Source organism: Astyanax mexicanus, chromosome 21, assembly GCF_023375975.1.
Source record: "Astyanax mexicanus isolate ESR-SI-001 chromosome 21, AstMex3_surface, whole genome shotgun sequence".
Lineage (NCBI taxonomy): Eukaryota > Metazoa > Chordata > Actinopteri > Characiformes > Acestrorhamphidae > Astyanax > Astyanax mexicanus.
The window spans coordinates 3,026,461-3,098,549 of NC_064428.1; the positions used below are offsets into that span (position 1 = coordinate 3,026,461).

The following is a 72,089-nucleotide window of genomic DNA, read 5'->3' on the forward strand; positions in this document are numbered from 1 at the left end:
CAGCGTGGTGTTGAGCAGTGTAATGATGAGCAGCGTGGTGTTGAGCAGCGTGATGTAGAGCAGCAGTGTGATGTTGAGCGGCATGGTAATGAGCAGCGTGGTGTTGAGCAGCGTGGTGTAGAGCAGCAGTGTTATGTTGAGCGGCATGGTAATGAGCAGCGTGGTGTTGAGCAGTGTGAAGATGAGCAGCGTGGTGTTGAGCAGCTTGATGTAGAGCAGCGTGGTGTTGAGCAGCGTGGTGTTGAGCAGCGTGGTGTTGAGCAGCGTGATGTAGAGCAGCAGTGTGATGTTGAGCAGCGTGGTGTTGAGCAGCGTGGTGTTGAGCAGCGTGATGTAGAGCAGCAGTGTGATGTTGAGCGGCATGGTGTTGAGCAGCATGATGTAGAGCAGCAGTGGGATGTTGAGCGACGTGGTAATGAGCAGCGTGGTGTTGAGCAGCGTGGTGTTTAGCAGCGTGATGTAGAGCAGCAGTGTGATGTTGAGCAGCGTGGTGTTGAGCAGCGTGGTGTTGAGCAGCAGTGTGATGTTGAGCAGCGTGGTGTTGAGCAGCGTGGTGTTGAGCAGCAGTGTGATGTTGAGCGTCGTGGTGCTGAGCAGCGTGATGTAGAGCAGCAGTGTGATGTAGAGCAGCAGTGTGATGTTGAGCAGTGTGGTGTTGAGCAGCGTGATGTAGAGCAGTGTGGTGTTGAGCAGCGTGATGTAGAGCAGCAGTGTGATGTTGAGCAGCGTGGTGTTGAGCAGCGTGATGTAGAGCAGCGTGGTGTTGAGCAGCGTGATGTAGAGCAGCAGTGTGATGTTGAGCAGCATGGTGTTGAGCAGTGTAATGTTGAGCAGTGTGATGTTGAGCAGTGTGGTGTTGAGCAGCGTGAGTGTTGAGCAGCGTGGTGTTGAGCAGTGTGATGTAGAGCAGTGTGGTGTTGAGCAGTGTGATGTTGAGCAGTGTAATGTTGAGCAGCGTGATGTAGAGCAGCAGTGTGATGTTGAGCAGTGTGATGTTGAGCAGCGTGATGTAGAGCAGCAGTGTGATGTTGAGCCGCGTGATGTAGAGCAGCAGTGTGATGTTGAGCGGCGTGGTGTTGAGAGGCGTGGTGTTGAGCAGCGTGATGTTGAGCGGCGTGGTGTTGAGCAGCGTGATGTAGAGCAGCAGTGTGATGTTGAGCAGTGTGATGTTGAGCAGTGTGATGTTGAGCAGCGTGGTGTTGAGCAGCGTGATGTAGAGCAGCAGTGTGATGTTGAGTGGCGTGGTGTTGAGAGGCGTGGTGTTGAGCAGCGTGATGTTGAGCGGCGTGGTGTTGAGCAGTGTGGTGTTGAGCAGTGTGATGTTGAGCAGTGTGGTGTTGAGCAGCGTGATGTTGAGCAGCGTGATGTAGAGCAGCAGTGTGATGTTGAGCAGCGTGATGTTGAGTAGCGTGATGTAGAGCAGCAGTGTGATGTTGAGCAGCGTGATGTAGAGCAGCAGCGTGATGTTGAGCAGTGTGATGTAGAGCAGCAGTGTGATGTTGAGCGGCGTGGTGTTGAGCAGCGTGGTGTTGAGCGGCGTGGTGTTGAGCAGTGTAGTCTGTGTTAGAGCTTTAAAAGGCAGATAATAACTGCATGTTTAGTATTTAATTACTGTCATTAGTTTATACTACTTACACAGCAGTGTGATGTTGAGCGGCGTGGTGTTGAGCAGCGTGGTGTTGAGCATTGTAGTGTTGAGCAGCGTGGTGTTGAGCAGCGTGATGTAGAGCAGCGTGGTGTTGAGCAGTATGGTGTTGAGCAGCGTGGTGTTGAGAAGCGTGGTGTTGAGCAGCGTGGTTTTAAGCAGTGTGATGTAGAGCAGCAGCGTGGTGTTGAGCGGCGTGATGTTGAGCAGTGTGGTGTTGAGCAGTGTAGTCTGTGTTAGAGCTTCAAAAGGCAGATAATAACTGCAGGTTTAGTATTTAATTACGGTCATTCGTTTATACTAATTACAACACCTGACCCAAATAATCAACTAACAACTAACTACCTGCCCTCACTGAGGCGACAACCAACCAGAAACACCCATTTATTTCACTGTATAATAAAGAGGGTAAATGTTAAACGTGTTACAGCTGGTTCTGGAGTATCACTGACCTGTTTTAGTGATTTTATGCTGTGAGACTCTCAGCTCTCCTCAGTGAGCGCAGTTAGTTCATTAGTTTGATCAGCTGTGTGTAAAAAGCTCCTAACTTACGGCCGGAGTTCTCTGGTGTTGCGCCGAAAACAGTCCCCTGCTAATCTCTGCAGCGGCGCCGGGAGGTCAGTTCACTCCGCTGTAGCATTATCTTAAAGTTAGCATTTTTCTCATTACTCCCCTTAACCGATCTCGTGATTCAGAGGATCCAGTGATGTTCAGGAGTAAAATGTACACAGAATAAAGCGTACAGGGGTCTGAACAGATTTATTTACCACAGAATGTGACAGAGATGTGTTTTTAAAAACCCCATTCATTTTTCTCATAGGGAAAAATACGCTTAGACACAGAAGCCGTACGAGGACTACAGAATGACCTATGACTTCAGGGATCTATAGTGGCATTTGATTTAATACGCCTTTCTCTCCCATAGTGGATTTATTTGGTAATTCCATTTAGTTTGTCTAGTTTTACTGACATCATCACTCAATACAGAGTGAATACAGTTAGTGAATACAGAGAAGCAAACATGGTTTTACCTGCCGATAAATCCTGTTCCATCTACCATCTGTTCAAGCTCTTTTCAAGCATGTTAAATGTTTCCTACATGTTCATCATGTGGTGTTAGTTTTTATATTTAATCTCTGTTGATTTTTGATGTTAGTGATATGCTAAACGAGAAATAAGAATTGTAGTGAGAGTACTCATACTAGTCATTTATATGTGAAGGATCCCTATTATTATGTTTGTCTTGTTTCAGTCTTACCTTTTCTCAACTTGCTGCATTAAACAATTGGAGTACTTTCTCTGTGTGGTGAATGGGAAATGAGTTAACTGCCTCTCAAATTATACACAGCAACTAAAGAGGAGAAAACACAAACACTTGGATCTACAAATTAAAAATCTTGATACGTCATTTCCTAGTCTGTGACACGCCTGCATCCATCAAACAATTCTAAAAGGAATAACATGAATGCGTAGGTTTGATCACGGTGATGTTGGTCTTGTTTATATATTAGCGAGTGCTGGTGCCCTTGAGGATAACGGATTCTCCTGATCTCCAACATCACAAGAAACTGTTGCTTAAACATCTGCTAATACTGTAAGAATGCAGTTTACTGTAAATACACATCTCTTAACACCATTCAGTACAAAGTTCATTCCTCTCACACATTTCTGTAACACCACTTTACAGGCTTTATATTTATACACTTACAGAGTAAAATGTTCTGTGTGCAGTGTTTATTATAAGTGTATACCATAAATAATACTAAATAATGTATACAGTAAGGTTATAATGGGTTTAAAAGCAGTTGGGAAGAGCTTTAATGAATCTGAATTTATTCATTTGTGCCACCTACTGTCAGAAAGCTGCATAACCACACAAACAGATGACAGTAAACAAGTACATGCTGAAAGAGCCATTAACCAGAGACACCCGCCTGCTAAACCTTCATCTTAACCCTCAGCTACGTGAGCAGCTCTGAATTGACAGTTACATTTCTTGTCAGTTGGCATATTTGCGGCAATATTTAGGAATATATTTTATTTATTATATTTACATTTTTTACAATTAAGTAATTTACAATAAAATTAATTGACACTGTAGAAATGTATTCTTCTATTCTCCTTCTGTAAAGCAGCTGTCACAGACTGTCAGGTTTGATGAAACCCAAGTTGGCAGTGCAGCATCCAAAATATTACTTATACTGGTTTTGATGGTAACCAGCCTTAGTCTATATTTTGTAAGGAAAATATTCTGTTTAATAATTTAAACAAAAGTTACATTAAAAGTGTAAATGATGGTCTTTAGCACCTTTCTTGTAAAATGTCTTGCATTAGACAGTGAATACCACTGTATGCACAATGTTACTGTCTGGCTTTATCAATAATTGAACTATTCAGAAATTGTGAAAATGTGGTGAAATTCCTCCTTTAAGTTGTATCATAATTACTAGCTTAATCCATCATTTAATTAAACGTAAATTTCAAGTTACTCATATATATTACATTGCATTTTAGAGAGTTGTGTGTAGCTTGTATAAATGTGTGATTTGTTTCTAATTCTTGAATGTGTACGCTAATAATAAAACTGTTTAGTTTGTCTAAAGCAAACCTTAAATCTTACTCACATTATATTCTGAAGAGAAATAAAACAGGTCGTGATGGGGTGAGAGCTAAATTTAACTAACATATCTAACAGAGAAGCTGCAAAGCTGCTGCCACAAATATCCCAGCTGGTTTTTGTTGTTGAAGAAGCAGCGGAGAATTCTGCGTCCGTCACACAGAAATCCTGCTCTAGTTGCCCTGGCAATGGAGGCGGTGACTCAGCGAATGTGGACTGTGGTGGCTTACCTTTGAACAGAGTGGGCTCATCTCACAGGAAAACACACCGGCGCTATATGTGATACTTCCGGAGCCAGAGCCAGCCCGCTGTGAGTTACAGCCTGATTCAAGGACATTCTCTCATTATAATGCACAGATAGAGGGAGGATGCTTAACCCTCTTAAAGAAAATCAAACATTTATATTCAGTCTGCTTATCTAATTAGAATCTATACAGTCCCATCACCTCACTAAAACTACCTCCATGTTTCTACACTCACTATTCACCTTATCAGCTGCACTGAGCTCATAGAAGGACGTTGTAGTTCTATAATTACAGACTGTAGTCCTCAGGACATGGTGTATAAGTTGCTAGTGTGTGTTGTGCTGGTACGAGTGAATTAGACGCAGCAGTGCTGCTGAGGTTTTTAAACACCTCTTTGCGCAGTGTCCTGTGCGCAGTGTCCTGTGTGCAGTGTCCTGTGCGCAGTGTCCTGTGTGCAGTGTCCTGTGTGCAGTGTCCTGTGACCACTGATGACCTACATAAACTCTGCAGCAGCAGATAACGTCTACAAGGTTACATCTTCAAGGTGGATCATCTGGGTATGAGTGAGTGATAGAGTGGACAGTGAGTGAACACAGTGTTTAAAAATGAGATGTCTTCATCCTCATATGGACCTGGGCTCTGGGTACAGTCTCACATTGCTCTTTTCATCATATCCACGTTGAACGTTGCTGCAGCATTAGACTTGTTTGTTGAGTAATCTGAGAAAGTTATCAGCAGGAACATCATCTGAGTAATCAGTCTGCACACTAATCTTACCATCTACAACTCTTTATTGTGGAAACAGCATGAGGAGATTTTCCATCTCTCTCTCTCTCCCTCTCTCTTTCTCGCTCCTAACTTTAAAGTGCAGCATCTCTTTTCCATGTGGGTGTTCAGTTAAACGTGTAGAAGTGTGCAGCAGGACTAAAATGTTCCTAAATCAACACTGATTGATAATTCTCTTCTATTTATTTAATCATTCTCGGCACTGTTTATTCACCTGCTGCACATCATTAGCGTGTATTCAGAAAAGGATCTGATAAGCTGAATTCAGCAATTTAAAGACATTAACGCCACAGTGCAGTGAGGGAAGACAAAGATATAAATATAGCTCAATTTACAGGGGACACCTTTACACCTAGTTTTATCATATTATAGGGATTATCTAATAAATTATATATTTTAGATTGATCAAGGTCGAATCAGTTATGAGTAAACTGGTGTTTTCATCGTGCCCGCTGCACGTGATCTCGTAGGTTTGCGGATGATATAAAGCAGGGGTGGACAATTCATTTTCCCATCGAGCCACGTGATACACTTTTCGAGGGCCAGTCCAACTGATTAATCTCAATTTAATTCATTGTTATGTTTATCTGTTTAAAATGCAGTAATTATATGGTTTTGATAAGCTATTACTGGGAAAATAAAATGTGAAACAGGCATGGTAAAAAACACCAATATTATAAAATTATTTAATCAACATTCACATTACAATTGTTAGCAAATAGTTAATTAAATTAACTAAGCATATTTAGGATATATTACACCCCACCAACAGTCTATGTGCATATCTTGCATTTGCGCAAAGTTTATGAATAAATTTACACTGATGGGCATGCTGGTCTGAAAGTGGGGCATGTTCAGGTAAATTTCTGGTGTGTTGCTTTCTTAGCAGCAGAAAACACTGATGCGCCACTGACAGATTCAAACCCTGACAACAACATTTACATCAATAATAAACAGCATAACATTGCTGAGGTGAATATGTGATGTAGGTCTGATGTGGAGGGTGGAGTGGGTGGATGCCAGTGTCCCAAGGTGCTCCCATGTCTATGTTACCTTCTGGCTCTCTCCTTTTAATTAGGCGTTTATGTTTTTAGTTAGACCTGTGAGGTTATTTAAATGAATGATATTAGTATGTGCTGAGAACGGGGTCGGGTCAGTGATAATATCGGTGACAGTTTGTTTGCTCTGGTTCACTCTGTATCATTTGTTTCAGATGATGTATAATTTGTAAAATCTCGCTCCAGGGCTCAGGAATGTGAGATCCTCACAGTACCGCTGTGGGAAAAACCTATTAGTGGAGGAAAAAGAAGAATGAGAGAGTTAATAAAATAGCCCAAGCTTAATCTGCAACACTGCTTGCTCCTTATCTCTGTTATAACTGTACAAATAAGCTTGAATGTCGTGTTAAATTTAGATTTTTGTTATAAATTCATCTTTGACAGACACTAGGCCCCTTTCAGAACTGAGCCTCAGATGTTTTTTTCCAAATCAGAAATCTACAGAGGTTTAAACACCTTTACTATTTTATTTTTATTATTATATAAAAAGCGCAAACCTGAACCATCAAGTAATTTACAGAAAATCTGTGATCTTTAAATGTTTAATTACAATTCCTTAACAATTTTCTGTAGTTCTGTACCTGAAGTGTTTATGCAATCTGACAATTATTTAAAAAAAACTAATATATATCATATGTGCATTAATACACAACTTCAGAGAGCTATGGCATTATCAGTAATAATGTGAGCATTGTGCATTGTGATATTATTGGGAAAGAGAGCCAGTGTGAGTAAAACTGTTCCAAAATAATGAAATTAGGCCAGAAACTCTTTAGCTGAGTGTACTCTAGCTTCTTTTTGTTTAGTATTTTTATTTATTATATGAAATGCTAGTTCATCATCTAGATCATCAAAGAAGTATTAAACCTTATTATTAAAGGATGGTTTCAATTTGTAAGTTCCATAACAGTTTTTATGGAAAAGTTTTATCTCTGGTTAGTGTTGTACAACAATGTAAAATTAAGATATATATTGAATTTGATATTGTATTCCTGTGCACCAGTGGCGTGCACAGACATTTTGGGGGGCAAGTGCTCGGGGGTGGGGGGCTTGGCGGTTGTGCGCAGGTTGTCTTCATTTGTTGACGGGGCGGTGTTGGTGCACACAGGTCTTAATCAGTTGTCACCTGGGGGGGGGGGGGGGGGGTTGGTGCTGGCACTTTCAGTTTCAAAAGGGCACTTTGGTTAATAAAGGGCAGAGTTGACGCCTGTGGCACTCTTTCATTTATTTCCACATCTTTCACAAGCCTACTGTTGTTGCTGGAAAGTTCATTCAGTATCTGCCAACACCTAAGGGGTTAACTCCAGGTCTGTCAGCAGTGTGCATTGTTCTCAGCATCCTCCTGTGCTGAGTTAGTTGTTTTCTTTGCACATTTTCTTCTAAACACATTTAAAAGTGTGACAGAAGTTTATGTTTTTGTAGTTATTAAGTGTTATTGTAATTTAACCTACTACTACTTATGTGTTAAACTAAAATTTAGATGAACAGATTTAGATTTAAAAACATGAATAAACACATTATTTGCTCTATACTGGTTGTATGCCCTTGGGGAAAAAAATGTAGATTCAAATATATTAAACTTTGTTATGCTACAGTGCACTAAAGTATAGACTTACTAATTTTCAGTGTATTTAAAGGTGCTAAAATTATAAAAGAAGTACAAAATATATTTCTTAATTGTGTTAAGTATACTTTTGTGTAATAAACTATTTTAAATATCCTTGAGTACAATTTAAACATACTTATTATTTAATCGTACACCTTTGCTTCTTTATGTACTCCATTACAGGTGATCACATCAGGCAGTCTCAATAGAAATTAACAAGCAATTACAGCATCAGCTTCTTACATCAAGTGGTGCATATTAACTACCACATTTTTCGGACATTAAATTTGTATTACAAATCGGCACTGTCAATTTTTGGGGAAGTTAAATCATTTTAAGTTTGCCTTATTGTCTGAATCATCCGGTGCTCCTTATGTATGAATTCTACCAGTCAGGTATTAATTTTCAGTGAAGTTTCTCCAGCACTAAGGCTGGGTGCAGCAGCATTAGCATTAGCCGCTAACCGCAGCACTAGCTCTTTTATTGTTCAGACGTGAGTATATCAGGCTTTAACCTGCGTTTTTACTGTTTTAAAACATGGTACGTGGGACGAGCTGCTAGCTGATAGCGCCCTGGGTTACCGGAACACTCACGGTTTCTCAGTCTAGTGCTACTGGGCGGCCCCACTAGCACTGCAGTTAGCAGTTAATGCTAATGCTGCTGCACCCAGCCTTAGTACTGGAGAAACTTTACTGGAAATCAGTAAGTCATTGGTCTTATTCACTTCATTAATTCAGTTTTCTATATTGTTCTAATGTTCAATTACTGCATAATAAAACTGCTGTCATTTATAAGGGGCTATTTCCAATGGTAGCAGTCAGCAATATTACTAGTTATAAATATATATATTTCTTTTTAAGACGATAATTCAATACATTCACCTTGATTAATTTGATTTTAGCGTTACAAACAATAAATAAATCATGCTGAAGGTTGTGCAGGATCTATGTAAAATGAATTAGATACATTATGAATAAGGCTGTTTGTTTAGTATTCAGGGAATCAATGTAAAGAAGCGTAAAATTGGATCTTTATGTAAGACATGGCTGCACAAGTGGGTCAGTACCTACAGTAAATGCAGGGTCCAATAAAGATTTCCGAGAGCTCGGTCACCCCTACCACTCCAGGAGTCACATCACTGCAAAAACAGCATTTCTGCTTAGTAAGAAATACCTGAACCATAACAACATCTCAACACTTCTGCTATCAATCTGCTGCTATCAATCTGATAAATACTTACTATATAAACACAGAGGACAGAGGCCAGGAAGGATAATGGTGATGTAATATGAAATGTGTGATATTAAATTGGTTACTGAGGACCTCATCGCATGATGTCATTACTGAGCTCATGATTTAAAATAAAGGAGTAAAGTGCTGTGATTCTGTGTTTGAGGTGTCATTCATAGAGGAGGGGTTTACAAGGTTTATTCAAGGTTTATTTACACCTCTTGAATATTTTCACATTTTGTCACTTTACCAGCACAAACCTTGATGCATATTATTGAGATTTTAGACCAACACAGAGTAGGTCATAATTCTGAAATGAAAAAATAAAATCCAGTGTAATTAAATGCCTTGAGAAGTCACTTAAATAGTTAATAGAGTCCAGCTGTGCGTAATTTAATCTCAGTATAAATACAGCTGCAGATATCCACAGCTCAGGTGGGAGAATCTGTCCACAGGACAAATATTAGTTATGCAGCCATGTTAGAACACAGCAAACATGTGGAAGAAGATGTGCTGAACACATCATCCCCACTGTGAAACATGGTGGTGGCAGTATTATGCTTTGGGAATGCTTTTCTTTAGCAGGAACAGGAAAGCTGGTGGGAAGATAGATGGAGATAAATACAGGACTATTCTGGAAGAAAACCTGTTGGAGACTGGGACGGAGATTTATCTTCCAACAAGACAATGATCCGAAACATAAAGCAAAATCTACAATAAAATGGTTCACAAATAAATGTATCCAGGTGATAGAAAGGCGTTACAATGTATTTAACGCAAGGGGGCTGAATAATATTGCACACCCCACTTTTCAGTTTTTCATTCCTAAAAAAAGTTTTAAATATCCCCAAAATTTTGTTCAACTTCACGATTGTGTCCCACTTATTGTGTATCGATTCGCTAGCTTTACATTAGATAATTAGTAATAATTTCAGTTAAAAATGCAAGTGCATCTTAATAAATTTAAATATCATTGAAAAGTTTCATTTAAAAAATGAAATTCATATATTATATAGATTTGTTTCACACAGAGGGATCTATTTCTTTCTGAACATGTGGCAGTGCTGGAGTTTTACAGAGGCCCAGGTTGCTTTAATAGTCTTCAGCTCGTCTGCATTGTTGGATCTGGTGTCTTATCCTCCTCTGTAGATTCTCTAATAGAGAGATGAGACACACCAGACTCAACCATGCAGACGAGGCTATTACAGCAACCTGGGCCTTCATGCAACACCACACTGACGCAGTTAAAGGAGCTTTGACTACATATATAATGTACATATACTGTATATACTTTTCAATAGGTCAACCAATAAAACTTTTTGGTTTTATTAGCAGTAGTAGGAGTATTACTGTGATTTTCTACATAAGTGAGAGTTTTACTGTGATTTTGACATTTTCAAGTTCATTAGTGTGGTTTTGGCCACATTGAGAGTATAATACTGTAAAAGTATTTACAGTAGTTACTCGTGCAGGAACACCGAATATTACTGTGGATTTCACAGCAGTTAAATGTTTTAACTCAGAGTTCAGTTTTGATTGCTGAAAATAGTTTTAATAGTCACTCAGATCAGTTGATTGAACTTTTAGTGGGGATATTGTAGATGGTTTTGGTGTGTGTTTGTGTGTGTGTTTGATTTTCATGTTTATTGTAGATGGTTTTGATGTATATATGTGTGTGTTTGACTTGTATGGAGTGCAGGGTGATGTTACAGGGTGGTATATGGGGTGTATAGCTGTATGGAGTACAGGGTGATGTTACAGGGTGGTATATAGGGTATATAGCTGTGTGAAGTACAGGGTGATGTTACAGGGTGGTATATGGGGTATATAGCTGTGTGAAGTACAGGGTGATGTTACAGGGTGGTATTTGGGGTGTATAGCTGTATGGAGTACAGGGTGATGTTACAGGTTGGTATATAGGGTATATAGCTGTGTGAAGTACAGGGTGATGTTACAGGGTGGTATATGGGGTATATAGCTGTATGAAGTACAGGGTGATGTTACAGGGTGGTATTTGGGGTGTATAGCTGTATGAAGTACAGGGTGATGTTACAGGGTGGTATTTGGGGTGTATAGCTGTATGGAGTACAGGGTGATGTTACAGGGTGGTATATGGGGTGTATAGCTGTATGGAGTACAGGGTGATGTTACAGGGTGGTATATGGGGTATATAGCTGTATGAAGTACAGGGTGATGTTACAGGGTGGTATTTGGGGTGTATAGCTGTATGAAGTACAGGGTGATGTTACAGGGTGGTATTTGGGGTGTATAGCTATATGAAGTACAGGGTGATGTTACAGGGTGGTATTTGGGGTGTATAGCTGTATGGAGTACAGGGTGATGTTACAGGGTGGTATTTGGGGTGTATAGCTGTATGAAGTACAGGGTGATGTTACAGGGTGGTATTTGGGGTGTATAGCTGTGTGAAGTACAGGGTGATGTTACAGGGTGGTATTTGGGGTGTATAGCTGTATGGAGTACAGGGTGATGTTACAGGGTGGTATATGGGGTGTATAGCTGTATGGAGTACAGGGTGATGTTACAGGGTGGTATATGGGGTGTATAGCTGTATGGAGTACAGGGTGATGTTACAGGGTGGTATTTGGGGTGTATAGCTGTATGAAGTACAGGGTGATGTTACAGGGTGGTATTTGGGGTGTATAGCTGTGTGAAGTACAGGGTGATGTTACAGGGTGGTATTTGGGGTGTATAGCTGTATGGAGTACAGGGTGATGTTACAGGGTGGTATTTGGGGTGTATAGCTGTATGAAGTACAGGGTGATGTTACAGGGTGGTATATGGGGTATATAGCTGTATGAAGTACAGGGTGATGTTACAGGGTGGTATTTGGGGTGTATAGCTGTATGAAGTACAGGGTGATTTTACAGGGTGGTATTTGGGGTGTATAGCTATATGAAGTACAGGGTGATGTTACAGGGTGGTATTTGGGGTGTATAGCTGTATGAAGTACAGGGTGATGTTACATGGTGGTATTTGGGGTGTATAGCTGTATGAAGTACAGGGTGATGTTACAGGGTGGTATATGGGGTGTATAGCTGTATGGAGTACATGGTGATGTTACAGGGTGGTATATGGGGTGTATAGCTCTATGGAGTACAAGGGTGGTATATAGGGTATATAGCTGTATGGAGTACAGGGTGGTATATGGGGTGTATGTCTGTGTCACGCTGCTGCTGCTCCTGCGCTCTTTATTGCGTTTACGTCATGAGGTAAGAAACGCGTCCCCTCGCGCTGCACTCTTGAAAAAAAAACGGGATTTGCGTGTCGTCGACGCACCGCTATAGTACAGCGCTTCTCGCGCCGGCTCGTGTCACGTGACTGTGGGGCTGGTGTGTGATTGGCGGTGGGTCGGCGGGGACGGGGGTCTCGAGGCGTGGCCGGGCGCCGGGGCGGATAAATTGCGCGGGCACCTTGCGGAGAGCCGGGTGCTGCTCCATGTCTCGGGGTGATCGGCGCTCCGCAGCAGCAGCAGGGTGAGCGCGAGCAGCGAGTCCGGAAAGAATCAGCAGGGAGCGCGAGACCGAGCAGCGCGAGAGCACCATGCCCGCACAGAGTAAAGACGACGGGGGCTGGAAGAAGTTCATGTGGAATTCGGAGACGCGCGAGGTGCTGGGGCGCACCGGAGGCAGCTGGGGTGAGTACCGGCGGCTCGCGCCGCCTCTGCGCCGGTTCCGGTGATTTAGCGGTGAAAGGAGACGGGGTGCGACGGGCTGCTGAGCGCGCGCGCTGTCTGAGCGCCTCCCGCCCGCCTCCGTCTCGTCACGATGCAACAACCTGTTAGATTTGACTTTGCAGCAAAACGATTCACGGACTCGCGCGACAGAACGGCGGAGCGGCTCGCGCTTTATTATAGTAAACATTTATACGTATAATAAAACAACTAGACTGATGAGGAGAATACAATTCAGCACCTTTAATAACATTACCGCTTATTACAGTCCGCGTGACTTACCCCATCTCACCTGTCTGCTGCTGCACAGCCAGACTCTCATCCACCTTCCTGTCTGTCTGTCTGTCTGAATCAGATGGTGAGGTGAATGCTGTGGTTATTCGCTGTCAGGGTAAAACACGCCGAGGGCAAAAAGGTCATGAGAGGGACAAAGCATCAGAACAGACAGACAGGCGAAGAGCATCTCTCTGTCTGTTAACTCTGTTATAAAGTGTTATATTAAGCTCGTGCCTCCGCTTTTCTGCTCTGTTACTTTAAAATAAAGTGTAATAAAGACTCGGCCTCAGATGACCTCTCTGACCGGTCAGGTAAAGGCGAGTATCTCCAGCCAGCCTCTTTCCTCGTATCTGCCGCTATATTCGCTGTTTATTAATAATGGGCTGCTTTCAGTCTGAAGGGGTTAAAAATGCATCATTGTCCAAGGTGACTCAAGGTGATAGGCCTGCTCGTTTGGGTGCTGGGAATGACACTGCTCATCTAACGTTTCACACCGGCCTCTCACCTACATCCCTCACAGCCAACAATAGCAGCTCATTGATTATGTTGCGTTTTCCTCTGCTAGGCTGGAGGATTGGGAGGATGTCTTCACAAACGTGACTACCCTCCCGCCCTCCATCCCCCCCCCCCCCCCCTACTCCACAAACACGTTTAATAAATGTTTTCTTCTCTCAGTTTTACAACAGCCGTGTGTGATTCCAGAAATGCAGGTACATTTTGTGTCACCTGTGTTAATCCTATATTTGTGAATAATAATACTAATTGCAGAGTTTCGTCATTTTATTAATAAAACACGTTTGTCACAATGTTTAAGGCTTACACCTCTGAAAAACCTCCTAAAATTGCATTTACTTTTGCTAATAATTTTAATAAGTAGTTTCATTGTCCAAATACATATAGACTGGAGCTGACTGTATTTTGCCGTGCCTTACTACCATGACAATAAAATTAACAGTTAATATAATATTAATATAATATAATACTTATACTAATCTAAAAATAAATAGGACAAAAAGCTATATACCATGTGCCCTATAACAGTTATAAATCATGCACTCAAGTAATGCAGCTGAGTGTTATATCACAAATGCATATTTTAAGAAGTTGTTGTTTTTTTTATTGTGACTATAGTGACTGCTTCCCTCACTTCCTTTCCCTGTTCTATAGTCACACTAAATCAGTGGAACTGAGCACTGTGGTGTTTGTGTGAGTTCATTAATAGTAAAATCAATTATTAGTGATTTATGAATCGTTTTTTACAGGAGAGAGATGAGTCTCCTTGTGAGGTTCCTTCAGTTTGGATCTTTTTTTCTAGCCTCTTTGTTGTTTGGCTTGTTTACCTTGTGTCATATTGATTTGTGTCAATATCAGCTGTGAAATACATTTGCAAAGAGATTCTTATCCACAAACAGTGCTAGTTATATATGTTGTATGTAAGTTCTATTGTATAAGCAAATGTTCAGCTACACTGTAAAAGATACATTTGTGTTCTGCTGGTTTTTGGTGAGAAAAAAAGGTATTTTTTCTATTTATCCTTGCATCTTCATTCTTTTAGATTTGTCTTTATGACATTGGTTGAACATACCTCTCATTAACTTTCTCTTCAGACTTATTGCGTGAAAAAGAAGATATTGTAAGACAGATGCTAGTCTGAAAGGGAATTAGCAGTGATATATAGCAAAAAACATAATTTATCTGCTTTCTTAAAGACTGTTTCTGTGTGTCTGTCTCTCCACAGCAAAGATCCTCCTGTTCTATGTCATCTTTTATGGCTTCCTAGCTGGAATCTTCATTGGCACCATCCAGGCCCTTCTCCTCACCTTGAGCAACTACAAACCCACCTGGCAGGACAGAATTGCTCCTCCAGGTAACATCTCTCATATTTCAGCTCATTCAATGCACTTAGTGGTCCATCCATTTTCTCACCTACATTTTGAAACATAAATGCACAAAAAAGGATATTTGGAACATTTTAAAGAATAATCAGATTTGGTTTCCAAAATAATTTAAATTAAGAACTTGAAAATGTAGAAATTGGTGCAGCATCTATATGAATTATAAGCATTAGATGATTCTACTGCTTGGTGAAGTTTTACAACGAATGGGTCCAAACAAGAATATAAAATGTAAACCAGATTGTAAATCAGATTCTTGGCCAGCTGTGTTTGGTAAATGTGAAACAAAGATGCAGCAAAACTGGCCTTCATCCCAGATAACATGTCCATGTAGGGCCAGTATGTGGAGCTGAACTGGGAACTGGGTTTTATGTAGGTCCGGCATATAGATGTCAGGGTCAGTAATGGGACCATCTGGATCTGCTCACTGTCACAGGGTCTAAATGGGACCCATGTGAGGTTATGGTGAGCTGTAATGATTGGGCTCATCAAGTCAAGAGGCTTTTATTGTCATTACATCTGAGTCCGGAATCAACAATTGCATGGAACATGGAACCAACTGTATAATGTAGACAACATAAAGTGCAAACTGCATCTATAGTGGAACATAGAGCTATTACACAACTATTGTGGGAAAACCAAATAGGTACCAGTAAAAACATGTATTAACTCATTTAGACCCCACACCTATCTATCTCATTTTCCTCCTGTGTACGTCCTATATGAGCATGTTGGCTGGAATGATGCTGAACTTAGCAGATCACAGAACACTTCTTTTGGATGCCCAAATAATACATTTATTTAAAAAGAAATCTTTTTGTTAAATGTGTTGTAATAAGATTTGAAGCTTAAATTGAAGTGACCTTATGGTAAATCTAAAGCATTGGATTTTTTTAACTGGCTCTTTCTCTGAATCCAGGGCTCACCCACACCCCTCGCTCAGACAAATCTGAGCTTTCATTCAGCGTAAATGATGTGGAAACGTATTTGAAATACACAAAATCCATGAGAGAATTCCTGGAGGCCTATAATGAAGAAACCCAAAGAGACCAAATGAAGTTTGAAGACTGTGGAGGTAACTAGCCATACAAAATGACTTGTGAAATACATATATTGGTTGATATTAAGATTTATACACCACAAGAGCCTTATTATTTTTATGTCAAGGCAGTCATCAGTAACAGAAAGAAAGGACAGATAAAGAAACAGATTCTACAGTAAAGTGTAAAACTAAACCTATAGAATCTACTCAGGACATTTTAAGCAATCATTTAAATAAAAATAACTTAATTTGACCTAAATTAAACAGCTGAGACCCACTAAAAATAAAATTAACATTCCTTAGTACATCACACAATATTCACATATTTACTATTGGCTCCTGGCATTATTTATTTTCATATCCCTCCAACCTCACTCATCATCAGTCACTGAGATATTATGTAATGGTTGCCTGTCTGGTCACAGTGCTGTAGGTCATAAGAGCAAGTTACCAGATTCTTTACTGAAAAATATGCTTGCTGAGACCTGAAATGACATTAATTAAAGATCTGCTTTTTGTGTGAAGTACTAAAAACGCTGTGTACTCATTTGCTCTTCAGTTTAGGTTATATTTAACTGTACCAGACTGACCTGAGTGCAGATTACAACAAATTTATTAATTAGATTTTATAGGTTGTGTTTTACAGCAAGTATTTTAGCACACCAGTTTCCCAGCCATTCTAGAACACAGTTATTATAAAGATAGTAGAGGTACAAAAAGTAGAGGTGCAGTAAAATAAGAGTTACATGCAGTATTTTAAAGTGCAATACTTGGCGTTAGACACAGCTGACATTGCTTTGGTTTTCCTATATAACTTTTATTTGCTGTTTTGATGTTGTTTAGGGAAGTAATTATTCCCCTGTGCTTGTATTTCTTTAGACCAACCTCAAGAGTACAAGCACCGGGGAGATCTGGAGAGTGATATCGGTGCCAGAAAGGCTTGTCGATTCCAGAGGACTTTTCTTGGGCCTTGCTCAGGCATTGAAGATAAGGAATTTGGCTTTAGCGAGGGAAAACCCTGCCTGATTGTTAAGCTCAATAGGATTGTGAATTTCAAACCAAAGGTAGGTTTGCATTTTAACAATAAAATCCTTTAACAACACATCTGTTGTATTAATTACTAAGTGAAGCTTTTAGAGCATTTTTTTAACTCTTTATGAAAATCAGGTTGTGAAACCAACAAAGCATGTCATGTGACCGGGGATGCTGACAGTTTTGCATCGTGTATGATAACTGTAGATGCTAAAGATACATACAGTGTAAAAGTGTATTCTGCTAGAGTACTGACAGGTTCTTGTGTTTTACCTTCTAATTTCTAACTAGCCCCCACTGACCAATGAGTCTATCCCAGAAGAGGCCCAGCACAAAATCCAGCGCAATGTGATTCCAATTTACTGCCATAATAAGGTAAAAAAAATCCCCATGCATTTATCAGTTTATTACTGTTTACATCTTGAGGGGCCTACTCCTATTTTTATAATTTATGCAGTTTTATGTTAAAGAAACATTCATAATCTATTTTTCATACTACCATATTCCAGACTCTTTTTTGTGTAGACTGATTTCATTTTTGTGGTCTTAATAATACATTCTGATAAATTTGGATTGTCTGCACTGTATTATGCCTCAGTTAAAACAAAAAAACACTCACTGTAGCTTAGTTATTTTTTTATAGTTAAACAATATAAATAGGTTGTGAATAGTACAGCATTTTTCGCATTATAAGGCGCACCGGATTATAAGGTGCAATATGCGACACTAGTAAGGCACAGGGGTGTTGCCATGTTTTCCTCCTAATGCAGCAGGGGGCGAGATCTACACAAAACTTTAATTCCGCTCATGCCACCTGACAGAGCTACACTGAGGAATCCTGAGTGTTCCGGTAAGCCAGGGTGATGTTAGCGGTTCAGAACACGTAGCTTTTTTAACACGGTAAACACTCAGACTACAGTCCAATATACTCACCTTGGAATGGCGAAAGGGTGGTTAGCGGGTAATGCTAATGCTGCTCCAGCAGTGCTAGCCAGGTTTAGCAGCAGACTACAGGCTGATAATACTCACCTCTGAACTGCAAAAGATCTAGCGCTTGGCGTGGTTAGCGGCTAAAGCTAATACTGCTCCAGCCTCGCTTCTGTATAAAGCTGCACTTAGTGCTCCTAATTTTCTGAAACTCTGCACTGCTTTTTTATGTTGTTTTTATATTGTGTCTGAAATGTCTGTAGAGAGAAGAAGACGAGGGTAAACTTGGGGAAGTGAAATACTATGGCATCGGAGGAGGCTTCCCCCTCCAGTATTACCCGTACTACGGAAAGCTCCTGCACCCACAGTACCTGCAGCCTCTTGTGGCGGTCCAGTTTGTTAACCTGACCATGAACTACGAGCTCCGCATTGAGTGCAAAGTGTTCGGTGAAAACATTCACTACAGCGACAAGGATCGCTACCAGGGACGCTTCGACATTAAAATGACCATCAACAACTATTGACCTCCGTCGTGAGCGCAGCACCTTTACTCTCTCCCAGTTTTAAGGACCATCTTCTGACTTGAGATACACAGGCATCTGACCGATCCTCCCTGCTGGTCTTCCACAGTCTCTCGCCGAGGGGATGCAAAAAAATAAGTGTCTCACGTCAGAAAGTGGCCTTTCTGGATAGTTTAGCAGAGGTTTAAAAAAAAGTTTCAAAAACCAGTCCATACAAATCCATCACATGTGGGACCTGACGTTATTTGTCTGCTTCAATGCGAGCTTTCTGCTTCCATATAGGGTTAGAATGTAAATGCCTGGAGGACTAGCCATAGCATATACTGTTATACTAATAAATGAAAACAATTCATGAGCTAAGGGACATATTCTTTTTATTGAAAAGTCCACCAAGAATGTAGTCAGTACTGTTCTGTCAATCTATTACTATATATCCACCACCACGTGTGGGTTTGCTCCACTTTTAAAGTGCACGGTAGTCGCATATGTAGGTCGTTCCAAGCCAAGCCATGTGTGATTCAGCTTTATTCAACTGTGCATATCTGTATTCTGTATTCTTCTTCACCAAATGCACAAAACACTGCTCCACCTGCATTTGGAGGTATTTTAGAGATGTTAGCTTTCTTTCTCTGTCTCTGTAGTAACATGTAGGCCTTTATGTTCTTAAATATTTGTTTGTTTGTTCTTTAAAATCGTTGCGACGGGGAAGAATTGTGTTTCATCTTGATTTCATCTCTGAATGTATGTTGATATTGCCTTTAAACAAAATACTGTATTGTAAGAACTGATGCTATGTGTCTTACTATGTTTCTTTTCCTCTGTCTGCCTTTGGTCTTACATCACACAGTGTGGTGTATCGCTCACAAGAATGTTTTAAATATTTATGTAAGGAGATCCATTTATGTAATTGCACAGGAAACAGGTTTCTGCAGGAAACCTTTCTGTGTAATAATACCAAAACCATTATACTGGTGATATTAGACGCATTATTATCATTGTGACGCCCCATTCTGTAGAATGTTTTGTAGATGTGTGCAGTCGGTGTCTACCATCAAACATCTGCCATATCACATGAGTCCCTTTAACTCCAATGCTAAAACTAGTCTGTGCTTGGTTTCCCAAAAGTACAGCTTAACGATCATTCTAAGATGGTAAAAATGAGCATATATTTAAATATTCTCTCTGAAAGAGGACGCACAATGATCTGAATAATGCTTTTGGGAAACATAGCTCTCAAGAGAATTAACCAAAATAAAAATACAAATAAACGTTAAGTCTGCTTTTCTGTGTGTTAATATCATTCTTACAAGGGTTTAGTGTCACTCCAGAAGCTACATCACTGTTATGATGTTATGTTTTTTGGTTTGATTTGGTTTTGGTTTGGTTTTTTAAATCCCCTCGTGGCAGTGTGGGTTTCTGCAGGGTGTTATAAGGCAACATAGAATGTTTATGATCAACATTACATAAAGAATAAGCTGGACTTTGTTTAAATTGTAGACATGATGTATAAAGAAATGTGAAAAATGAAATCTGGTAAAACTGCTGTTTTCAGTTTGGAAGAATTATGTTTTACAGTTGTATATTTTCTCCTTACAAAGCAAAACTAAAGCTAGTTTTAACCTGCAGAAACTTTTAAGACCCTTTCAGATTTTTGTCTAAATGTCAAATTTACTGATATGGACAAACTATTAAACTTCAGCAGATTTGGATTAGACCAACTTTCCAGAAAAAACTACAGTTCTCACACCACTCTCTCTGTGCTACGTTTTAAATGCCCACCCAGAAAACATAAAATTATCAAAAGAAATGTAGAAATATCCCCTTTAAACAGTGAAAAATGTTATGTTTTTGAGGTTTCTCAGAATGAAGATGCGTTACCAGGCCTGTCACCCTATTAAGATACTTTAACAGTCTGCAGTGTATCTGCTAGAAACAGCTATTTTCAACTACAGATAACTAAATTAAATGATTAACCATGAATAGGATGATCCAGTAAAGAAAAGGACAGTGCTGCTCTCTGTTTCACCCTAAATGTCAGCAGCAGACTCAGCTCTACTCTTATATTCACTGTGGAGAGTATCAGGGGTGGATGTGAGAAAACCCCTGACATATCTCGCAGATAATTTGAATTAAACGATGCTACAGCAAGAGATATAGATTTAGAGAATACCGTATTTTTCGGACTATAAGGCGCACTTAAAAACTTTTAATTTTCACAAAAATTGACAGTGCGTCTTATAATACGGTGCGCCTTTTGTATGTATTTTACTCGTCAGGTTGTAAGGAGCAGTAAACACACACTCCGTGCAGCGTTATAGAGAGTTTCAGTGCTATACAGAGTCCAGAGCCGTGCAGCTCCGAGGCTGAGCAGCAATAGCATTAGCTAGATGCTAACCGCTAAGCTAGCTAGCTTATTCACTGAGATCAGTATTATCTAAATTTTACTTGTCAGGTTGTAAGGAGCAGTAAACACACACTCCGTGCAGCGTTATACAGAGTTTCAGTGCTATACAGAGTCCAGAGCCGTGCAGCTCCGAGGCTGGAGCAGCAAATAGCATTAGCTAGCTTATTCACTGTTCAGAGATCAGTATTATCTAAATTTTACCCGTCAGGTGTAAGGAGCAGTAAACACACACTCCGTGCAGAGCCGTGCCGCTCCGAGGCTGGAGCAGCAATAGCATTAGCTAGATGCTAACCGCTTAGCTAGCTAGCTTTTTCACTGTTCAGAGATCAGTATTTTCTAAATTTAGCACTTTTAATACTGCTGGAGCAGTATTATTAGAGTTAGATGCTAATCGCTAAGCGTTCACCGTTCAGAGGTGAGTTATCGGCCTGTAAGTCTGTGCTGCTTTGCCTGGCTAGCATTAGCTAGATGCTAAGCGCTAACTCTCTCAGAGGTGAGTTTTATCAGCCTGTAATCTGCTTGTTTACCGTGTTAAAACAAGCTACGGGGGACGAATCGCTAGCTAATATCTCACTGTCTTACCAGAACACGCAGGATTACTCAGTGTAACGCTGTCGTTTAAGTTTGGGTTAACTTTACTAGTTTAGGGGACTAGCTAGCGTGCTAGCGGATAGCTATGCTAACGCTGGTGCAGCAAGCCTTAGTGGACATCTGGAAATCTAAGCTTACTGTAAATAAACTGAAGCACGTTACTCGCCCAAATAAACAGTTTTCAGGAGAGGAATCTGTGTAGATTAATATCCAGCACTCGTTTGACTTTGAAAGAGCTATATTTGTATACTGAGACGCTCCACCGGCAAGAGACCACCCCCGGTGGGGGAAGGGAAACATGGCGCCACCCCTGTTCACTTTGATATAGGCACCCTTTCTAGTGTCACTTAACGCGCCTTATAATGCGATGCGCCCTATGTATGGAAAAATAGCAGAAAATAGGCGTTCTTTGATAGTGCGTCTTATAATACGGTGCGCCTTATAGTCCGAAAAATACGGTATGTGAAAAGTTTGTGGTTTTGTTGCAAGAAGGTTCGAGTGCTGCTTTCATGATTACACAGGATGTATTGATATTTTGGACTGTTTAACACCCTTGCGCAAAAAAAGGGTCCTTTTTAATACTGATTATCCTTAAAGCTGTTTTAAACAGATACTACTGTTATGCTTGATTATTAAACAAATGTCTAAGATTATATTGCGTATGTGCTTAATACTGTAAAGGTTAATATACGGTGTGCTGTGGAAAGCTTTGTGGTTAATAAGTTCTGCATGTTTTAGACTGTAAAATTTAGAGCTTAAGGGTTATATATTTCCTTTAATGCTGTTTCTGCTGTTAACTTACTGTACAATTTACAAGAAACTTTTGTGTGAGGTGTGAGCATGCTCAGTACCAACATTAACTCTCAAGTTGTTTCACTTAAATTTTGTTATCTGTAGGGTGTGTCTTGTGTTTTGGCAGGGTAATCTTGATGAGTATATTTTCGTTTTCCATTGGCTCCTGGAAACACTTATTTGCGTACTGGAAGATGCCTACTGTCCTTGACAGTTACCATCAATGTGTTGTCATTTCTCCTGGGTTATTTTCTCTAAGCTTAATTTTACATGAATTTTTTTAATGCAATGTATGATTTCCTTTTTTGGGGGGGGGGGGGTGAAGGGTGAGTTAACACTGCCTCGGCTGTTGATAGTTGCTCTATATAAACTACAGCTGCAGTAATCACTTATTTTTGGGAAAGATGGCATCTGTAAGTAATAAGATAATTTTTAGGTTCTAAAAATAGTCTAGGAACATTTACAAAAAAACCTGCCAACATCACAATCACCACCAGCCAGTTTTCCAAACAATACAAATATTAAAAAAACTATTTCCTAATTATTACAGCTTTTAGCAGTTTGCAGACGGCTCTGACATCCAATTACTTCTAATATTGGAGCAAAATATGTTATGTATTTGTTTTAACAATAAGCAAAAAAAAAATTGTATTTACATAATAAAAGTTTCCATGCCCCTCTGTTCTCTGTAGTTTTACAAAAAATTGTATAGCTGAAGCCTTTATCAAAACAACATATCTAATATGATGCAAGATTTTTTAAAGAAACCAGCTGCTATAAATTTCAATAGATAAACATGCAGTATATTTATGATTTATGATATTTATGATAATTGTTCTTATTAAAATATAATTATTATGAAAAAAGGGTCACATTAATGAATTAACTGAAACTGTAAATGCCAGATTAATTAGATGATTTAACTGTAGTTTATCTGATTAAATTGCTTATGATTTCTTAATTATTAGTGAATTATGTCTGCTATAAAAGGATTAACATCACTCCTGAAGTATTTTGTGCTCTAACAATGTCTAACAATTGGATTTAGGCTATAAATAATGTATAAGCAGGGCATTAGCTGAATATGCTGAGCATGCACTCGTGTTATTTTTAAAACATCTTCTGTGTGGGAAGGTCTCTTGCTTATGCCCCGTATATAACTGTTCTTAGGTTACTGTTTATCTGGGTCTGCTACCTTCAAATGCCCTCTGTTAACACAGCCTCTATCTTACAGTCAGTCACAGAGAGACTCTTACGAAGCCTCTCGCTGTCCAAATACTCTAGACCTGACTGTATATCTCCTAAATCTTATCATACAGCATCAACCTCAGACGAAATTCAATGATATAAAAACATTCCAGCTCCTGCTCATTAGCTGCACAGCACATGGTCAGGCCTGTGCTCTGCAGTGTTCTGACTCAGCAGGGATTCTGGTGACATTTGTTTTAAGGCTAAACATATGCTGAGCATAGCGGAACATTATCAGTTATTCTCAGCAAGAAGAACTCAGACAGAGGGGAGGAAAATTCACCAAGAGGAGCAAGAAGAGGCCATTTGTATTCACTAATTACACACTCACAAAGAGAGAGAGAGAGAGAGAGAGAGAGACAAGGAAAGGGAGAGACAGAGTCAGGGGGAGAGAGAGACACAGAAAAGAGAGAGAGAGAGAAGGAAAGGGAGAGACAGAGTCAGGGGGAGAGAGAGCCACAGAAAAAAGAGAGAGAGAGAGAAAGCCATTTGAATTTGAGAGAGTCAGGGGGAGAGAGGGAGAGAGGGAGGGAGAGAGAGAGAGAGAGAGAGGGAAAGGGAGAGAGTGAGAAAGAGAGAGAGAGAGAGAGAGAAAGCCATTTGAATTTGAGAGAGTCAGGGGGAGAGAGGGAGAGAATCTCCAGTAGAGGGCATTAAAACTCTTTAATGTACATTAGGACAGGCTGTGCTGCAGATTGTACACAGTGTTCTATGCTCTCACACAGAACAGAAGATTCAGAATCTACTTCCAGAAACGTATATATTACCATATGTAACATGCTATTTATTTTAATATAATTTTATTGCTTTTTATATATGTATTGTAATATATATACATTAAAAGTGTCTCCCAACATTAGATTTTCTTTGCCACAGTTAATAATAAATAACAATAATACTGTTTACTCGTGGTACATTCATTCAGATTAAGTCAAACTTTCTAGTAAGGTACTTTTATCTGAAGGAGACCTAATACATGTCTTATAAAGTTATAATTACACCTGCATACGGTCCTCTGTACAGTTGTCTTTGTATGTGTCAGTGTTCCTTTCTATTGCTGGATAACGACAATGGTTCATCTAAAATCTGTTCATTCTGTCAACACAAGTTATTCAGTCTGACCAACTTTTAATAAGAAACGTAATAAAGTTAGGTGATTAGTTTACTACAGTTTACTGTACAACTCAATGCTAATAGTTAAGCCTTTAAGCTACAGTGCAGTATCTGAGCTGTGACTGATGATAAGTGCACAAGAACACAGTTACAGATAATAATGTAGTTTAAAAATAACCTGTATAAGACAAATCAAAACCTAAGCCAACCCAATGGCAGGGCTGGGCTGTACGTGACAATCATCTGTTCTGATCTGATAAATGAGTTGGAGTGATGGCTGTGCCGCAGTGATCTCGGGCAGGTCCTGCTCAGTAACATGGAGCTTCAGAGGAGGCAAAGAGGAGGCAGTCAATTTACATCATCAAGGGAAATAAGCAATTATAAACACACACTGCTGTGGAAATTAGAGCTGACGTTTCAAACACATCCATAAACAGCCTCTGTCCCGTGAGAGCTGTGAACTTTTCGAGCAATTTAACCCCACAGTATCTACAGACCTGTCACCTCGCCTGCAAAAAATAAACCCAATAAAAAGGGCTGTAATTATGATTCCCTTCATCCTGAATTCTCTAAGTTTATAGTAATAGTAAGGGCATGCCTCCCCATGTGTAGTGGGTCTCAGCATATGTTCAGTGGCTTCATAATACAGCTTGATATGTTCATCACAATGTAATTTATTTACAAAATAATGTTAATTCACATATACAGTTGTGAACAATTTAATAATTGTCTCTAGTTTTTTTTTTCTTCGAATTATTTGTTTATACAAACATTTTAGTGGTTAAAGTATTTTTATTCATTTTATTTTTATTAAAAAATGTTTCTTCATATGATGTGCTATTTAAGTAAAATCACTCTGAATTTCTTTTACAGTTTTCAAAACAGAAAAGGGCAAAAGCCTGGGCTTCTTGCATGGTTGGTACTAAGCTATTAAACAGCTATTAAACCCTAATGAACAGTTTCCTTGATGGAGTTTAAGCATATTCTTGGACTACACAGTGTTATAAATGTAGATTTTTCATTAAATACAGTTGATGATACGACTACGCTGTTTGTTTTTGCCCATTCTACCAGAAGAAGCAGGGATTGGACACTTCTGCTTAAGGGGATTAAACCAGATATATTCCCATCTCGAGATCATTTCTCCACCCATCTGAACACATCCGCCCATAGCTGGGTGTACAGTAATACCTGGTCGATGCGTGAGGCGGAAGGAGCTGACTGCTCTTCCAGATCCATTGATTTTCAAAAAATCTATATAATATTTACTGACATGCTAAAAGTCATGGGACAGGAACTAATATCATGTTTCATGACTTTTGCCATGTCATACCTTGCCTGAAGAAATCCTCAGTGACCTGCAGGGTGGGCATGTGGGGCCCACTGCTCTCCTGAACAATGTACATACTCTTAATTTCATATTAATAAAAGCTATAGGCTATAAATGTTGCACAGTTGTTTGTCTTATTATTGAGTTATATTGAGTTTTTAGTCTGCATTTAGTCAGTAGAATAGCTACTAAACATGATTGTAACTTTAAAGACTGAGGAGACTGTTGGGAAAAAGGCCATTTAAATTAAAATCAGTTACTGTTTGTAAGTTTTTAGTTAGTTTTGGGATTTTTTTCACAGACTCATCTGAAGTATTATAGTCACGTAACATTTATTTAGAATTGCATTGTTCTGGTATTCACGCTTTCACTTTGTGGTCACTTTGCTGTCTCTTTTCTTTTAATGCAGAAATTTGCATGTATTTGCATTGGAAAGTCTAATTCTAACGGCGTAGAGTGGCTCTGAGTTGTATTAGTAAGTAGCTGTGCTACAAGCTCTGCCTGACAAGCTTCTGACACTTAGGCCACGAAAGAGCATTAGAGGGCTTAAATCAGGATCTGACTTCTGTTCAACAACCTGCCCAAGCGTGCGGGATTACAGGCTTACACAGCCGTAGCATCCCCGCCGTTACTGTCCAGGCGAGGGTTCCCAGAAACATCTTTCTCTGTTCCGTCTTGCAGGTCCTGCTGCTGGGCTCACGCTGACCACAGTAACACAGTACCGGAGAAAGTAGTAGTAAAAACAGACAAAGCATTGCAAAGTGAGGGTTTCTAGTTTTTAAGGAAGGATCACAACACGATTAAATAATATTTCAGCATGTTTCATGTTCTAATTCTCTGCCATTACTCTAAACGAGCCCTATTTGCATGTTTAGCGGTATCTCATCTCAGTGTGATAATCAAGCGTCTAACAAAACAGGGCAAGTGAAAGCATTCCTGCAGTCCCTCAGAAAAGCCAAGGCACCCTCTGCCCTGGTCAACACTAAGTCTATTAACTGAAGCTGAAGCTGCATCATAAGCTTTACTCTCACAGTTACCCACTCGAGAACAACTGTCTTACTGGTAACACACATACTGCTACATAGTTCATCACAGAACCTTAAAAAAGCTCTATAGAACACAAAAAACAGTCCCACTGTTCTTCCACTTTTCTTAAACAATGCCGTTCAGTACTATACAGTGTATATAGACTGTACTTAATTATAAGCTATATAAACAGAACATCACCCCTAATTAACTGCACACATACACACCACCTAATGCCACTTAGAAAAATATTAGCGGTTTTCTGAAAGAGAATGCATCTGAACTGAGTCCTGAGACCCTTTATAATAGGGGTGCCTAGGGGTGTGCTAGTTTGATAATATTCAGGATGTTTTTTGTCAGTTTTACATCCATCAGTATAAAACAGAGTTATCTTTTTTACGCATTATAGTTAGTTAGTTCATTTTGGTAATTGTATTATCCTCACAGAAATTAGAGCTATGTAGTATATTTGTTTTAGTTTAGTTAATTTTCCTTTTTTCTCCTTTACAGAAAACACAGCCCTGCGTATGTTAGTGTAAGGTTACTTTTTATTTGATACATTTCATAAATTGAAAAAAGATAATACATAGTACGTGAAATATGTAAAAGTTATGTTGCATTTAATATTTAATAATTAAGATGGTTTTCCAGCTTATATCTTGACCAGCATAGGATCTTAATGTGTTTTTATGGTTTAGTTTGTCCAGCAGCAAGACCAACATAACCAGGCTAACAGTGAACTAGTCCAAGCTGGCCAACATACTGTCAAATTTAATAAGATCATTTTAACCATTAGAATTTGAGAAATTGTTTGCCTTGAAAAGTTCATAAAATTGTCATTTTCAAGTTATACTTACTTAATATATAATATTTACGTTTATATAAAACATATTTTATTTACTCAATTAAGTTGAGTTGTAATGTCTCTAAATACAGTAGTATATCTGAATTGCAATTTCTAAGTGTTTTCTACGGTGGCCGAGAAAGCCCAGCGCAGTGCAAATTGAAAAGCGCTGCAAAAGCACAAAACACATCCATCAAAATTACAACACAGGCGCAGCAAATAGAAAAACGCGCTGCAAATAGAAAAACGCGCAGCAAATAGAAAAACGCGCTGCAAATAGAAAAACGCGCTGCAAATAGAAAAACGCGCTGCAAATAGAAAAACGCGCTGCAAATAGAAAAACGCGCTGCAAATAGAAAAACGCGCTGCAAATAGAAAAACGCGCTGCAAATAGAAAAACGCGCTGCAAATAGAAAAACGCGCTGCAAATAGAAAAACGCGCTGCAAATAGAAAAACGCGCAGCAAATAGAAAAACGCGCTGCAAATAGAACCACAACACAACAGAAGTGAGTCACAACACAACGGAATTTTCCCGGGGGACCTTAAAAGATGCTGTACCAGCTGTATACAAAGGACAATAAGTGGCAAACAAGCTTCTGAAAAGTAAGTTATGTTTATTACCTGTGATTACCACGGTTGTGTGCATATTATTAAAAGTTCTGCTTCACAAAACGCCTTGTTTGCCACTTATTGTCCTTTGTACACATAGTGAAGTCCGAGACGTTACTGAAGACGCAGCTTAGCTGGTACAGCATCTTTTAAGGTCCCCCGGGAAAATTCCGTTGTGTTGTGACTCACTTCTGTTGTGTTGTGGTTCTATTTGCAGCGCGTTTTTCTATTTGCAGCGCGTTTTTCTATTTGCTGCGCGTTTTTCTATTTGCAGCGCGTTTTTCTATTTGCTGCGCCTGTGTTGTAATTTTGATGGATGTGTTTTGTGCTTTTGCAGCGCTTTTCAATTTGCACTGCGTTGGGCTGCGTAGTTTTCAATTTAATCAAGTTAAAATAACAATTGGTTCCAGACTTCATTTGTTTGAATACAACAGATTTACCATTATTGTGAAGTCTTTCAAACAAGGGATACCTTACCTTGGGCAGTTAGTTAATGCACAAACAAGGAGAAGAGGGTGGTTAATGTATTTTTTTTGTCCCTAAATATAACTAACAGGTGATTCTAGGATCAGAGGTTGGCCCCACCCACTTTTTAAGAACAAAACTATATATTTTGTTATAAATATATTTGTTTAAATTAGAAACACCAACTATAACACTGAGGTGACACTTATATGGAAAGTGGAATCCACAGTTACCTAATTTCCAGCAGTAAATTATGCTTCAGGAAAACCATTCAATATTAAATAATATTACAATCTTACACCTTAGTGGTGCACCTTATGTTATAAATAGAGATAATCAAAATGCATTTCCTTTTATTACCACACATTTGCAGTAACTTTGACTATTTGCATAATAGGTGTGCAAAAAACAAGCCATGAATAAAATAATAAATTAAAAAGTAATATAATACAGGAAATAGACAAATCCTGCAACTAACAGTTGGGGTTGTGCATAGGGCTCAGCCAGGATCTACTACTCACTCAACTAACAACAATAGCCAAAAACCACCACAATCTGATACTGGCTTGACAAGGATCCAGAAGCACAGCCTAACACTATGTTCATGGTCCATTGCCTCAACTGGCAAGTAACAGACTTACCAAAAAATAACCTATGAACACACAGAATCCCTCCTTAATCTAAGCTCACTTCCTTAACCTATTGCAACAACACACTAACCACAGCACCCTACCTAAGCACAATCACAGACAATAAATGACATTATAAGTTGCGTGAGCAGAACACAGCAACCACTACCATCTGATACTGGCTCGACAAGAATCCAGAAGCATAGCGAACTATGTTCATGGTCCGTGCCTCAACTGCCAAGTACTCGGACGTCTGCAAAAACTCCTGAGAAAAATTACTACAATAATAGCAAAACCACACCAATCCCCTTCATCCAAACTCTAACACAAACTTCTGTGCAAGCTCTTCTCAGGGGTCATCAGGCAGGCACCTTCCTTCGTCAGTGTTTCGCTGAATTAGGCCCACAACACCTCCAGAAGGCTCAACAGTGAAGTCTGGCGTCCCAGACCCACCCCCCTCCAAGCCTGCTGTAGAAGCACAAACTCACTCCCTTCCCCACACAGCCTCAGCCCTTCTGAACCACAACCACTGACTAGATCTTTCAGCTACATCTGACAACTCCTTCAATACTGTCCTCAGCACACGACCTCCAATTCCCAATTCAGACAGCAGTCTTGTGGCAGACTTTGCTACAAAGCCTCTAGTACCTACCTCCACCGGTCTAATATACGCTTGCCACCCACGCTCTCTTACCTCAACCACCAAGTCTGTATACTTCAGCCTTTTCCCTTATAAGCTCCATCTACCTCGTCTTCAAACGGAACAGTCAGCTCTATAAAATACACTATCCGCTTACTTTCAGAGTACAATACTACATCCGGCCTCAAGGTTGTAACCAGAATGCACTTCGGGATCTGCAGTTTACTACCTACATCCACTAATAACTTCCAATCTCGTGCATCAGCCCACTTACCAGCAGTTTTCAAGCACTGTGCTGTTTCTCCACTATGCTGCCCCTCACGCACAAACGTGATTACCCTACTGCAACCTACCACGGGCATGTTATTAACTTCTAACCGTTTCTTATCAAGTGCACCTGCAAGAGATCTAAGTACCTGATTATGCCTCCATGTGTAGCGCCCCTGGGATAGACTCACCTTACATGCCGACAAAATGTGCTTCAGTGTGCCACTTCCTGCACATAGCTTACAACTTGGATCCTCACCCACCCACTGAGCAAGGTTTTGTGGTGTTGGCAGAACATCATATGTAGCTCCCAAAAGAAACTTTATACGACCTGTGTCCAATCCCCATAACTCTCGCCAGGTGATTCTCCGCTTCTCTACACTTTCCCATCTCATCCACTGCCCCTGTTTACTCTGCCCTGCTGCTTTTGCTCTCCTTGCTTCCTCCTCCTGCTCACGAATAAACCCTGTAACCATACGCCTTTTCTTTGGTGATGTGGCCTTGCCGAATGCTTTCCACGAATCACCTAAACCTAATCCTGCCCTCCCATTTTGCACCTGCCCCACAACATCCCTGTGCTCCAGTGCCCTCCTTGCTGCTTGAGTTGCTTCTCGAGCATTCCACTTTCTCCCAGACCTAGTCACTGGTGCTGTTGCTTTAACCAGCCCGTCTTTTGACCCTAACAACTGCATCTCACGTCCTACCTTAGCACATTTGAACTCCTCAACCAAGCTCGTCAATGGCAGTTCCAGCATCCCTCTCCCACACCACGCCACACTACTGAGGCAAAGCGGCACCCCCAACCATGTCCTTATAGCCTTGTTCATAACCCTTTCTAAGCTCTCAACCTCAGAAATCGGAATATCATAAACTGTTAGTGGCCACCTTAGACGAGGCAACTAACCAAACTGCAGACACCACAATTTTAATTTACCTGTCAGAAAAGACTTATCAATTCTATTAATGGCCTCCACCATTTCCGTCCTCAACCCTTCCACCTGCTCTTTATCATTCAGTGCTGCAGTATACCACCTACCTAAACTCTTAACTGACTTTTTCAATATAGATGGTATGACTTCTCCCTCCATCATAAACCTTTCTTGTATCAACTTCCCTTTAACGATTGATACTCTCCTAGACTTGCTCGGTTTAACTTTCATCCTAGCCAGCCTAAGATTATCATTTAACTTCCCTAGACGCCCTAATAATCACCTCCATTGCCATCGTAAACGCTAGCGGTGAAATTGTACACCCTGCCATTATACCTATTTCCAGTTGTTGCCAAGACGTGACACACTCCCCTACACTAAAGCAAAACTGTATGTCTTTGAAATTCGCTTTAACTAACCTCTTCTGGAACCCTAAAAAGCATTAGCCAGATCTAAAAACACCACATGTAGATCCCTTTTCTCGGCTCTTGCTGTTTGAATCTGGTGCCAAATCATACTATTATGCTCTATGCAACCAGAAAAACCTGAAATTCCTGCCTTTTGTACAGACGTATCAATTAACTTATTTCTTTTCAGATATGTTGCTAGTTTACGTGCAACCACACTAAAGAAGATCTTACCCTCCACATTCATCAAGCTTATGGGATGGAACTGATCAATAGCCACAGAATCCTTTTCTTTTGGGATAAGAACACCACCTGCTCTGCGCCACTCCTCTGGAATAATCCCCTTCTTCCACACTACAGTCATTAGTTTCCATAGAAACTTCAAAACATCTGGTGCACTTTTATATAATCTATATGGAACCCCATTTGGCCCTGGGGCAGAACCTGCCTTTGCATCCTTTACCACCTCCTGAACCTCACTCCACCTAGCGGGGTTAACATCCATCTTCTGAATAAAACCAGCCCGAATAAAAACTTGCTTTAAATTTAGCTTTACTTATACTTATACTATTTCCTTATACTGCATCTATATATTCCATATAGGCATAACCAATTAGCACATTTAAACACTGTTGCACTCATGCCCAGTAAAATCCACAGTGTTAACACTGTTTGACACCATGGGTGTTATTTTATTAAGAATTTGTGTATTTGTAACGCGGTGTGAAGGACGGGACGAGGAGAGCGGACGCTAATGCAAGTAATATTTATTATAGAACAGAAAACAAAACATAAACCAAACAGAAACTCAGAGACCGGGAGACTAAATAACAGACGGGATATACACAGCCGTGACAGACGTACAAACGCACAAGAACCGACAAACTAACACTAATGACAGAGACGCTTAAATACACACACAAGGCGGGAAAGAGAACAGGTAACACCTGGGGACTGACTAATGAGGGGCGGAGCTACAAATGGACACAGGTGAGTGGAAAAACACCAGGGGAGAAACACAGAGAAGCCGGGACACGTGAGAATAACAGACATGAGAATAGACAGAAAACAGGCAAAAGATGTGACAGAACCCTCCCCTTAACGCGCAACTCCCGGGGCGCGAAAAAACAAAACCCCAGGAGCTGGTCAGGAGAGGGTGGAAAACAAAGAACAAGACACCAAACACGACTAAGACTGAGCACAGAAGAGAGGAGACTGGTCAGAGGATGGGACAGGAAACTGAAATGCAGACTGGACAGGGGAGAAAAGCCGGGACTGGAGAGTAGACACAAAAGGGAAAACAGACTGGACTGTAGACTGAGACTGGATGGGGAACTGGACAGGAGACGGAGACTGGACAGGGAACTGGACAGGAGACGGAGACTGGACGGGGAACTGGACGTTGGACAGAGACTGGACAGGAGACAGAACAGGAGACTGGACGGGGAACTGGACAGGGGACGGAGACTGGACGGGGAACTGGACAGGAGACGGAGACTGGACGGGGAACTGGACAGGAGACGGAGACTGGACGGGACTAGACATGGGAACAGGGACGAGGACATTAACAGGGACAGAAACAAACACGGTGACTGGGACAGGAACGGAGAAACCACCAGGGACAGGAACCGGAACAAACACAGACACGGGGACCAAGACAGGGAGAGACAGGGGCACAAAAAACATAGGTGGGTGCCCAGGACTGGCAAAAGTCTGTGTGGTAGTTCAAGGAGCCAGCCTGGGCACAGTTCTGGAGTGAAAGTCCGGGGGCCTCGGTGCCTGCCTGGGTAAATGGGCCCTGGGGCCAAACAAAGTTCTGGGAGCAGGAACCGGTGGGGTAGTGACTCTGGCAGCGGGAGCTGGTGCTGGCGGCGCGGCGACTCTGGCAGCGGGAGCTGGTGCTGGCGGCGCGGCGACTCTGGCAGCGGGAGCTGGTGCTGGCGGCGCGGCGACTCTGGCAGCGGGAGCTGGTGCTGGCGGCGCGGCGACTCTGGCAGCGGGAGCTGGTGCTGGCGGCGCGGCGACTCTGGCTGCGGGAGCTGGTGCTGGCGGCGCGGCGACTTTGGCTGCGGGAGCTGGTACGGAGACTTGGGCAGCTGGCACTGGTACGGAGACTTGGGCAGCTGGCACTGGTACGGAGACTGGAACTGCTGGAGCAGACACTGAGACTAGAACATTTTCAGCAGACACGGAGGCTTCAGCAGCTTCAGCAGACACGGAGGCTTCAGCAGCTTCAGCAGACACGGAGGCTTCAGCAGCTTCAGCAGACACGGAGGCTTGAGCAGCTTCAGCAGACACGGAGGCTTGAGCAGCTTCAGCAGACACGGAGGCTTGAGCATTTTCAGCAGACACGGAGGCTTCAGCAGCTTCAGCAGACACGGAGGCTGGAGCAGCACGCACAGCAGCATATGCAGAGTCTATATATACGCGGGATTCTTGGAGCCAGCGCCTCGGCCGCGAGAGTCACGGAGTGCGGCGCCTCGGCCGCAAGTCACGGAGCGCGGCGTCTCGGCCGCGGGCTTCACGCGAGCTGGCGTGGAAACAAGAGGCGGCCAGCAAACAGGTGCGAGATCAGGCAGCGGAAGGCGGGTTGGTGCGGAGAAAGGCTCCTCGTCCTCGGAGCTGCTGGGAGCACAGCCAAGAAAGTCCCACGGCTCCCGGGTAGCCCGGCCTCCTCTATAAAGAGAACCGAGGCTAACCGCACCAACCCGTATTGCCCCCCCAAAATTTTCTCCGCTCCGAAAATCCTCCACAGGTGAGAGGGAGCGCTGAGAGCGCCGCCGCCCACCTTTTCTCCTCCGGCGCCGGGAAGTGGAGAAGTCTTCGGCCACATACTCCTCCTGAACGCCGCGAGAGAAGGGGGTGGGTCGGATAGCCAGCCTGGATCCATAAAACGGATTACTTGCAGCGTCCATGGTTTTAGGTCGGTTCTTCTGTAACGCTGTGTGAAGGACGGGACGAGGAGAGCGGACGCTAATGCAAGTAATATTTATTATAGAACAGAAAACAAAACATAAACCAAACAGAAACTCAGAGACCGGGAGACTAAATAACAGACGGGATATACACAGCCGTGACAGACGTACAAACGCACAAGAACCGACAAACTAACACTAATGACAGAGACGCTTAAATACACACACAAGGCGGGAAAGAGAACAGGTAACACCTGGGGACTGACTAATGAGGGGCGGAGCTACAAATGGACACAGGTGAGTGGAAAAACACCAGGGGAGAAACACAGAGAAGCCGGGACACGTGAGAATAACAGACATGAGAATAGACAGAAAACAGGCAAAAGATGTGACAGTATTATGTGAGTATAATTATCTGATTGGTAGTCTTTTATATTTTGTTCTGTTATAAATAAAGCTTGATCAGGACAAATATTTTTTTTCTGGTACAGCTAACATTATATAATCATATTTAGATTTTGTGCTGTATAGTTTTGGAAAGTGGCAGTTTGTAAATTAGCAAAAATATTAAATAAATAATACAAACAAATACACAAAAATGATCTCGAGTTGAAAAAAAACTACTTGTAAATGGGAAATGTATTAACACTAAGGAGTGATACATAGAGGTAATATATGACTCGATATGGTGTTGAATTTACTCTAAAATATATAACTCTATTGAAGGAGTTATTTTAATGCTGGAGAGGGACTGTACAGTGCTGTGAAAAATTATTTTCTTCCTCTACAGAGACACAAATACAAATACATTTTAATATCAATCAAAGATAAATTTTAAGGGAAATATAGATTCAAACCAATCTGACCCTAGTCCCCCTGAGCTTGAGGTCATAAACTAACAGCAAGTCTTTTTCTGGTAAACAGCAGAATTCATGGTTTCATCTATTACAGCAAGTTGTCCAGACCAGCAGAAAAGCAGATGCAGACAAAATTATGTTGCGTTCTTTCTGGGCAGCAGTGTTTTTTTTCCTTGGAACTCTCCTATGGAGGCCATTTTTAATCAGTCTCTTTCTTATTCACTGTAAAAAGTGTAGCCCTGCTCAAATTAAAAAAATTGATGTACATTTGTTGCATCTAAACTATTTGACTTCACTCAATCTAAATAAAGTCAATTGTTACAACCTGATTATTTTATTTTGACATAAACCATATTACTTCACTCGACCCAATATTAATTATTCACCTTGATCCAAGTTAAATTCTTTACATTTCAGTTTCGGAACCAAACTAATACATTTAAATTGAACCGAACTTAAAAAAAAAACATGGCAGCATATTCAGAAGTTCCAGAAGTTACTGTGGCGTGGAAGAGGACAGATTACCAGCGAGATTCGTTTCAGTGCTCTTTTGCTCTTTTTATTTTGCTCTGAGGAGGACACTAAGAGCTGGATTTACATGGGATTCCACTTTTGAAAGTGAAACTAACTACAGCTCCAACGCAGCTAACCCCACTCCCACACACAGAAAACACACAAAGGGTGAGGCACTTACACAAAACAACAACATAACTGATAACTACATGAATAATACTAGAACAGTGATAATAAAACATGACATGAAACTCTGGGATAAACAGTAACATAAACACGCAGAAAAACACCCACTTCCCCCAACAGGGTGAGCTCCCATAATTCCTTCCGCCCCCCCTCCAGTCCCGACGCCACAATACCATAAGCATGCGTTGCTATCTCGCGAGCGCGTTCAGGCAGTTTCTCCCTCTCTCATTCTCTCTCTCGCGAGCGCGTTCAGGCACTTTCTCCCTCTCTCCCTCAGTGCTCTGAAGCACTTCTCTACAACTTCTCCCGTGCTCCACAGTGCGCATGCGCACTTCATGTTTGATTCAAATTAAAAATATTACATCCTTATCTCTTTTCTTGGAGTATGATTTCAGTGGAACCAAAACATTTGGTTTATTTCCTTCAGAATTGTAATTAATTTAGTCTGAATCAAAATTGACACATCAAAATTCAAAAAGGTTGAGTTTCACAATAAAGTCAATAATTGTACTATGTGTTCAATCATATTTATTAGCTTGAATGAACAGCTCCATGCTTCACTTTTTACAGTGTTGTTGAACCAAAAGCACTGACCTTAACTGAGACGAGACCTGCAGTGTTTTAGATGTTGTTCTGGGTTGTTTTGTGACCTCCTGGATGATTTCTCCATGCCCTTTTGGAATAATTTTGGTTGGCCGGTCACTCCAGGGAAGGTTCACTAGTGTTCCTTTTTTTCTCCATTTGTGAATAATAGCTCTCACTGTGGTCCACTCCAGTCCCAAAAGACTTTATAACCTTTTCCAGAGTTCATTCATCACTGTCAATCTACTGTGTTCTGAGCTGCATGCTTGCACTGGGGGGCTGTGTTCAAAAACAGGTTCAAAAACAGGTTCAAGCTAAATGAACTGTACCCGGATTCTGCGTTTTTTGTGTTTTTATTTTTGGGTTGTTATGTTGCATTTTTATTCACACATGAGCTAAACTATAGTACTTAGTAAAAGTAAAAATGTTTAAAAAGTTCAAATTAAATCCCCCAAACTTAAAAACATCAACAAAGATACACAAAAGAAGAGTCCTGTAGTAATTCTATGAAATGTGTGGTGATGCTGTGCTGAGTTTGAGCAGGTGAGGCTGGGCACTGGGCCAGGCTTCACCTTTAGGATCAGACGGGCTTTGCGACTTAAAGCGGCGGAGGCGCGCGGAGAGAGGGAGCACTTCCACTGCAGCCGCGGGTTAAACTCTTCTCTACAGAGGATCTGAATCAAAAACTGTATGAACTCTTCTCAGAAAAGAGCGGGAAACGGAGACGGTGAATTTAACCGCGCGCTGCTGTAGGGAAATGATGGAGTTACGGAGGAATTTGGCGCTGATTTCTCGCGGTTTCTGCGCTCAGAGGCTCTGAACTGCGGCTCAGGTGAGTTTTACCTGTTTCTCATCCAGCATTACCGCGTGCTACTCTTCATCCCACCTGTTAAAACGATTCCAGGTGAGAAGGAGCCCTAATGATGTGTTACATATGGATTTAAAGCAGCATCATTTATTAAAAACCCACCTTTATTGAAAAAAACACTGAAAACTAAAAGCTTTTCTAATCATCAGATCACCACAACGATGATTTTGAGATTTAGATCGTTAAAATGTACAAATTATTATTTCCTATTATCTATTGATTCCCAGCTGGTGTTTAAACTTTAATCAATGTTAATGTTATGGCTACATCAATATTGATTTGGCAACGTTGTTGTTTCACTGTCTTACATTCAACCTTTAATAAACCCTTAGCTTAAGTTCGTGATGCTCAAAATTGTATGGAAGAGGAAAAAAAACTCTATGCCATGATGAAAAATTTACAATTTTATTTTTATTCTCTCTCTCTCAATATATATCTCTGCAAAGTAGTAACTGTACAACTACAAACAAAAACTAGAAAATATTGTGGTTAACAGAATGTTAAAAATTAACTTACATCACTGTAGTAAAGAATTTATTTACAGTATAAAGAAAGTTATCCACCACTACCAATCTAATCAACATCTGATCTCAAAATCACTAAAACAGTAAGACTTATAGAACATTCCCCCAGGTATAGTGAAGAATTGGTGCCAAATTAAAAAGCAGTTACTGCAAATGGAAGCAAAACCACTTTTGCATCCCTCCCTCCAACCTTTTTTAACAGTTTAACCTTAAAGGTTGTTTGTGGGTTTATATATCTCAAACAGATGGGAAATATATAGGTTTAATATTTCCCGCTAAGACACCAGGTTGCCAAACTTCCTAAATTTATGCTAAGTTGACATTTTTATAACAGTATGTTAAAAAATAACAATATTTAAATGCTAAATACTAAAAATGATTTTAAATGAAGTTGATGCTGATGTTCAAGCTATAATTAATCTTTTAAGCTTACTTACAATATATAGGAAGAATTATACCTAAATAAACATAATACTATATAAACATTTTTTTAGGTATTTACAGTTATAAAATAATACATTTTAGATTTTTAATAATAAAATTACATAAATTCATAATTTATGTAACATGTAAATCATAAATTCATCATAACTGTGACTATAATACAGTATAGAGCCATGGCTGTTGCTGTGCTATATACTGTATACTATCTATACTATACATTTAGTGCTAGAGTGCAAATACAAGCATGAGTCTGTTGATAGATATATTAGAGATTCTAAAGCACTGGAGTTGAAATGACTATTTAATACAGAGAGTAACTTTCGGTTCCTGCTGTATTTCTGTATCACTGGTAACACAGTAAACAGCTGTGACCCTTCAGCTCCATCACAACCATGATTTCATAAAAAGCAAATGGGCCAAATTCAGATGACATAACATCCAGTATTGTGTATGTAGGGTAATTTACCACAGCATGACACAACATGAGAACATGTTGGAATTATTTCAGTTTTAGTTCACTGGAAAAAGGGATATCTGTGATAAAACGCAGTATTCAGTGACACGACCTCCAGTACTCCAGCTCTCAGTGGAGCAGGTGGTGTGTGTCTGAGCATGTTAACTACCGTTCCTCTGGATCTTCAGGATTTTCAGAATGTGGGGACATGAAGTGTGATAGTATTGTGGTGTAGAACACCCACGGATGCTGAATTTGTTTTCCAGTGAGAGTTGAAGCAGAAGGTGTCTGATCTCCTCAGCAAGAACCAGAAAAAGACGTTCATCATGGGCCGAGGCAAATAGGGAAGAGTTTGAGAACACAGTTTGAAAGTGGAGGTCACATGGTGCCATGATGGTAGTTACTTTTTCAGTTAAATGAACATAAAAGTTTAAACAACCTAAATGTATTCAAACTATTTATTTAAATTCAGACAATAGGTAAAAAGTTAGAAGCTACTGACTTTTATACGTATGGTTTGTTGATTTAAAGAATTATCTAGGGTTTTTTGAGAAAATTTGGATCCTGGCGTACCTGTGAATACAGACATCAGTCCATTGTCTCCAACCTGTCTGATTATGCACCTGTTCATGTTATCCAATTGTGTAGATAAAGGATAATGAGAGCACTAGAGAAGACATTTATAAAACAGAGAAGAATTCAGAATCTGTCACTGGAAAAGTGCACACCAACACTGCTACAACTCTTCACACGCAACAGTTTGAGAAGGGAAATTATTTATCTGCTCTTTCATATTTGCATGGTGGACAATGTGGAACATAGTCTACATACAGATTTCGTCATTGTTTGAAGGTTGATTATTATTAAAGGAGCAATCGGTAAGAAGTGAGAGCATGCGTATGAATTGGCTACAGCAGTCCAATTTCATAAACCAGCTCATGGGGATTTTACATACCGTATTTTTCAGACTATAAGGTGCACTTAAAATCTTTTAATTTTCCCCAAAATCTTTAGTGCGTCTTATAATCCGGTGCTCCTTATGTATGAATTCTATCAGTCAGGTATTAAGGAGCAGTAAAACCACTCCACTGAAGTACAGAGTTATACAGGAGATTCAGTGAAGTTTCTACAGAGACTGGAGCAGGATTAGCATTAGCTGCTAACCATGCTAAGCTAGCTCTGTCATGATTCACATCTTATGTAGTAGTTATAGTCATTGGCATAGAGCCGGGGGGGGATATATCAGAAACAGGTGGATTTGTGCCCCCTAAAAATGATGCCGCAGAACAGGCGCGTCGCCAGGAGCGAATCGTTTCACTCAGCTGTGTAAATGGGAAATCACGGTGTCAATCACGAAGCCGGGTCAGGAAGAAAGTTCCGCCTCTCAGGAGATATGTTTTTACGACAGCGAGCTGATATGTAAAAACATATCTGGATATACAGCGATTTTTCTAAAAGAAAGGTAACAAAGTTAACCATGTAAACTGTGATGAGATTATTTCTGATAGCTGCTTAAAAATAAACGAATCAAAACCCACTGTGAGCTTAATAAAATACAGCTTGTGATTAATCACTGTGAATTGTAGATTAGGATTGCAGAATTACTGTAAAAGATAATGAAGTGAAATTATTTTAGCTAGATTATTAGTTATCTAGAAGCTGGATTATGTTGGTAGTTTAAATCAGTTTCTTAACCCTGATCTCTGCCCTAAAATTGTGTGTTTTTCACCTGATCCAGCTGATCAGCTAATAAACATTCATTTATTAAATTTACCCCTTAGCCCCCTATGGAGCCTAAATCAATCATTATGTATATTCAGCAGTGTATTAAACACATCATACCACCACTTACTTTATTAAAGTGCCTTTAAAGCAGAGTGAAATATGCAGTAGAATATTCAGGAACAGGGTTGAGAAACACTGATCTAAAATGACTTCTGTTCATTTGTAGTTCACAGTAAGACCTCATGTCCTGAGTAAACAGATTCCAGCAAATCCAAATATTTTTTCAGGATTTTTTTACTGTAATTGTATGTTTTGAGTAACTTTACAACAAGTTTGTAAAAAGTATAGAAAGAAAGAGAAAGTTGTGAAAGTAGTTTATTTTAGTAGGTGAGTTGTGAATGTTGCAGAATGAAGTTATTTTAATAGTTCAGGTTTAGAGTTAGAGTCTGTTAGAGTTTGTTCTCAGGTACTGTGGTGTAATTTATTATTTAGAGGGGCAGAAGAGATGATTGAGCTGAAGAGAGGAAATGTGGAGAGAACTAAAATGAACTGAACTGGTTAAAAGAAAGAACAGGTTAAGAGAAGCAAGACTGCATTCAGGATATATGAGTGATTATTAAAGAGTATTAATAGACAGGCCCGTAGCCAGCATTGTGATGGGGGGGATCTTTTTCCCCCAAAAGTGGACTTCATTTGGCTCTCTACTCCAATGCCCCCTAAATACACGAGCACACTTCAAACCTTTTAATTTAGACATATTTTATTTATTATAAGTTTGTTGTGAATCTGTTGTTGCTGTCCTTATTTGTTCGTCTGTTGCTCCCCACTGTTAACATAAATTTGATATAAATGTAAGCGTTACTCAAACTTCCTACATCTGTGATGTGACTTCTGTTGCTCACCTCAGTTGTCTGTTGGGGTGGCTGAGGGGGTGCTGGGGGGTATGGGGGGGGGGGGGGGGGGGGTTGAACGAACCCTTCGATCCCCCCTGGCTACGGGCCTGATAGAGTAGGCCCCTTAGGACACATATGTTTAGTTTTTTTTTCTATAATTTATGTCATAAAAGGTAAAAGAACAATTGAGAAACAAGTGAATTGTTTACATTATTACATTGTTAAATGAAATCTATTGTTGATGTACTGTATGTTTTGAGGAATGGATTTAGTAAAAGCTGATGATCCTATCAGACGAGGAGGATTTGGGTTATCCAACGTTTATATTAACTTCTGACAAAAACCTCTATGAAACATAACTCATCAGTTTTTGTCATACATATATATAATTCAGACATTGCACACATAACTTATTTTAACAACAGTAATATATAATGTGGAGTAACATGTCTAAGTTGTAAAGTCACTTTGGTTGGATGTAACTAATAATAAAAAAAAACTTTAGCTAACCTAGCTCACCAGTAATGCCTCAATTACCCCATGCCTTATTCTCCCAGCTGCACACAGAGTGATATAAATGCAAAAACACACATTTTTTAAATAATTAAAGTGACCATCCCGAGTAAGCTAACCTAGAGACTGTGATAAATGACCTGGCTAAAGTAGCTCAGCTACCTGTTCAGGAGAAAAGTAGCAGTCTTGTAAACTCTCAAAGCTGATATCGTGTGAGAACGTTACATGTTTCCTTAATATCTGATGATATATCCCGAAAATTTTATCATTTACTACTGAAAATATAATCCTAAATTGTCCTTTAAGGTTGATTGGTATCATATTTAATCACAACTGTGTAAATTGTTTGTCAGGCTTTACATAGAAGCTAACAAATATTCAACATAATATTAATACTATAAAATGTGAAGCATGCTAATTCTAGCACAGAATAAATGCTACATGTTCAGCTTTTCATTTTTTTTATAAAAAATATAATTGATAATGATTAGTGTTAATGATAAGAGACATCATATGACAAATATGAATGTTTGTTCTTTTTTTGTTTGTATATTACTGATAATTATTAATAATTCATTAAACTATCATTTATTAATAGTAAACTAGTGAAGATGATCATTTATATGTGTTGTTTTTTAGTGTTGCAGAGAAAAATATATCTTCTAAGTTTTAAAATGTAATGCAGATAATAGTTTGGGTATTGGTTTGCCGGTTTGCTGCACAAACAGCCTTATTGCAAAATTTAGGTGTCTTTTGTCCTTTAGGGCGGTATATTTATATGCAGTTTATTTATAACTCTCTGTGGGGTAAAGATTGTTAAATCTATGGCGTGTCTGGTTTCTGAACACTGCAAACTATATTGCATCGAGTCAGTGAGTTTTTAAAACAGTCCATTTGGCATCAAACCACCATGAATGACATTTTTTTCTCATCAGATGGATGTGATGACTGATCCCTTTCTATTGAAATGCAGTGGATTTGTGAATTAATTTAGGGGTTTATTTCAGACTCTTGGGTAAAGCAGACATTATAGATTGTGATACAGAAGCACAAAACTGTCATGTAACATGAGGCTGAATTCAGTGGTTACCTCTCTGTTTCACCAATTCAGAAAAGAAGACAGCGTTAGCTTCTTCACAGAAACGTAACACTATAGTGGTGTGTGTATACCTGCTAAAGATGCACCGTCACTGAGCGGTCACTCATCTACTGTACGTTCTTTTTAATGTTGCTACTTTTAGTGTGACTAAAGTAGAATGTCAACATTAGAGTGCAGGCGGCTTTTACCTTAACAGAGCTTACTTTCTTGGAACACATCAAACTGATCCTCTTAACATCTAAGATGTACTGTGTATTTATAGACTGTAATCGTTCATCTGTTTTCTTCTTATATTTCTGTCCACGTGCCGCACCTTTCCACTCTCATTCACAGCGCAAAATGCCCTAAGAGAACATCTTGGGAATATTAATGTGTAATTTTTAACTGAATGATCATTTTAAACTTAAGCTGAGTGTAATGAACAAACATTTACATTTCTCGTGAGGACAGATTTGGGACACCCCCACATTTATGTGGTGCAGAATATCATCTGCATTATAAGAGAAGACATTGTAGACGTCTGTCATATTTCAATCTCAGATATTCATTATTTTTAATCTTGAATGTTGAACTGAGTGGATCATTGTGGCCAGATTTAAAGAGCTCTTTGAGACATTCAGAAAGAAGAGTGCAGGTGCCAGTGAGTCTGGGAAGGTATTTAAAATAAATTAACATTATTTACACTAAACATGCAGCACGCATCTTTATTCACTTAAAAAAATCAAACAGTATTTCAGCCGTTTAGTAACATCAATCCTGCATTCCCATCTCTGTCTGACTGTGAGAAACTCAGAGTCGTTCTCGGAGAAGAAGCTGAGACCAAAACACTATCAGCCAATTACGTCTCAGCTCTACATCACCACAAAAATCAGCTTAATCAACAGACCAATCACAACTCTTCATTAATAATTACAACATACAACACTGTTATTAATATCTTATTCATTTATTTTCATTTTTTTTTATTATTTATTTATATTTACTTTTTTATATACTTTTTATATACTTTTATACTTTTATATGTAAGATATGTTAATATATATATTTGTATATGTATTATTATGTATTTTTTTTTTTTTACCTTTTGTATATTAACTTCTTGTTTAATTGCTTTGGCAAAAGTTGTTAATTGCAATTCATGCCAATAAAGCTTTTTTAAATTGAAATATAAAGGCTGTAATGTCACTGAGGTCAAAGGCTGTTCAATTCAATTGGCAGTAATCACATGGTGACAGGCTGGGCAGGGAATTTGTGGACACAAATAAAAAGCTTGATGTTTTAATGCAAAGTACAGATGAAATAAATATTTGATCCCTTGCTAATTTTGTAAGTGTTACCACTGACAAAGACATGAACAGTCTATACTTTTAAGGGTAGGTTAATTTGAACAATGAGAGATAGAATATCAAAAATAAAATCCAGAAAATCACATTGTAGAAATTATAGAGATACAGAGAGAAATACCAACCATTAGGAGTTCCGGCTCCTACAGACCTATTAGGAGCGTCCTATTAGACTATTAGCTATCTTAAATGATTAATCAATTAATTATTATTATAACAACTATTAAAATTAATTATTATTAAACAATCAATCAGTCAGACTCTAACCTCTACAACACAAGCAAGACCAAAGAGCTTTCTAAGGATGTCAGGAACAAGATTATAGACCTGAACACGGCTGGAACGGGCTATACAAACAATTAAGACATTGGGTGTGAAGGAGACAACTGTTGACGCAACAGTAAGAAAATGGAAGAAATACAAAATGACTGTCAATTGATATCGATCTGGGGCTCCATGCAAAATTCCACCTCATGGGGTATCCTTGATCATGAAGAAGGTGAGAGACTAAAACTACACAGGGGGAAATGTTAATGATCTCAAGGCAGCTGGGACCACAGTCACCAAGAAAACCATTGGTAACACATCACGCTGTAATGGAATAAAATCCTGCAGTGACCATTCTGATGGTCCCCCTGCTCAAGAACCTGCGCAGGCCTGTCTGAGAGTGATTGGGGGAAGGTGCTGTGGTCAGATGAGACGAAAATGTAAATTGTTGGCATTAACTGAACTCGCCATATTTAGAGGAAGAGAACACCGTCCCCACTGTCAGTCATGGACGTTTGTGGGTGATTCTCTGCTAAGGGTACAGTACAGCAAAATACATTTACAATGTGATTTTCTGGATTTTATCTGTTTCTCACTGTTAAAATTAACCTACCCTTACAATTATAGACTGTTTACGTATTTGTCAGTGGGCAAACTTATTAAATCAGCAAGGAATCAAATAAATATTTCCCTCACTGTATATACATTTTGTGTTTTTTTAACCATTTAAAACAATTATTCCACTTAACCAGGCAGCACTCTGGTCAGGGCAAGAATTTTGCACGGAGGAGTGAGTAAAACTTTTACCCAATCAATGTCAGAAAGGGCCTGATGGTTATAACAAATATCTAATGGAAGTTATTTCAGCCAAAGGGAAAAATTCTATCTCAATTCTATTGAGGTTAAATGTCAATATGATTAAAGATGTTTAAAGATATTTTTTCCTCCAGACTGTAGTAGTATTATGTAGTGTATATGCTGTGAGAGCTGTTTCTGTATGTTTACCTTTATCAATAACTGTTACTAATATTTCCTGTGCAGTTTGAGGAACAGCAGGAGAGAAGATGGCCAAAATCTGCACAGAGCGATCTTACGCCACTCGCAGGTCTGCCTTTACCCCGGAGCCACGCAGCGACTGGACGGATGGAAATGACGGGTCAGATCACAAACAGAACAGTTTTCTTTCTTTGTTTTATTAATACATTTAGTGAACTTTCTCCTGATCTGTTTTAAACCAATCACAAAAGAACAATTTACATTACTCAACACAAAACATATTTTAACACAGCTAATATAAGTGCTTTCTTTAAATTGATTTTTAATTATTTCTGCATTTTCAGAAATATTTATCCTCTTGGATGTAATATAAGAAATGCTTCATCAGTTGCATCAGGTGTGCTTGAGATAAAGCACAGTAATTACCTGGCCTGGCGTGGGGCGTTGGTGACTGTGAAACCAGGTGCTTGTTATTTAGAAATGTGAGACTGCAGTAGCCATTAAACATGGCTTTGTGTGTCGAATTTGGAGAAACCACTTGTTATATTAGAAGGTCTGAGATATTTAAATTATTCTTGCCTGATTGGTTTGCTGCAGTCAGCTTAAGGTTTTTGCATTTTGCTAATGAACCTCATTTGCAATGGGATTTGATTCATTTTAATCAATTTAATTGTGCTTTTTATCTGACTGGGCATTTTACACTGTTGTACTACAGGGATCACCCTTCACATGGAGCTACTGGCAGGTAATTCCTTTTTTTCTGAAACAGGACATTGTAAATACACTGTAACATAAATAAAAACTAAATCTTTAACTAGAATTTTGTAATTAAAAAGTATAAAAGGATTTATCATAGATGCTAACATTTGTCCACCATGCTAAATTAATAAATTAATACATTTATATAGTAAGAAAAAACACATTTTTGTATTTTGTACTTGAGACTGACATTTAAATTCAAATTCAAACTTGTAAAAAAACAAAAACAAAGGCGATGATATTTAAAAATAATAACCACACATATATAATTCATCCTGTACCTCAGAATATCCCGGTTTGTGCTGACACTTGGAGGTTGGGTATCACATGGCAAACATTCAGAAAGCAGCTGTTCCAGTGCAGATGGTTCTGATGAGGCAGGGAGGGACGAGGGGAACTTAAATACCACAAATGGACAAGATCAACTCCGCAGGAGGAAGTATGTGAGACACTGAAACAAACCCTCAACACATACACCCCCTCTTCACTGCTCTATGCCTATTTATTTACAGTCAGTTTTTTTGTTTGTTGCCGGTTGAGTTTTTTTCCTGCTTAACATCGCTGGAAATATGGAGAGGAATTAAAAAACAAACACTACACTCAAAAAATGTAAATGGGCAGTTGACATATTTGGCTAGAAAAATGTTCTTAAAAAACTCAATTAAGTCACGGAAATCACTGGGTTATATTATAACTCTTATCTTTCCAAATATATACATTTATTCACTAGTTTATGGTCTTAAAATTGTCATATGGTGTGACATGAATGTTACTGTGTATTAAATTAAAAATGGGTATAATGTGATAATGTAAGTCAATTTATCCTGATTATTTATCACTACTATATAAAAGTATAGCATTGCTCACATGCAAATATGTTACCTTTTGAATTATTTTGCTTTATCTACACACATTGGAAGACATTAAATCAGTTTCTTTCATTATCCCTCAAATTATTTTGGGAATACCTTCGTTTTAGGGGGTGTGAGGCCCAGTGGACCGCGGCGTGTAGTTGTATTTACAGCGAGGTGCACGCCGAGCTACAGCGTAGTAAGATATTTTGTTTTAGGACAAAATGTTTTAGTTATTGGTTTCTTCAAAATAGTATACCCAAACTTTTAGCCAAGCAGACTCACAAGTAGACATATGGGTTTTTAATGTATGATTGATTAAACAGAACATAAATATATTTGCTTGTTTTTATTTAAAGTCTAACTTTGTGAAATGTGAATTGATCTCTTTATTCAAAAACAATACACAAAAATTTATAGTTTGAAAACCAAACACTGGATTTGTGTCAGAAAAGCAGTTCAAATGTAATCAGCTCAGCTGCATGATATTCCACTGTGTGAATGTTTAAAAGCACATCACAGTGCACAGCACTGCACAGGACTGCACAGGACACCCCCCCACGTAGACCCCGGCGCTGTCCACACCAGTGAACCCCAGACAACTGACCAGAGATCAGTACTCTGGAGTGATCAGTCCTGGGTTTAACTCAGCCCTGGAGAAAGCGTAACCAGGTCTGGAGTAAAGGCCCATGTGAAACCGGCCTGAGCGCGAGAACTGAGCCTGTGTTAAAATCTACGCAGTCGTCTGTAACTGTGCCAGCCTTTATTTATAGAATTAGAGCGTTTATCTTCTCTTATATCCTGTCTTGTTGGATGAATTCCGTGCTGGTCAGAGATGGAATGCAGTTGTTATGTATTGTGATATTCTTTTGAACATTCGCTGCACCACACAGTGGAGTACAATGCAGCTGAGCTAACTGTATTTCAGTTCTGGCACTAATTCAGCGTATAGTTTTGTAAATGGAAGTTCTTGTGTATTGTTTTTGAAAAAAGAGATCACGTGCAGTAAAATGTAAAGTAATGGTGGTTTAGCATGTTGGTGATGTTGACGTTGGTGTGGAAAAGCAATACATTTTGTGGATTACATTTATTTTTCCACAGTAGTGGTTTATTTTCAATTTGGCACTAATTCCTCTCCATAGGAAAGAGTATGTGTTCCTGATGTTTAGCAGCCCTAACAGCAATCAAGCTAATTTATATACTTATTACAATACAATTAACTACAACTGAATACAATCATTACGTAACTAAATGGGGCAAATAGTTTTTTTTATCCTGAGCCTCTTAGGAAAACTATTTCCATTCAATATATGAATGTAAATGCTGGTATTTATATTGTTATGTAAATTAGCCTAGGTTATGTGGGAAAGGTTTTACTCTGCATGAGTGCAGACAGCATAAAACCAAGATATTTCATATTTTGTCTGTTTAACATATTTAATTTTGTTAACTCCATTTCTTCATATGCTTCATTTACTTAATAAAATCTGGGAAAAGTTAACCTATTTCATCAAATTTCAGAAAAATCCCACTTACAAAACTGTTAATTCACTGAACGATAAAAAAATGCAATGGCCCGCCCCGTCCCGCCCCATAAACTCTCATTATAAACCTGAGCCTGATTTAAACCCCACACCAGGTCAGCAGTGCGTTATTATAACATTCTAACTTGTGCAGCTTTTTTACGTCACAGTATGAATTGTTATTTCGCTATATTGTGATCATCACACCATAGCTTTCTACAAAATAAAAAATAGAATTAAAAAATGTAGGCTTACGTCACAGACCATTTTCCTGAGCCGGACCCAACGGGGCCTGGGGAAAGTGGTGCGAACTCACAGCAGAATCTAACTTCATCGGATCAGGCCTGGGCAGAGAATTGTACTTTTTATCCATCATCTGGAGCACACAGTGTTTATTTCTTCTGAAATAATCACACAGTTTTATTGTGTCATCAATAATGCTGGATGCCCATCCCAGCATTTGTGGAATGTGCTGCAGGCCTGAAATGCAGAAACATATGTAAATGAATAATTAATACATATCATATGCTGTTTATACACTCTGTCTGCAATAATAAAAACCTATATTGATATGGGGTTTTATTATTTATCATGATGACAAAACATTTTTGGTCACGTCTGTTTTGCAGCTTCAATAAGAATGTCAGCCCCTGGCCTCTTGCTACTCTAAATATGAACAACTGCAACAACACAGACGAGTAAGTTAACTACTGCTTCACACACATTCTGTTTAACTTCACATATATATCAAAACATATAATCATCACATTACATTTCTCCATACAAGCAAAAAAGACAACAAGGAGATAAAGAAAGATGATAAGAAACCAGATGAAAAAAAGGATGAGAAGAAAGAGGAAAAGAAGGATGACAAGAAGGATGAGAAGAAAGACGAGAAGAAGGATGAAAAAAAGGATGAAAAAAAAGATGATAAAAAGGATGATAAAAAGAAGGAAGAGCCACCGTGAGTAGTTACTTTAACATCTTTAGAGATCACAGAAAATTGTAATATATTATTGACAGTCTTGCTCTATAAATATGAATGAATGTATGCGTTATTCGTCTTTTGCTTTCAGTAAAGAGTCTTGGATAATGGATCCTGCTTCTGACCTTTACTACCACTGGCTCACGATTATATCAGTACCTGCCTTCTACAATTTGATGATGCTTATCACCAGGTGAGGCACTTTCACTTTTGTACCTCTCAACTATAGTAATGTTCTTTCCCAAACCATGATGTCATATTAGACAGTATTTTAGCATTCAGTATTTTACACTTAGCATCAAGGAACAACAAAAATAACAATATGATTTGTGAATATAGCTTTAGCTTATTCTTGAGTATGACTAATTTTTAACCAACTTGTTGCACAATGCTGGTAATACTGCATGCTTCCCAACAGCACTCCTTTTCTGCACCTCTTTTAAGTCTTTTTGTGTGCTTGTTTTGTATCTTGTGTGCTACAATCTGAATACACACTCATCATCAAAAAACACTTACACCCAGAATGAAGTGTCCGATTGCAGTGATAAAGAAAAGAAGATAAAGATTTTTAGAAACAATAAATGATTAAAAATATGCCAGACACCTCTGAATAAAGTTGTAGAGGTTCCTAATGGGATCCAGCTAGAATACTCCTGCAGCACTTGCAATGGGGAGGACTGTTCATAAGTGTGTCATCTTTTTTAAGGCAAGCTTGTTGAGATTGTTGCCATTTTGGGATGAGGTTTAAAAAACATAAGGCCACTGTAATGGAGATCAAAAGTGATCAGGCTTCATTTAAAATTGCACCCCAAAGAATAACGCATGACAACAAATCGTTCTTATCGGTGCTCACAAGGCCTCTACACGTGGACTCATTGGATCTCTCCACCAAGACCTTTCTGGGACTCGTCCAAGACCCGCTGCAATCATGCTTTGGATAAAGATCTGACTTTAAGATCTGCAACCATTAGCCCTACCATTTCTGAACACACACATACAGAAAACACAGATACTATGCCATGGCCAGACGCACCATCATACCTATCCCTGATTGACAATATATATCATGCTATTGCACGTGCTATCAAACCCTTATCACAAAATCTGCAGGAATATTCAAGCTGCATGGGATGGATTATTGTAGGACATCATTAGGAACCTCAACAACTGCATGCCAAGAAGCCTGGCATGCTGTATTACACATATGTTGCTCATGCATTACACACTACGTCTCTATGTGTATCTTAATAAATATCGATCTTCTCAGTATAATCATTTATTGTTCCTGGTAATCTTTACCTTCCACCTGAATAGCATTGTAATCTGACACTTAGTTCTTGGTGCAGCACTTTATTTGATGAGTGACTTTAGAAAACTGCGTCACGTGGTAACACCAAACACATTTATGATTCTCTGTGAATGTAATTCATCAATAGAACAGTTTTATTGTTCAGTGAATAACAGTTGTGTGTGGTTTTTATGGTGTAATGTGATTGAATAGGTTTACTTTTCCCATAGTTTATTAAGTTTACATGACATATGAGAGTTTAATGTCAAGATCAAGTTCAAAATGACACATACAGTCACACAATAATCTACAAATGCAGTGAAATGCCTAGACGACTTTGGCGACTACCCAAGCGCACACACACACACACATAAAACCAAGCAAGTGAGATAAGATAAAAAATAACTAGAACATAAATAACAAATAAAATAATGTAGATTGAATATATAAAATCTTAGGTAATAGCAACAATGTCAAATAAGAAAAATATGGGCGGCGAGTGGTCCAGTGGTCTATGAGCGGGAGGTCGCAGGTATGAACCCCCGTTATGCAGATTTGCCATCAAGCTGCCGGCGCTCAGAGGGAGCAAAATTGGTCCTGCTCCCTCCAGGTGGGTAGATGGCGCTCTCTCCCCACATCACTCCTAGGGTGATGTCCACAGCACAGGGCATCTGTGAGCTGATGTATCAGAACCGAGTCGCTGTGCTTTGCTCCTGATTTCACATGTATCAGAGGAAGCATGTGCTAGTCTTCACCCTCCTGGTGTGTTGGGGCATCACTAGTGATAGGGGGGAGTTCTAATGAGTGGGTTGGGTTACTGGCTGTGTAAATTGGGGTGAAAATGGGAAGAATTTGAAATAAAATGATATAAAAAATTAATAAATAAATAAGTAAGAAAAATATTAGGTATATGCAGAGATCTGAGTGTGTGAGTATTCAGGTGTAAGTTTGCTTATTGTTTCAGGGCTCTCTGTTTTTTTTATTTACTATAATATTTTGTGTTTTAAAGAGCCTGTTTCAATGAGCTTCAGGACAGTTACACCACGGTATGGATCACACTTGATTATTCATCAGATGTCATCTACTACATCGACACATTTGTGAGATCCAGAACAGGTAAACCCACACTGCACTTTTTGTATACAGTGATTAATGTTTTGCAAAATGCTCATGCAGTTATTATTTTGTATATTTATGTCTTTACCAGGTTTTCTGGAGCAAGGCTTGCTGGTGAAAGATCGTAAGAAATTATGGGAAAACTACAAAAAGACGCCACAATTCAGATATGACCTGGTATCCATGATACCAACAGATATAGCAATGCTGTATGTGGGCTACAACAATCCTGAACTGAGATTTAATCGTCTTCTGAAAATGGCTCGGCTCTTTGAGTTCTTTGACCGAACAGAGACAAGGACGAACTTTCCCAACATCTTCCGCATTGGCAACCTCGTACTCTATATCCTAATCATTATTCACTGGAATGCCTGCATCTTTTTTGCTATTTCCAAAACACTTGGATTTGGGTCAGACACATGGGTCTACCCTGACATCAGTGATCCCGAACATGGCCGTCTGGCAAGGAAATACATCTACTGCTTATACTGGTCTACACTTACCCTAACCACCATCGGAGAGACTCCACCTCCTGTTAGAGACATTGAGTACTTGTTTGTTGTCGCTGACTTTCTCATTGGTGTGCTTATATTTGCTACCATTGTTGGTAATGTAGGTGCCATGATCTCCAACATGAATGCTTCACGCGCTGAATTCCAGGCTAAAATTGATTCCATTAAGCAATATATGCAGTTTCGTAAGGTCACTAAAGATCTGGAGGCTCGTGTGGTCAAGTGGTTCGACTACCTTTGGACGGAGGAGAAGACTTGTGATGAAAAGGAAGTGCTTAAATACCTTCCGGACAAGCTAAAGGCTGAGATTGCCATTAATGTTCATTTGGAAACTCTGAGGAAGGTGCGCATCTTTCAGGACTGTGAGGCAGGACTGCTCATTGAGCTTGTGCTCAAGCTTCAACCGCAGGTTTTCAGTCCTGGAGACTACATCTGCAAGAAAGGCGACATTGGGCGTGAAATGTACATCATCAAAGAAGGTAAGCTAGCTGTGGTAGCGGATGATGGAGTGACGCAGTTTGTGGTGCTCAGTGACGGCGCCTACTTTGGTGAGATCAGCATCTTGGGCATCAAAGGCAGTAAGGCTGGGAACCGTCGTACCGCTAACATCCGGAGCGTGGGCTACTCAGACCTCTTCGCCCTCTCCAAAGACGACCTCATGGAGGCCCTGACTGAATATCCAGAAGCCAAGAAGGCTCTTGAAGAGAAGGGCAGGGCAATTCTGATGAAGGATGGCTTGATAGACGAGTCTGCAGCCAAGACAGCGGACGCTAAAGACCTAGAGGACAAAGTGTCCATGCTTGAGACCAACCTAGAAGTGATGCAGGCCAAAATGACTCGTATAACAGCAGATTGGGCAGCCAGCCAGGGCAGGATCAAGCAGAGGATCAACAACATGGAAGCCAGAGTGAAAACACTCAGGGAGGAAGACTTGTCTGAGGTGGTGGAGGATAAGAAGGGCTAATAGTTCTGTGAAGTATTAGGTTACGATAGAATTCAAGGTCAGAACTTAATTACATGAATACATTTACTGAACAGCTCCAGTTGGTGTTACCTACAGGTGTAGTGTTAAAGAACTCTGTAGAAGTGCATTTCTAAAGTAGAGAATGTTACCACATAGAAAACGTTTAAACGTCTTTAGAGTTTGGTGATTTCAAACAATGCACACGTTATTTAGAACATCAGGCTGGTCATGTTAAACACATATCTTTTTATAAGAAAGAATCACGCACTCTGCCTGTGTCTTACACTCTCAGGGGAAGGTTTTTAATAACTAAGGACAGAAATGTGAGACACAGTTGTAGAGAGAAATTGGTGTGATTATCTTTTGCAGAAATATTGTTTAAATAAACACAATGTAAAAAAAACTATACAGGCAAATGTCTTTTATTATATTGGTTATTACATTTAATTGTCTAAATCATGGTGATTTGTACCATTGTCACACTCAATCTGGCAAGTAAGCCAAAAACATAATCGTTTAATAATTGTAAAACTTTTACAAACATTTAAAGAGAAAGTACAAAATTACGTAAAATTGCATTATTAACTGGTTTAAATGTATGGTAATTTTGAGAGTGAGATGTTATGAATATGTAACATAGGCAAATTTGAACGAGCAAATACAAAGATAAAAAAAACTTTTGAAAGCATCAAACACTTCATATATCTGGAATCTTTTATCACCGCTGTGAAGATTCTGCAGGAGTTTCAGAGTGACATCTTAACCATTTCATTTCAGAAAGCAGTGCTATCACATTACCACTCCTCAGCTTTAAAATTCATTTTGGAATAAAAGCAGTTAGCAGAAAAGGTTAAATGACAGGAGGGTTTAATGAGGGAAGGGTGTTTATAGAACACCTCAATACGACACAGACCCAGACTCTTCCCCGGCCCTGCTGAAACTGCAGACTCACTCTCTGGGCGTGATCATACTCGCTCTCTGTGAGCCAGACTCAGAAGAATAAATACCTCCTGGGCTTCATTAGCAGAGATGTGTCCCTGGTAGCACTAAGGTGCTAGGTGCTAATCACACCAGCGTCTGTGCTTTTCAATTTACATCAGGGTTCTTGCACTATTTTAATGCTTTTTATAACCTTTTTAAGACCTCAATAATTTATTTATCCATTTCTTTTTTTCATTTTTCTTCCATTGTGATGCAGAACAGAGCCAACACAACATCTGTAAGATGCACTACGTCAAACAGCAGACTGAACTGCATGCAGGAACCATGAGGAATAATGAAAGAACACTTTAAAGAACTCGGTGACAGCATGCTGCTCACATTGAGCTCATTTGTAGCTTCATGCAAATATGAAAAAAAGAGAAAATGTTAGCTAGCTCTCCGCTAATCTTAGTTCTCTCCCCAGTAACGTTATCTAGCTCACCGCTAATGTTAGCTATCTCTGCGCTAGCATTAGTTCTTTCCCTGGTAACATTAGCTAGCTTCCCGCTAATGTTAGCTATCTCTGCGTTAGCATTAGTTCTTTCTCTGGTAACATTAGCTAGCTTCCCGCTAATGTTAGCTATCTCTCTGCTTACTTTAGTTCTCTCCCCAGTAACATTAGCTAGCTTCTCGCTAATGTTAGCTATCTCTGCGCTAGCATTAGTTCTTTCCCTGGTAACATTAGCTAGCTTCCCGCTAATGTTAGCTATCTCTCTGTCAACTTTAGTTCTTTCCCCGGTAATGTTAGCTAACTCACCACTAATGTTAGCTAGCTCGCCGCTGACATTAGCCCTAACCCTAGATCTTTCCCGGTAATGTTAGCTAACTCGTCACTTACGTTAGCTATTTCTCCGCTAACCCTAGTTCTCACCCCGCTAATGTTAGCTATCTCTCCCCTTACCTTAGTTCTGTCCCCGGTAATGTTAGCTACCTCGTATCTATGGTTAGCTCACCTTAGTTCTCTCTCTGGTAATGTTAGCTATCCTATCCTACCAGCATTAAACGCACTGTCTAAAATGTAATGCATACAGCAAATTTACAATAAATTTAAGACAACTCAAGACATGAATTACCGGATTTTATTTTAAGACATTTTAAGGACCTGCCGGAACCCTTTTACATTTCAGTTTCATGCAGAATCCTGTACAATAAGTCAGTAAATAATTATCCAAGACAATTTAGCATTTTATTAATGACATTATTATTAATTAGACAATTTTCTGATTTCAAAGAAAGTATGTATCTAATTTTTTTTAAAGGTCCAAGCACGTAGTTTTTTTATTATTATTTTTCTCGGCTAAAACGCGATCTGGAACAAAACCTGAAAGGGCTAGAAAGACCAAATTTGGACTCGAGGTACAGTAGGTGTGAAATGATGGTGGCGCTATAGCAAAGCACTTTACATTTTGATTCATAACTCATGAACCATGGGTTCTATTGACAAAATTTTAGGCTTATTTCTTGGGTCAATAAGCATAACTTTGCAATTTGGACTATGAAGTTCCGCCCACTTTTTAGATTTTTTGCAAATTTGCATAATATGCAAAACCTAGACAAGAATCTTTGACCCTATCAGTACACAAATGTACATACATATAAATATAGACAAGATGATCTTGATCACCAATTTCGAGCCAAATCAGACTTTTCTTCTCTCTACAATTCTACTGATATTTATCCCTCATTGCAAGACTCTCAGCAGGTTATATGTGGTCTCTTGCTGCACCCTGGTGGTTATTTGGTGAAACAGCTGCAGGTTTTTAATTAAAGCTCTGCTGAAAACTATGGCAAAGTTAATCTTGCTGGTCTTGCTGGTTGAACATCTTTATCCTTCTTGGTCATGCTGGTCAGCCACCTTGGTCATTCTTGTTTATGCTCCACCCACTTAGGTTTTTTGTAAATTGTGCATAATATGCAAAACCTACTTTTGAGAACTTAATAATTTAAAAAATCTTGAAATCTGTAAATAATTTGGCCACCATATGCAAATTAGACCTACCATGGTGCAGCAATAATACCTCTAACACTCATAACTTTTGAATGCTTAACCTGACATTAATACCTCTTCAGTCCTTTGATCATTACATGATTCTCAGAAACCCTGTCAGTTTATGTAGACACACACCACAGGGGGCGGAGCCAATATCAGATGACTGTTTCTCCTGAACCATACAAGCTATCAAGCTCAACCTTGGCAATTATCATATATGGCCCATGTAATAATGCTACACCAAAGGAGAATTTGATATGTAACATTTTGTAGTCAGTATTGGTATTTTTTTTATTGTTTCACCAAATGACCACTAGAGTGCAGCAAGACACCACATTAAACCTGCCTAAATACCCTTAACGTGTTGGATTTTGCTATATATTATAGTTAATAAGCTGTTCTTATGTCAGTAGCATGGAGCATCCAAAAGAGGGCGCCATTGACTGTGTCCGTAGTGGTAAAAGAAGGGGTTTTGTTTTGTTTTTTTAATATAATAGCCCCGTGTGTCACATGCTGCAGCAGCTGAATGATTCCCAGTACAAACAAATTCAATAATACCCCTAAATTATTGGATATTGATATATATTAAGACTAATAAGCTGCTCTTATATCAGTAACACAGCTGTAAACCCTGAAGAGAAGCAGTTTCCGGTGAGTATTTGAAGTGTGTAAAGAGAGTTGGGAAATTCTTGTGATTGCGATTCAAACACATTTAGATCCATATGTTCTGAAGCATAAGGCCTTTTCTCAAGATTCTTTTTTTTTTGCTAAGCTATGTGGCCGTGCTTGGACCGTCAATTGCCGCTTGCGGCTATATATTTTTAATATCATTTTTATTTCAAATTTTTCCCATTTTCTCCCCAATTTACACGGCCAATTGCCCAACCCCTTCATTAGGACCCCTATCACTAGTGATGCTCCAACACATCAGGAGGGTGAAGACTAACACATGCTTCCTCTGATACATGAGAAGTCAGCCACCGCTTCTTTTCGAGCTGCTGCTGATGCAGCATTACCGAGTAGCATCACAGCGCTAACACTCGGAGGAAAGCGCAGCGACTCGGTTCTGATACATCAGCTCACAGATGCCCTGTGCTGCAGACATCACCCTAGCAGTGATGTGGGGAGAGAGCGCTATCTACCCACCTGCTCCCTCTGAGCGCCGGCAGCTTGATGGTAAAGCTGCATGAGCGGGGGTTCAAACCTGCGACCTCCCGCTCATAGTGGCAGCGCTTTAGACCGCTGGACCACTCGCTGCCCCGTATCTAATGTTTTGCTTCATGTTGCAATTTATTCCAAAATCTGATGGTTTATCATCAGGCTACTACCTCATTTTATGTAATTTAACACGTTTGATAAAACACATCTTGGTTAAAAGAACTGAGCTCTAAAAACATCTTTAGTTAAAAAATAATTTTATTTAATTATTTTAAACACATTTGTACATGTTTTTTCAACAAATAAAGAAACAATATTTGTAAGCTCTGTATAGATTTAAAATATTTAATCCTGGCTAAAACTCTGGAGCCAAGTTTGCTGCTTTGTGATTCCAGCAGCTGTTCATATCTAGCTATAAAGACATGCAAACAAACTAAATATACAAGTTAATTTATGTTGATTTTGCTCAAATTATCATCAAATAAGAGTAAAAATTGTTCAGTGGCCTGCAGGACAGAACATCAGTGTTAGCAGGTACAGTGACTCAAAACCAATAAATATGAAATATTACCAGGGATGACAAAGTTATGCACCTGACTTTAAGCGTGTCACTGTGCTGTATTAACCCCTCAGCTGACACATTTCAGCACAAACTACAGGTAAGAAAAGAAAAGGCACTTTGAGGGCCTGCCTATTTCAACACCATGAAACTTTGTGAAAATGTGTTTTTATTATCCGCCGTCTTTAGTCGTCTTCTTTTGCTGGTTTAGGAGGGGAATTATCAGAAACTGTGAACTCGGCCAAAACCATTTCAGGAGTAAGACTAACCCCAGTACCTTCAGTCCTGTTAACAGAACATTTTTACATTAGTTTCATTCATTTTTACATTTTTGTGATTTATCCTCATAAGAGTGTTTGTTGTGTGGAGCAATAAAGACCACGGTCTAATCACCAAAAAACATCACGAGCCACTGATGTAAATGTTTAACAGAAATGTAAAAAGTCTGAGCTGAATTAAATCTACAGATATCTCTCCACTCTGTGTTGAGCAGAAAGGTATCTTGGAATTCACATTTAAACACATTTAACCTGGAGATGGACAAATTAAGGTGAACAAATAATTGATTGAGTAATGCTATAGAGGAATCTCTTTGTGAAGCATTTGTAGCATTTTTATTTTTAATTTGAATAATAAGTGTGTTCTGGAGATATACAGTGTGTCCTGTTATTTGTCTTTTTATGATCAAGGATTTTGTGTAATTAATTAAAATAGCATGTGTTGAATTGTGCGTTTAAAATCTTAAAAGCTATATTGAGGAAACCTGAAAAATAGATCATTAAGTCTTACGCTCCAGAGAGAGTCTCTTCTCGGATGCTGTGAGGAAGATCAGACAGGGGGGGCGGGGCTTCCAGAGGCAGAACAGAACTGCTGAAGGGATCAGACCTGTGCACAATGATAATAATAATAATAATAATAATAATAATAATAATAATAATAAATTGTTCCAGTATACAACATGTTTTAGATTGAAATAAATGGATGTAATTGTTACCTGCGTGAGGCCCAGTTACTGGACGTTAGTGAAGTATTGGAAAACAAGGTCAGGGCCATGGAGGGAAACTTCTTCCATACCATAATTCCTTTAATAATGTCCTGCAAGAAGAATCACAAAAACAGAAGACAAGAGATGAACCCTCTATGGCATAATGTTGCCTTCAGCCAACAAACTAGTTTTTGGTTATTACACATTTTCATACCATCCCATACAGTATTTTATTTATTGTTTACTTACTTTTTTGTTTATTTGCTTGTTTATTTATTTTTTTATCTTTAATATAATGTTACATGGCAAATTTACGTCCAGTACAATACGTGTGTCATAAGTAAGTGCATATATGTATACATACAATAATATGTAAAGAAGTTTATTTGGATATTTATATTCTTACTATATTCTTACATTCTTGTTCTAAACTTAATAAATCTGTTTTGATATTTGTTGCCTTGTGCAATTACTCAGTTTTTATTAGATTAATCATGATGGGTTCTCATCGCGTGTCCAGCAGACCTCTTTATTCTACCCTTCATGTTTTTGGTGTTATTGGTCAAAATCTGAAAACTCCAGAAAAATATCATTTATGTCACAGAGGGTTAACTACAATATCTAAATCAATGACATCACATAACGATACACATCTGACAGATTACATGCTCTACTGTTCATCAAGTTATTTCCAAATTCTTCAATATATTCAAATATATTTTCCAAATTCTTATGAAAGATATTAAACCGGTTTTGATGTTCCACACAGTGAGAGAGCAGTTAAAATCATCAGTTAAAGAAATAATCCCATTGGCTTCTATAATTTAATGTTATACATTTTCTGAAATTGTTATGTGTGGAAACCAAAATGCTTCAAATAGGCCAAATAAAGTTTAAGTTGAAAAACTAAATTCACATTCTTAAACTCAAACGTGAAATATTCCTCTTAACTCAGTACTGTATTTATTATTCCTGTAAATATTTCACAACAACAAAATGTCAACTATACAAAATGATGCAGGCTAACACGTAAGGGTATTTGTGAATGAATTTGGTTTTCTTTCACAACCTTATTTCCTGTAATGCTGCCTCTGGAGGCCGGGTGCGCCGGGAGCTCCGGGTCAGTCTCCAGGGGATGTGGGGTTGGTTTGTAGGCGAACAGACTGGGAGCAGGGTTCTGAAATAATCATTAAATAAAGAGCATCAATGGTTAAATCAGTTCAGCACGGTGTGATTGAAGCACAATCTTGGGTAAGATCTCTAGAACCTCATAATAATCAAAATAATATTACAGAGTAAAAACAATAAATTAAATGACTGGCACAGCTTTCATGGAAACCACAATAAACCACTGTTTTATACATAAGCCATTATATATCCATGTAGTCCGGTAATTAGAACTTAATAGAAGAACATTTTATAATAAAATAATAATAAAAACAAATTACGCTAATTACAAAAGCATATACACTTATAATGTATACACATATACATCACAATAGTTGCACCCAGCAGAAAATGTTAAATAATATTGATATGTGTAAAGAATATAAAGGTTACAGCGAACAATAAATCAATACAATTTAGACTAGTGCTGATCCAGCATTTTGTCAATGAGGTCCTGCAACTGCAAAGCAAAACCTGCAGGTGTTTTAAAGCTGCGTGGGACTGATTATTGCAGGACACTTTATAACTCCAGGCCTAGACGTCTTCCATGTTGCGTTACACAAATGTTAAACACTATTTCTGCCTGTGTAGATCATATCAGTCTCATTTTTACATTTTACAATTTGTCAACCTTATCTTCCCTCTGAATAGCACTGTGATCAGACTCTTCATACTGGCTGCAGCTATTGTTTAAAGATGTTCATAAACAGCTCTGGAAAAATAAGAGAGCACTTAAAAATGATGAGTTTCTTTGATTTTATCAAATTGAAAACCTCTGGAATATAATCAAGAGGAAGATCAAACCAAACTGAACTGCTTGAATTTGTGCACCAGAAGTAGCATAAAGTTATCCAAAATTTCTGAACTCTTAAAACTTTATGAATATGAACTTGTTTTCTTTGCATTATTTGAGGTCTGAAAGTTCTGCATCTTTTTTGTTATTTCAGTCATTTCTCATTTTCTGTAAATAAATGCTCTAAATGAGAATATTTTTATTTGTAATTTGGGAGAAATGTTGTCTGTAGTTTATAGAATAAAACAACAATGTTCATTTTACTCAAACATAAACCTATAAATAGCAAAATCAGAGAAACTGATTCAGAAACTGAAGCACTCTCTTCATTTTTCTCAGATGTATCATTACACCCTTAGTAAAAGTATATAGAGAATTTTACAAAGATCCTGAGAGGCTGAGCGGTAACTGGATTTATCAGATTTTCAGGAGCAGTAAAACTCAAAGGGTTGTTAAACTCTGATCCAAGTTCCTCTTCCTGCTGCAGCTCCTTCTCCTCGCAGAGCTCCACAGCAGAAAACATCACTGTGGGCAACAGCTCATCCTTTAAAAACACACAACACCCAATCACACACCACAGAAACGCTTTAAAAACTTTAAATATCTTATTAATGCACATAACAACCAGTGTGTTACCTGTGCTCCAGTGCGTAAAGGTCTACAGAGCTTGGAGTTAATAAAAGAGGCTCCAGCATCATAGACAGACACTTCTTGATAACCCATGAGTCTGTAATGCTGAGGAAACTAAAAAACAAAAGTACTCATTCATATAATGTTCATTTCATATAATAATAATAATTTACATGATTGTGTTGTTTGTCCTACGATCAGATTTCTGCAAAGCTACTTTGCAAGTTTTAAAAAGGGTTATAAAATAAATTTGATTTAATAAAAAAAAGATATTCAACACTCAATCCCCCTGTGTGGAAAAACGATTGCCCTCCCTTTATTCCAATAGCTTCTTACACCCCTCCCCCCGGAGCAGCAGTACCTATAGCTAAACACAGTCTGAAGTGGTTCATTAGTGTTATGTACCTGTGCTCTGGGTCACTGTTTAATTGATATCTTGCACACAAATGAAAAAAAGTATTAAAATTTGCAACAAAGACAAATTTAGATAAACCTTTTTTTTTGCTGGACTATAAACAAAAAGTGTCAAAATGAGAGAAAAAGTAGAATACATGAGTGTATAATACACCGCCTGGCCAAACAAGGTCTCCACCTGGATGTAAGTGAGTAAATGATGTGTTGGTTGGTTGATGCTGCAGTTGTTCTGCAGGTTTAGGTTCAGTAACAGTATGTGCTGAAAGAATGAGGTCAGCTGACTCTACCTGAATATACTGAATATAGATCAGATTATTCCATCAATGGATTTTATCTTCTCTGATGAACACGAGCATATTCCAAGATAACAATATCAGGATTGATGGAGCTGGAATAGTGAAAGAGTGATTCAGGGAGCATGAGATCATCATTTTCACACATGGATTGAGAGAGAGTTCACCACAGAGTCCAGATCTTAACCTCATTGAGAATCTTTGGGATGTGCTGGATGGAGAAGAGCTGCTTTGTGCAGCGGTTGGTCAGACTCTACCATCATCAATGCTGCTGCAAGATCTTGGTGAAAAGTTTATGAAACAATGCCACAGTGAATGTGTGCTGCAATCAAAGCTAAAGGCGGTACAACCAAATATTACAGTGTGTTTTTTTTTGGTGGCCAGGCAATGTATAACAAAGAGTATATGCTTCTAAAGAAGTGAAATAAAGATTTATTGCCACTTTTACTGTTTATACTGTCAGGAAAAGTTAGATGCATTATGCCAGACATTACACTTCCACAATACACCACTGTCCATTGGGGGAGCGGGGGGGTCTCTCTTCTTGAGGTGCTGAAGTGGAGTCTTTAAAGGAAGGCCTGAGGTATGGGACTGGGTCCTGGTGCAGGAGTGAGGCCTGGATGTATTGAAGATGGTGGAAGGTCTGGAATCCCTCTCCACGCTCACTGAACACTGATGCACCTTTTGGTTTGCTGCCTACCCCTTTAAACATTATCTTTGTGTGCTTGGGCTGTCGAGTCAAAGCTTGGGAACTTCAGACGAGTGAAACTCCCACAGTTCTCATTCACACTCATTAGCCTCATACACCACACTTCACTATTGGGTAGCAGCAACACATAGTCATTGGGTTAGGGACCCTCGTTAACTGACCTTCGACTCCTCTAGACAGTGTTTGGTAAAGGGGGTTAGCTAGTGGTTCATAGCAAGTGCTGCACTAGGACCCAATCCCATACCTGAGGCCTTCCTATAAAGACTTCACTTCAGGACCTTAAAAAGAGAGAGACCCCCCCCCCCCAGTGGACGGAGTGTGTATTGTGGAAGTGTAATGTCTGGCTTAACGCATCTAACCTTTCCTAACAACCCTAACACAGAGCTTCTGTAAAAATATGGCCAAACATTTCACATGGCTAAAGTGTCTGTCAAAGTTTCAGATGTTCTTATCCAGTGATATGGCTCACTGTTTTCTTAGTTTTTATTGTGGCAAAGGATTATTAATAACTCAAATAAATACAACCATTAACCGGTCCAAAGTGTGTGTGTGTGTGTGTAACTGTATATAAAATAATGTTAATAAGGAAAGATCTTTCTGTACCTTCAGACTGAAAAAAGGAATGCTGGTGGTCAAATCTGATCTAAAAGTCCTCTCAGAAACATGTCCAAGTTGTTTTACAGCCTGAAAAAACAAGCAGGTTATAAGCCTTCATAACTGTGCAGCATGAGGTTTTGCAGTGTTTTGTTAAAAAATTGTTCAGACTAAGAAGATGGACAAAGCAAATGAACCCCCACTGTACTGTTTATAGAATTTAAAGCTTAGCTATGTTAACTTAGGGGGGTGCACCGCTGAATGCAGAAATTATAACATCACACAATGAGACCTTCAGCAAAACAAACATAATCTACATAAAGGGACCAAAGCTTTAGGAACAGCCTTCAGAATTCTCAGAACTAAAAATCCAAAAAATGTAGATAGACTTTAAACAAACAAACAAAACAACAAGAAAAATATATCTGAAGTAGAGGCATTCTGCACAGGAGACCAAATAAAAAAACTGAATTGTAGCTTATATTGACTTATAGCTGGCTAAAAAAGAGGATATAAATAAAACTTGACTATAATTTGCCCAGGGTTTTGCACAGTATATTAAGGATGTGATTTTTTATGTTATGAATGACAGTGCAACTAAGGATTTGTTGAAAATGCTGTGTTATGTTTGATCACCTAGAGGCAGTGTTTACTACTCTAACTACAGTGGCATGAAAAAGTATTTGCCCCCTACAAATTCTTTTGTTTTTGCATTTTTGTCATACTGATATTTTTCAGATTATCAAACAAACTTTAATATCAAACAAATATAAACTGAGGTAATATAAAAAGCAGTTTATAAATGATGATTTAATTTATTATTGTAACAAAATATCCAAACCAATGTGTGAATCTAGCCCGATCTAGCCCTAGTGTTCGCCCCCTCCCCCATAAATGAACTTGATTAATTACACTTTTTGAAAAGCTGAGTTTAATTTAAATACTAAGCACAACCAGGCCTGATTACCGCCAGACCTGTAGAATCAAGAAATCACTTAAACACAACCTGTCTGACAACATGAAGCAGATAAAAGATCTCAAAAAGCAGCACATTATTATTATTATTAAACTCCCATCTGAAGAAACTCAACAAAAGTTATTGATCATCTATCAGTCAGGAAAAGGTTATAAAGTCATGTCTAAAGCTTTGAGACTCCAGAGAACCACAGTGATTCACTATTATTCACTAATGGAGAAAACATGGAACACTGGTGAACCTTCCCAGGAGTAACCGGCCAACTTAAATCACCTCAAAAGGGCATGAAGAACTCATCCAGAAGATCCCAAAAGAACCCAGAACAACATTTAAAGAACTGCAGGATCTCACTCGCCTCAGTTAAGATCAGTGGTAATGATATTAATAAGAAAGAGACTGGGTGAAAATGCATAAAAAAACACTGCTGACCAAAAAGAACACAACGACCCAACTCACATTTACCAACAATCATCTTGATGATCCCAGAACTGTGTAGATATTATTTGGACTGATGTGATAAAAGTGGAACTTTTTGGAAGATGTGTGTCCCGTTATATCTGGCATAAATCTAACACATAATTTCAGAAAAAGAACATCATCCTGAATGTAAAACATGGTGGTGGTAGTGTGATGGTCTGGTGCTAATTTGCTGCTCAGGGTCTGGAGGACTTGCTGTAATTGATCTGCAGTTTACCAGAAAACCCTGAAGGAGAATATCCGGCCCTCTGTTAGTGACCTCAAGCTCAGGTGTACTTGGGTTCTGCAGCAGGACAATGATCTTTCCTCCACAGAGATGTGAAAGACTGATTGCTAGTTATCGGTAAAGAATAATTGTAGTTGTTGCAGCCGAGAGTGGCACAACCCTGTTATTAGATTTAATACTTTTACACACAGGGATAGATTGTTTTTTTTTCCTTTATTAAATAAAATTATTATTTAAAAAGTGCTTTTTATATTTACTCAGGTTATCTTTGCCTAATATAAAACTTTGTTGATTATTGGAAAAATGTATGATAAGTAGGACAAAAAAATACACCTTCTGCTGGCTGAAGAACTCAGTAGTGCCTAAAATGATATTTAATTACTGTGAGTGTAGTGTCTATACCATCATGTACTGTCATATACATCATGTTACTCTAATAAGAGTTTCTGGGCATGACTATAAACAATTTACCCACTTGTGTAACATGATTTAAATATCAGTGGCTCTGAATTAGAGCATCAGGCAAATACAATTCACTGTAAATCAGTTGCTGACGAGCACTTACAAACTGGTCTTGTTGGTCTGTGGGAGTAAAGCTGGGCGACATACAGGATAATAACTTTTCTGGTGACATCTTTAAAAGTGTTTTTTCCTCCGGTTCTAAAGAAAAAGGAAACCAAAAAGTACATACAAACATGGACATAAATTAATCATATATTTATCATGGACTTTAATATCAATAACACACTTTAATATATTTAATAGACAAAATCAAACTTTAAAATAGGTGTGAAATATTTCTGCTCAGCTGGTTTTGCTCGGCTGGGTTCATACAGGCCTGAAAAATAGAAACCCTAAAAACTTCTAAAAACCTCAGTTTCTCACAATAATTATGTTACTGATTTATTATACAAGGCACGCTAAATTTGTGCACCCCTGCTAATAAATGACTGTTACTGTGATCCACTGAGCAAGTTAAAGACGAAACACACTTTGAAAGTTTGGACACCCTGCAAGACAAGTATCTTCTAGCACCCCCTATTGGCATGTATTACAGCCTGTAAACGCTGTGTGATTTAGTTCTTATTTAAGGGATTTAAACCATTCTTCCTCACAACAGTCTTCTGTTCTTCCTGACTCCTGGTTTTCAGTGGTGTTCAGATCAGGGAACTATGAGGTCTGTTGTAAAACCTCTGTTTGTAGAAGCTCCTACTCTTTTCAACTTGGTGTTCTGTTTGTTTCCAGACTACGATATAATTCCATTAAATTCATTCTTGTTCTCCATGTCTTTGGCTGCAACACAACCCCATAACATGATTGACCCACCCCCATGCTTAACGGATGGAGAGGTGTTCTTCTCATGAAACTCTGTGTTCCCTTTTTTCTTCAAACATCAATTTTTACCTAAATGGTCCTCAGAACTTTGTAAGATGCACCGGGGTTGTTTAAATGTTCTTTGGGATGCTGCTGTCTCTTGTTTCTTGTTCCTCTAGACCTTATCTTGTGAACTGAGGAAATGAGAACCTGAAAATGCTTATCTATCTCCTTATAACCTTCTCCTGCTTTGTGGGCCTCAACCATTTTCATTTTCAGAGTGCAAGTTGCATAATTGCTCAAAACTCCTATAGTTCTTATAAGGTACTCCTTTTGTGTTTTTCCACTGTAACACTGTATATAACCCAATAATACACTGACTTTTCGTAAAATGATAAAAAAGTGTGCTTCATCCTCAACTCGTTTAACAGATGTTTGATTCAAACTGTTTTTTGTATTAAAGATTGTATACTGCACATTTATTCTTCTCATGAAGAGTGCATGTAAACTTTCAAACAAAACCAAAATACTACTGTTTAAAGCTCATTTTAGGATTTGTCCTACCTGTTCCTTTATGTCCTTCTACTTTCTTCCTTATATTGGAGGCCAGTTTTTGAAGCACCAGCAGTCTATTTTTCATACGACACTGCAGAATGACCTGTATCACAAATAACAAATATCCTTAAATCAACAGTGCTGCATAATAAAACTATATAAAAAACATAGTAGGTATACATTTAAATACACCTTCCACCTCTGTGAATTCACACTGAATTAAAGCTGGAAGTTAACTAGCCAGGAATGTTTTGTTTTTTTTATTGTGAACTTGGATAATAAATAATGGATAATGATAATAAAAATAATGCACACTTCTCCAAGTCTAACTAGACTACTGATTTAAAATTCCACCTTAAATTGGCCTTAGTGACACATCAAGGTGAGTGCATGCTTATGGTCAGTAAAAGCTGATCACAATCAACACAACATTATTTACCTTATAAGCAGCTTGTTGAAAGAGTCTAAGCAGCCGCTGCCTGACCTCCAGCTGACTGCTGACATTCACACTGAATGCAGGAAGGTGGTGAGGCGTCTGCAACAGTATTACAGTATTGTTTTAATATTGTGTTTTACTAAAGAAGTTTTAAAAAGATGTGATGTTTTTACCTGCTCTGCATTTCGCTGAACACGGTGCAGTGACAGTTTTGGCAAGACACTGTTAAAATCTGCCTCCCTGCCCCCTGAGTCTCTTCCTGCCTGAAATAAAAACATGTAATTAAGTGTATATTCAAATCCCAGGTTGAGCTCTAACCAATATAAACGCATACATCTGACCCTGCTGTGATTATCAAACCCACTAAACTATTTTTATTTGATTTTATAAGGTTAACAGAACAGGTTAAAAGAACAGGTAAAAAAAAACCACAAAAATTAAATATTGCCATTTCATTCATGTCCTTGATTAGATCACAACTACACAGATAAAGACTGGTCTCAATGTCTGTTTACATAATAAAGACTATAAAGGAAAAAGGGATAAAAAGATAATATATAAAGGAAAATATATAAAAAGATTTGGCTACAGGCTACAGTCAACTATCTGAACTATTCTAAAGTTCTAATATTTTTACAATCTGTGGAATCACAATCAGATCAGATTTAGATTTTTTTGGATATACATGTTAACAAACACAATGAATTTGGTTCTGGTAAGATAAAAGTAAGTAAGAACCACAGTTTTAATGATAACGAGTCAGTGACCTTACTTTATACTCAGCAGCTGCAAACTCTTGTTCCTGCAAAATCTTCATTTTCTGCTCTGTTGAGGACAAGAGTTCACCTAGATTCACCTGCCTGAAAAGAAACAGTGTAAGAAACTCAAAAAAGTAAAGTGTGTGTGTGTGTGTGTGTGTGTACATTATTTGTGTGTGTGTGTGTGTGTGTGTCTACATTATGTGTGTGTGTGTGTGTGTGTGTGTGTACATTATGTGTGTGTGTGTGTTACAGGTCATACCATTGAAGGTGATTAGCTCTCTCCTTCTGAACATTAAATTGAACTTTATTTTCAAGTGAAGCTTCTTTCATCTGTCTTGTTTGGTGTGCTGTCTGAGTATGTGACATAGCTTTAAAAATAAAACACAAAAAGAAAGCATTTATTGGATAAAGTGTATAATATAATATAATATAATATGTAAACATTCAATTTAAACTAGTATAAGCTGAAGGACTGAGCAATAGAAATTGATCATATTTTGAGACATGCTGCCACAATAAAACAAATTTAAGCCTGATGTTGAAAACTCGTTTCAGTAAATGGAGTGTATGCACTGGGAAATGATTAGATTTCTCATCTTATGCATTAAATGAATACCTACCTCATGTAAAACTATTATTTCACCAGAGATTTTCTGCTATCTACTAATCATTCACTTCTACTGCGAAATAAAAACATTAGTGTTGGTACGCACCCTCACGGAGGAGCTTGTAGCTCAGTTTATCGTGGGGTTGAAGGAGCATCTTGGCAAGTCCAGCAGGAGTGGACACATCCACAGCAGAGCTCTGAGGAGAATCGTCTGGTTTAATCTTCTTTTTATGCTGTAAAAATGATGGATAGAAAATTAATGTAGAAATACATTCCCCTCCAATAATATTGGAACGTTGAGGCCGATCTATTTTTTCTGCTGTAGGCTGAAAACATTTGAGTTTAATATCAACATTTCAGGTTTTATTCACAGACAAAATGTTTCTGTGGACTTCTGACTTCACTTTATATCAATGATGAGGATTAATGGGCCCATCCCAGAATAAGCCATGACACTACCTCCACTGTGTTTCACAGATGAGCTGGTATGTTTGAGATCATGTGCAGATCCTTTCTTTCTCTTTAGCTTTTCCATCACTCTTCACCTGGTTAATAGTGGTTTTCATCTTCTGGAACAGTCTCTGTACTTTTGCTGTGAACAGTATATTGTGATGCCTTCACTTCTGCCCTCTGATTCTTGGTGCTGATGTCACCAACAGCTGTTTTTTTTTATTACAGCACTCATAATGTTTCTGTTGTGTAAAAACTTGGATATTAAGGAAATAAAAGCTGAAATAATGATATTTTGTCTCATAATGATCTTTTCATGTCATTTTTTTATGTTTTTAGTCTACAGCAGAAATAATGGGATTGACCTCACTGTTCCAGTACTTTTGAGGGCACTGTATTCGTCTTTCTCTCTGTAGAAGAGAGGTCTTACATCAGCTGTATCGAGGACGGTGTAAAGGTGTGAAATTATGGATATCACACAACTTTCTCCTATTAGAGATAAATCACATGTTCTAATATTAGACTCAAAAGCTGCTAGAAATACAGTGGCTCACAAAAGTATTCATACCCTTTCAACTCTTCCACATTTTGTCACATTACAACCGTAAACTTTTAGGATTTAAAGTGATAGACAACAACAAAGTTTTGCATAAGTGTGAAGTGAAATGAAAATGATACACGGTTTTCAAAAAAATGATTAAATAAAAATCTGAAAAATGTGACATGCAAAAATATTCAACCCCCTATACTCTAAAACCCCTAAAATAAAATCCAGTGCAGTCAACTGCCTTCAGAAGTCACTTAATTAGAGTGCAGCTGTGTGTAATTTAGTCTCAGTATAAATACAGCTGTTCTGTGAAGGCCTCAGTGGTTTATTAGTGAACACTAGTGAACAAACAGCATCATGAAAACCAAGGAACTCACCAGACAGATCAGAGATAAAGTTGTGGAGAAGCATTTCTGCTCCACTTCACACTTATGCAATATTTTGTGTTTGACTATCTCTTAAAATCTCAATAAAATACATTTAATGTTGTGGTTGTAAAGTGACAAAATGTGGAAAAGTTCAAGGGGTATAAATACTTTTGCAAGCCACTGTTAATGATCAATGTTATATCTGGCCAAGATTTTCAGATTGATCAATTATAACATATGTAGTGTATACTGACCTGAAATCTTTGGAGCTTGATCCTGCGATCAGCTGGCAGAGACAGCAGCACCTCTGGTTTTCGGTCTTGGAGAATTGTATTACTCTTTTCATTTTTCCCTGGTTGCCTAATGCAAATGAGAAAAGAGTAGAATTCTATCCTATGCTTGTGTAATAAAGTGCTGCAGCAATAACAAAGCTTCATTTAAAATAATTCATCACACTGGATCAGACCGTATATATCACCAGCATGTATAACCAGATATACTGTATTTTTTTTGCACTATAAGGATAATTTAAATACTTTAATTTTCCCCCATATCTTCGGTGCTCCTTATGTATGAATTCTATCAGTCAGGTATTAAGGAGCAGTAAAGACACTCCGCTGAAGTACAGAGTTATACAGGAGATTCAGTTCAGTTCTCCAGCAGCATTAGCATTAGCTCCTAGCCACATTAAGCGCTAGCTCTTTCGCCATTCAGAGGTGAGTATATTGGACTGTAGTTTGCATGTTTACCTTATTAAATTAAGCTACGTAGGATGAACCGCTAGCTAATATCACCCTGGCTTACTTAATCTAAGCTTACTGTAAATAAACAGAAGCACTTTACTCAACCAAATAAACAGTGAGAAATATGCGTAGATTAACATCCAGCACTAGTTTGAATTACAGTTTTGTATACTTAACTTAGCTTATTTTAACAGGTCTTGCCGCTGAAAGGCAAAAACGGGCACACCCCTGTTCCTTACTAGTGTCGCGTAATGCTCCTTATAATACAGTGCACCTTACGTACGAAAATAGGCCAAAAAAATAAGCGTTTATT

At 38.8% G+C, this 72,089-nt stretch overlaps 3 protein-coding genes across 13 annotated transcripts in view; 2 read left to right on the plus strand and 1 right to left on the minus strand.

Moving 5' to 3' along the window:
* Positions 1-12,616: 12,616 nt before the first annotated feature.
* On the plus strand, positions 12,617-19,845 carry atp1b1b (ATPase Na+/K+ transporting subunit beta 1b). Its single transcript, XM_007241890.4, has 6 exons — positions 12,617-12,842; positions 14,893-15,021; positions 15,969-16,124; positions 16,971-17,155; positions 17,415-17,498; positions 18,314-19,845. Exons 1-6 carry the CDS (start codon positions 12,749-12,751, stop codon positions 18,572-18,574), a joined length of 909 nt encoding a protein of 302 aa, XP_007241952.1. The 5' UTR covers positions 12,617-12,748; the 3' UTR covers positions 18,575-19,845.
* Positions 19,846-37,525: 17,680 nt separating this feature from the next.
* On the plus strand, positions 37,526-54,196 carry LOC103031792 (cyclic nucleotide-gated channel cone photoreceptor subunit alpha). Of its 2 annotated transcripts, XM_049469990.1 has the most exons (9): positions 37,526-37,751; positions 46,091-46,205; positions 46,761-46,790; positions 47,091-47,243; positions 49,808-49,876; positions 49,966-50,142; positions 50,255-50,356; positions 52,461-52,567; positions 52,659-54,196. In XM_049469990.1, exons 2-9 carry the CDS (start codon positions 46,114-46,116, stop codon positions 54,041-54,043), a joined length of 2,115 nt encoding a protein of 704 aa, XP_049325947.1. In that variant the 5' UTR covers positions 37,526-37,751; positions 46,091-46,113; the 3' UTR covers positions 54,044-54,196. The 2 variants fall into 2 exon arrangements, with proteins under 2 accessions (XP_049325947.1, XP_022530469.2); XM_022674748.2 differs by lacking the exon at positions 47,091-47,243.
* Positions 54,197-58,412: 4,216 nt separating this feature from the next.
* Positions 58,413-72,089, minus strand: part of cfap221 (cilia and flagella associated protein 221) — a 32,090-nt gene continuing 18,413 nt past the window's right edge. For all 10 annotated transcript variants that reach the window (XM_049470007.1, XM_049470006.1, XM_049470004.1 and 7 more), the window contains 15 exons: positions 71,288-71,393; positions 69,775-69,901; positions 69,321-69,429; positions 69,073-69,160; positions 68,474-68,563; positions 68,304-68,399; positions 67,874-67,967; positions 66,561-66,655; positions 64,326-64,406; positions 62,313-62,420; positions 62,059-62,220; positions 60,786-60,893; positions 59,726-59,826; positions 59,521-59,616; positions 58,413-59,016 (listed from right to left, as the gene is read on the minus strand). In XM_049470007.1, coding sequence (XP_049325964.1) covers positions 58,917-59,016; positions 59,521-59,616; positions 59,726-59,826; positions 60,786-60,893; positions 62,059-62,220; positions 62,313-62,420; positions 64,326-64,406; positions 66,561-66,655; positions 67,874-67,967; positions 68,304-68,399; positions 68,474-68,563; positions 69,073-69,160; positions 69,321-69,429; positions 69,775-69,901; positions 71,288-71,393 — 1,561 coding nt within the window. In that variant the 3' untranslated portion in view covers positions 58,413-58,916. The remainder of the gene's footprint in view (positions 59,017-59,520; positions 59,617-59,725; positions 59,827-60,785; positions 60,894-62,058; positions 62,221-62,312; positions 62,421-64,325; positions 64,407-66,560; positions 66,656-67,873; positions 67,968-68,303; positions 68,400-68,473; positions 68,564-69,072; positions 69,161-69,320; positions 69,430-69,774; positions 69,902-71,287; positions 71,394-72,089) is intronic.

Excerpts from the sequence above, each read along its gene's own strand:
- atp1b1b (XM_007241890.4), top strand. The coding sequence starts at position 12,749 with ATGCCCGCACAGAGTAAAGACGACGGGGGCTGGAAGAAGTTCATGTGG. Across the intron at positions 15,022-15,968 it reads GGACAGAATTGCTCCTCCAG|GGCTCACCCACACCCCTCGC; the intron begins GTAACATCTCTC and ends CTCTGAATCCAG. Across the intron at positions 16,125-16,970 it reads GAAGTTTGAAGACTGTGGAG|ACCAACCTCAAGAGTACAAG; the intron begins GTAACTAGCCAT and ends GTATTTCTTTAG.
- LOC103031792 (XM_049469990.1), top strand. The coding sequence starts at position 46,114 with ATGGCCAAAATCTGCACAGAGCGATCTTACGCCACTCGCAGGTCTGCC. Across the intron at positions 47,244-49,807 it reads GATCAACTCCGCAGGAGGAA|CTTCAATAAGAATGTCAGCC; the intron begins GTATGTGAGACA and ends TCTGTTTTGCAG. Across the intron at positions 52,568-52,658 it reads ATTTGTGAGATCCAGAACAG|GTTTTCTGGAGCAAGGCTTG; the intron begins GTAAACCCACAC and ends TGTCTTTACCAG.